General features: G+C 36.4%; 1 protein-coding gene and 1 pseudogene across 2 annotated transcripts; both read right to left on the bottom strand.

The window, feature by feature from the left end:
• Positions 1-35,147: 35,147 nt before the first annotated feature.
• LOC145791409 (uncharacterized) lies at positions 35,148-60,632 on the bottom strand. Its single transcript, XM_082871765.1, has 5 exons — positions 59,748-60,632; positions 59,378-59,642; positions 58,714-58,863; positions 57,913-58,185; positions 35,148-35,317 (listed from the first exon to the last, which is right to left on the bottom strand). The coding sequence occupies exons 1-5, from the start codon at positions 60,630-60,632 to the stop codon at positions 35,148-35,150; spliced, it is 1,743 nt and encodes a 580-aa protein (XP_082727891.1).
• Positions 52,800-64,866, bottom strand: LOC114310045 (stomatal closure-related actin-binding protein 1 pseudogene; annotated as a pseudogene). Its single transcript, XR_014328749.1, has 2 exons — positions 64,114-64,866; positions 52,800-53,714 (listed from the first exon to the last, which is right to left on the bottom strand). The product of XR_014328749.1 is annotated as a stomatal closure-related actin-binding protein 1 pseudogene (transcript).
• Between the last annotated feature and the right edge of the window lie 7,223 nt (positions 64,867-72,089).

The raw sequence follows: 72,089 nt of genomic DNA, 5'->3' as shown, positions 1-72,089 counted from the left end.
TGGACCTAAGGCTAAGGCACAAAAAGGGGGCACTTTACTTCTACTAACATGACCATTCATGGCATGAATTAGACAAGCAAAAACAGAATTCTAGCATGTAAAAATGGGCTCCAAAACCCACTGATATGGCAGCTCAAGTGGCTCCAATGAGATGCATGCACCAAAACTCATTTCTAGGCATAAAAGGGCACATCCTCAAAGCATGAAAGAGGTCACATATGCAAACATACAAACATGATTTATGGACTGAAATACGATCCTAAATGATGCCAAATCATGAGGGTGGTCTAAGCTACGCATGCTAGAGGCCAATATACTCAAGGCTTACAAGCCAAAACACAAAGAGATGACACCAAACATGGCAAGCATGACTGAAACAGATGGCCAACAGGCCTTGAACATGGTAAAGTAATGCCAACACCTTCATGAAATTAGGCTAATACATGCAAGAATCATGACCTAAACACAAGATGCATTTCTAGGCCAAATAGAGGAATGTAAAGCAAGTATGTTAAGCATGCAAAAGGGCACAAATCCGACCAAAAACAGAGATAACATGTGACCTAGAGACACCCAAAAACCTTTGAAATAGGGCCAAAATCAGTCAAGCATGCACGTTGCCCTTTAAGCCAAAAGGCAAGGAAATGAGGCAATGAAGGGAGAGGGGTGTCCCTCCCCTATACAAGACTTCAAACCACCTTCCTCACCACTGAAAATCCACTAGTTTTCAGTGGTGAGAAGACCAAGACACTCAAGCAAACAAAGCCTCACAAAGGAAGCACCAAAAAGGCCAAATAAGGCCTAAGAGGGTGAGTTTGAACTCGAACCACAAAACACCCTTAATGAAAGTTCTTAAGCATGAAAATATAAGCTTTTTTTATGTTATACACAAAGCTTAAATCAGCAAGCAAGATAGGTAAAAAACTAGTGCAAGTTTGGGGAAACTAAAGCAAAGTGATTACCCTTGAAGAACCTTTGAAGAACAGTTGGTCCAGCCCTCTTCTTTTGATCAAAATCAGTCCAAAAGCTCAAGAATCAACCCTCAAAGCCTCTCAATCTCGGAGCAAGGTGTAATGGTGTGTGTATTAGTGCAAAAGTAAGGTCAAATGCACTTTTAGGCTTCCAAACACACCCTAAGGATGAGAGAGAGGGAGATATAGAGAGGGAGTGTGTATGTATATGTATAAGCTCTGGTTTCCCTTCCAAAATTGCCAACCTAGAACAAGGAGAAGAGCCCTCCTCTTATAGAAGTCCCCTTTGCAAAGCTTTTCAAACAAGCTTGCTTAGAGGGAAATCCCTCCATACACGTGTATGGAGGGGAACAGAGTGGGTGCCAGCTATCACAGCTGGCACAAAATATCTACCAAAAGTAGATGAACAGTAGTCGGCTGCTCAAAATTGCCATTTTGACAAAATGGACTGCCGACCGGCAACAAATAATGCCGACCGGCAATATACATTGCCGATGGCGACAAAACACCAGCCGGTGGCCTCTAGCCATGGCCGGTGGTGTGTGGGGATGCGTCACAAGGCATTTCCTGCCCCTCCAAGGCAAAACACAAGTGTTCGGTGCAAAACCAGACACTAAACAGTCGAGTTCGGAGATCTTGAGGCAAGGCGCGTGGCCGAGACCTCCGGGAACTCCAAACGAACACAAACATGGATGATCACCGGGTGTTCAAACGGTGATGTCCAAGTCTTGAGGACGGTCAAAAATGGGGTGTCTACACTTTTGTTTGTTTTTGTTGTGGTTGGAGGTGTGGTTGGTGTTTGTTGTGTGGATGGGGTCTGTGGTGTAGTTCTTGGGCTTTTTCTTGTAGGTAGTGTGGTTGTTTTGTGGGTTTTTTGGTGGGGTCTGTGGTGTTTGGTTGTTTTTGGTTGTGGTGGTTGGGTTTTTTGTGGAGGGGGAGATATTGGTGGCATTTCAGTGGATACAGAAGGACTTTCAATAGGGAGATACTTAAATCCCTAATTGGATTTTTAGGCATATGGGTTTGTTTCTTCCAATATCTTCCAACAACTATTTTTGAAAAAATGAAACCGACAGCAGGGTATGAGTAATATAGTGACAAAATTATATAATTTTGCAGTTTTATATGCAGTTTAATATGAAGTTATATCTATTTGTTGGTAATAGTTATGAAACTGTATAATTTGAAAGTTTGATTTGCATTTTGTAATAAGTTACCTATTTGTTTTGAGTAGTGATTAAACTGTGTAATTTTGCAGTTTTATTTGCAGTTTGAATAAATTTAGAGATGTTACTTGTAGAGTGATGAAATGAAACTGTATGATGTTGTAGTTTTTATAAACAGTATCAACAATAAGAACAACCCATTGTATTTTGTAAACAACAACAATAACAATGAGAAGATTAAGTATTCAATGAAATGTAGCAACAATACGAAGAAGAAAAGCCAATATTGAACAACAAGAATAAGAATAAGGTGTTGAATGTGTAAAAACATGGATTTATGTGTAAAAACAGTGGATTAAAATGTTTAAAAACAAGAGACTAGAATGTTTTAAAATAGGGGATTATATATAAAAGAGGGTTTATAAGTATGTAAAATGTGTTTTACAAGGTTTTTTTTTTTTAATGAAAGTGTTCTTGAAACGGTATATACGAAATATGAAAGAATAATGTACAAATTTTGAATGAAAAATAATGGCTAGGTGAAGAGAGATATTACTTTTTTTCCCCATTTCTGTGAATCGGAAGTCAGGAACTATGAAATTTCTTCAGAGTGATGATGGTTCTTCGTGTTGTTAAGAGTCGCCGATTGGAGAATATGAACGGCTTGGTGTTGTGTTGAAGATGAATGGTTTCGTTTTGTGGTTAGGGTAGGGTTTCAGAGGGAATGGAGTCGAACGGAGGAGAGATGGAGGACTGAGAATGTGATCTCGAGTGGCGAAGATGTGACAGTGTACTGATCAGACGGAGATGATCGTGGGTGATGGTTGCGCGCGTGTAAATTGAATAATATATTGTGGGTATTTTCGTCTGATTGATAATTTGAGGACTTAATGGAGTATCAAATTTGTTTTGGGTCTAAATGGGGCATGATATGTTGGGCTTGGACCTTTGGGTCAGTTTCCCTTAAAAAAAACACAACCTCTCCATGTGAGCTTTGGAACTTACATGGGTTTTACTAAATATTTTGGGCTATCCTCCACATTGGAGGGAAACCTAACGCAACAACTCTTCAGAGCTCTTTCCTTTTCAGACCTAGGAAACTCAAGTGTCTACACATCTGGCTCCAAAATATTCAAATATAAATTAATGGCCTAGGTGCGTTTTTATTTTTGCCATACTAAAGAGAAACTAATGAAATTGGCTCACAAGAAGGGAGGAGTGCCATTACAATTCATAAATTTTATAAATTTGTTTTGTGAGATTTCAAATAGGATAGTCATAATTTTATAAATATGTTTTGTGAGATTTCGAATATATGACTATCATATACACCCATTGAAAAGGCATATTATGTCTACCATTTTTTAACCTTTATATATATAAAATTAGATCTTGGCCAGTAAATATTTTATTTTGTTGGTAATTCTCCTTTAAAATAAATTGGATAATTAGGCATATTTTTTTGTTGGTAATTTATTAATTTATTTCTATAAAATAATTATAACAAGAGTCAAATATTAAGCGTAGGTGCTAAGGAATATATATGTTATTCAAAAGAATAAAACAATCTTTTCTTATCTATATATTTAACAAAAAAATTAACTTGTTTGGTTTAGTTTTTTAAAAATATTTTTTAATTTTTTGTTATTCAATTTTTTATATTTAATGAACTTTGTATATTCCAGTCAAATTTTTTACTTTTTTTAAAATTGGTTTAATTTTTTTTTTTTGGGGGGGGGGGATTTTAGTGTACTTCTTTCAAATTTTTTTGGCAAATAATTTACTGTTTAAGTACATTTAAATGTACCTAAATTTTGTACTCTTTTTATTTTTATTTTTAGGTATCAAACATAAAAGTGGCACAATTATATTGAGTCCGAAAATTTCTTATATATTTTAAAATATCTTTCTTACAGGTGCCGCAACTTTTTTCCGTCTAACATTTGGTTACACATTAAAAAAAAAAAAAACATTTTCAAAATTTAAAACAGCTATTTCTTTGTAAATTATATCTACATTTGTTATGTTAGAACTTATTAGTTACAAATTAAAAATAAAATACAAAACACTTATTTTAATAATTTTCTTTTGTAAATATTTTTGGGATTTTTATTGATAAATACCATTTAGAAGTGTTCTAACCAAGAAGTCTATGAAAGAATTTTTTAACCCACTTAGTCCCATATATTTATATTTTTATTCCATAAAGTCCTTTTTCTTAATTTACACTATTATGCCCTTATATTTAATATTGATATTTAATGTTGGAGGAGGAGAGAGAAGGGAAAGCACTAAGGTATAGGTAATTTCATACACAAATTCAATAATATTGATGTTATTATTTTATATTATTATATGCTGTGAATATATTTTTAATTGACAACACATTAAAAATAATTTGAACATTCTCTCTCATCTGATGTGAACATTTATAATATTTTTCTGAAAAATTCTCTCTCATTTAATGTAATGATGTGAACGTTCACAACATGTGAACTTTCTTATTTTTAATTGACAACACATTCTTGTTCACATGTAGTGATGTGAACGTTCACAACATGTGAGCATTCTCTCTCATCTAATGTAGTGATGTGAACGTTCACATTCGTATGTTCTAGCATAAATATTCACATCATGTAATTGACAACATAATGACAAAAATTCATTTCAAATTAATGTGAATATTCATTTCAATTACATGATGTGAATATTCACATCATGTAATTGACAACACAATGACAAAAATTCATTTCAAATGAATATGAATATAATGACATTAACATCCTGATGCATGAGAACTACCAAAATATAATGACAATCAACATTAAATATCAACATTAATAGGGGTAGGAGAAATTGAAGGTGTTTTTGTCTTCTTACCTCAAATAGGATCTAATAGAATAGTCAAGAAGAATGTGGGTTAGATGGAATAAAACTCTTACAAAGAGGATTTATCAAAAAAGTTCCCAATATTTTTTTACAAGAATTCATAACAAAATCACAGTGTTTCATAATTTTTTTTTGTCACAATAGTTCATAAATTTTAAATGTTCATCATATTACCATTTCGTACTATAACCACAACGATTCGTAATTATCTCTACAAAAATTAATATCATAAAAAAATCAATTACCCAAAGCACAATGATTCATAATTTTAAATGTTCATCACAAAACCACAATGATTTTTAATATGGATTGCCTTCAAGTTGTCCTTATACTCATTTTGAAGAATATCCCATGCCTCATTTGTTTTTGTAGAATTGATAATCCTTGGAAAGATGGTGTCTGAAACTCCTTGTTGAATTAATAAAAGAGCCTTTGAATTCTTCTTCCATTGCTCATTCTGTTGTTGTTTTTGGGCATTTGTCAAAACTCTTTCATCTTTGGGTTCATCAAATTTATTTTCAACAAGATTTCAAAAATTCATATAGACAAAGATAGTTCTTATTTTTACATACCAAAAATGAAAGTTTTTACCATCAAAGGTAGAAGTAGGTACATTTTGGTTGTTGAAATTTGCCATGGTGGTCAGTTTTTCAAGACTTATTTTCCCATATCTAATCTCAAGGAGAAAATATTATTATTTATTGTATTGGTCTATTTTCATGTAGGCCTACATCCTTTTATATATAAGATCATAGCCAAGTTTAATGAACAAGATCAATGAACCTAAACAATGTTGGAACAATCTTCTGTATACAATAAATAAATTGAAACTAAATCAAACAAATGAAATAAATAACGTACCGAAATTATTTTACCGAACCGAATGAATAATAAAAAGATCAAGTCGAGTGAGTGATACTCTGTCCTTAAGACAGATTTGCCCCGCAATTGGGCTTACGGTTAAGTGGCGTCTATCTCCCAGGAAACAATGATCTTCACAAATTGCAGTAGCACTCCAAACAATTTGTTCAGCAAGAGAGCACTCTCTGAATTGTAGTAGCACTCTCTGAACACGTCATCTTTCTGGACCCACCCCAAAAGACGTTTGGGGCCCACTCAATTTTGGCCTCAAAGTTAGCCCAAAATAAGCCTTATAAAACCAAATTTTCCAAAAATCCCCTACATAAATGGAATTTGACGGAGAGAAAATACAACAACATGATCTAATTACAGAGAGTATAGAAATTGGAAATATTTTGCAAAAGATAGGTAGCGTTTGGCTTTGAACCTTCCCTTGTGAGATACTATCGGATTTGCTAGCTAACCAGTGAACATGATGTCTTGAATTGTTTAGCCATTTGTGTAAACAAAGACAATAGAACTCATACAATATATTACCAGACACAGTGTAGTTCTTACTATTGTGTTCATTTTGGCCTTGAACAATCTGGTATTTCTTGAGTGCTCTAGATAATTGTAGCCCTTCACAAATCTCATAGAACCAGCCCAGTTCACACTCACATAGGTGATTCTTATGAAGAGTATCCTGCCATACTGCACTAGGTTTACCTAGATATAAGAATCATTAAAAGTATTACTTAACCTAAAACGCTACAAACATCATTATTTCATCATAGAAACGGGTAAGAGTTTGACTACCCAGTGATCTTTCTGAGTCATACACAACTCGGTTGTTCCTTTGAACCTAGATCTTGGGATCTCCAGTCAACTAGGTTAGGTTGCCGTTGTGGTAACTCTTATTTAATAGGCTTAAGTCCCATTTCCTTCGATGAATTCTCAACTAACTTTCTTGCTAACCCTTTGGTTAGTGGATCCGCTATGTTGTCTTTAGACTTCACATATTCAATGGAAATAATTCCATTAAAGAGTAGTTATCTTACAGTGTTATGTCGACGATGAATGTGTCATGACTTACCGTTATACATATGACTCTGTGCTCTACCAATTGCTGATTGACTATCACAATGTATATATATAGCAGGCACCGATTTTGGCCACATTGGAATATCTTCAAGGAAGTGGCGAAGCCATTCTGCCTCTTCCCCAGCTTTATCTAAAGCTATGAATTCTGATTCCATAGTAGACCTAGCAATGTAAGTCTATTTGGAAGATTTCTAGGATACAGCGGCATCACCAAGAGTAAAGACATACCGACTGGTGGACTTTCAGTCTCTAGTATCCGATATCCAATTTACATCACAGTATCCTTCAAGTACTGCTGGATATCTAGTATAATTAAGCCCAATGTTACGAGTAAATCTGAGGTATCTTAGAACCCCTTATAATTGCTTTCCAGTGTTCTACTCCTGGATTACTCGTATATCTACTTAATTTACTTACTGCATAAGCTATATCTAGGCGAGTGCAGTTCATCAAGTACATTAAGCTTCCAATAATTTGGGCATACTTTAATTGAGAAATACTTTCCTGTACATTCTTAGAAAGAAACAAGTTAACATCCACAGGTGTTCTAGCAAGATGATCATCATCTTTGCTAAATTTGTCAAGTATTTTATCAATATAATGAGGTTGTGACAAAGTATAACCTTCTGATGTTTTGGTAATTTTCATACCAAGAATTACATTAGCAATGCCCATGTCTTTCACGTCAAAATGTTTATTCAACATTTTCTTGGTAGTTTTAATCATGTCATTATTACTACCTATGGTGAACATATCATCTACATAAAGACATACTATAACATAACATTTGTCTGTGTTTTTAATATAAACACATTTGTCACACTCATTAATTATAAATCCATTTGACATCATTGCCTTGTCAAATTTCTCATGCCATTGTTTTGGTGCTTGTTTTAAACCATATAATGATTTAACCAATTTACGCACTTTCTTTTCTTTTCCTGGAACAAAAAAACCTTCTAGTTGTTCCATGTAAATTTCTTCATCTAACTCACCGTTTGAGAAAGCGGTTTTCACATCCATTTGATGAATTTCTAGATTGTACAATGATGCAATAGCAATTAGCATTCTAATGGATGTTATTCTAGTAACCGGTGAATATGTGTCAAAGAAATCAAGACCTTCTTTTTGTCTAAAACCTTTGACCACAAGTCTTTCCTTGTATTTGTCAATTGATTCATCCACTTTCATTTTTCTTTTGAAAATCCACGTGTACTCAAGAGGTTTACAACCTGGTGATAAGTCTACTAATTCCCAAGGCTGATTTTGCAAGATGGATTCAACTTCACTACTGACAGCTTCTTTCCATAAAGGAGCTTCAGGACTGGACATAGCCTCTTTAAAAGTTAAAGGCTCATTTGCTAACAAATATGTTAGAAAATCTGGACCAAAAGATTTTGAGGTTCTAGCACATTTACTACGCCTAAGTTCCTCTTCCTCATCTTGATTTATTTCGTGCTCTTGATCTTGTTGTTGATCATTACTAGTAATAGCATCAAAAGATCTTTTCTTATTACTAGTCTCTTGTCCAATCTTATTCGGAAACACATATTCAAAGAAAAATGCATTTCGAGATTCAATAATAGTATTTACATGCATTTCGGAATGTTATGATTTACGAATCAAAATCCGATATGCACTACTATTCTTGGCATAACCAATGAAAATGAAATCAACGATTTTAGGACCTATCTTAGTCTTTTTAGGACTAGGAATAGCCACTTTAGCCAAACTCCCCCACACTTTTAAGTATTTGTAGGATGGTACTGTTCCATGCCACATTTCATAAGGTGTTTGATTCACTTTCTTTCGGGGTACTTTATTTAAAATATAATTAGCAGAAATTATTGCTCCCCCCTACAAGTTCTGAGAACTTATTAACATGGCATTCATTATTTTTTTTAAAGTCCTATTTTTTTCCTTTCAACAATTCCATTTTGCTGAGGTGAGGAAGGAGCAGTGGTTTGATGAATTATTCTATGTTCTTTACAAAATTCACCAAAAGATGATTCATATTCACCACCTCTATTATTTCTAAGTTTCTTAATTTTCTTACCAAGTTGATTTTCAACTTCATTCTTATATTGAATGAAAGTTTCTAAAGCTTCATCCTTGGTTCGAATTAAATAAACATAACTATATCTAGTATAGTCATCTATAAAAGTGATAAAATACATTTTCTCACCTCTAGTTTGAATTGATTTAAAATCACAAATGTTACTATGAATTAATTCAAGTGGTTTCGTACTTCTTTCAATTGAATGAAAAAGAGTTTTGGATAATTTTTCCTCAACGCAAATTTCACATTATGATTTGAATCAATGTCAAATTTAGGTAAACATTTCATATTAATTAATCTACGCAAAGATCCATAATTAACATGTCCTAGTCTGCCATGCAATAAATTTGAAGACTCAAGCAAGTAAGAAGAAGATGTATTTTTATTAATAACTGAGGGTACAATGGTCATTACATTCATCTTGAAAAGGTTATCAGACATGTAACCTTTTCCTAGATACATCCCATACTTAGTAAGTACAAACTTATCACTCTCAAACACTAGCCTAAACCCATTCTTACTCAACAAAGATCCGGAAACAAGATTCTTGCGAATGTCCGGTACATGTAGCACATTGTTAAGAGTGAGTTCATTTCCTGATGTCATCTTCAAAATAATCTTTCCTTGCCCTTCAACTTTAGAAGTCGAAGAGTTGCCTATAAAAAAGTTGTTCACCGTTGTCTACTGTAGAATAAGATGTGAACATCTTTTTGTCGGCACAGATGTGGCGAGTAGCACCAATGTCCACCCATTATTCTTTAGGATTTCCGACAAGGTTTGTCTCGGAAACAACTGCAGAAAGATTTATGTCATCGACACCATTTGAAATATTGTCCACTTCGGTTATATGGGCTTGAGCAGGTTTCTTGCTTGTTCTTCTTTTGCTTTTGCCTTTGCTATGGAAATCTTTGACCCGATGTCCCTCTTTGTCACGGATGTAACACTTGCCATTAAACTTGTACTTTTTAGTTTCCCCTTCTTCAGAGCCTTGTAAGGAACTTTCTCTAGAAAACTTTTGTTTTTTGGCTTTGGGAGCATGTTCCACCGCATTTGCCTTTGACTTCATTAGATTCTTACCAGCCCGCTTTTCAGAATTGCGGTTGTCCTCCTCAATCCTCAAATGCACAATCAATTCTTCCAAAGACATTTCTTTGCGCTTTTGTTTGAGGTAGTTCTTGAATTCCTTCTAGCCTTGTGGTAATTTTTCAATTAACGCTGCAACTTGGAAGGATTCACTGAGAGACATGCCTTCTGCGTGAATGTCATGCAGAATGAGTTGGAGATCTTGAATTTGGCGAATCACAGTCTTAGAATCAACCATCACAGAGTCCAAGAATTTGTCAACCACAAATTTCTTTGAACTAGCATCTTTTGTTTAGTACTTTTTCTCCAAAGACTCCCAAAGTTCCTTTGTTGTCTTGATAGGACTGTAGACGTTGTATAAAGTGTTGGCAAGTCTATTTAAGATGTAGTTCCGGCAAAAGAAATAGGCATGTTTCTAGACATCGACCGTAGCAACCACCTGCCGATCAGTTTCATTCTCGTTCAAAGTAGGAGTATTCTCATAGAGAAAACGAGCCAGGTTCAGAGTTGTAAGATAGAATAACATTTTCTGTTGCCATGTTTTAAAATCAGTCCCTGCGAACGTTTCTTGCTTCTCATTGTGATTTACCGGTATTGTCACAACATGAAAGGGGGTTGGCGCAATTGCAACCACTATACCAGTACTTGTTTGAGCATTTGTTTCAGTAGCCATGAATTCTAAATTATAAAACAAAATTATAATTACAATTTTATACTACACAGAAAATTAATCCAAATTAACAGAATTAAATTCTGTAAAAATAAAAGAAACAAGATTGTAACTTTTATTTCCAATTAATTTTAAAATAAAATAAAATTTATTTAACCAAATTAATTCCACATAAAAAATTAAATTTCTGTAAAACTTCAATATTTAAAATACTGAAACATAATTTTAATTAATAAACACTCAGAAAATAATTTCTGAAAACCAAAATTAATTTCTGACAAAGTTTCACAAATAAATATTTTGAATTATTAATGACACCAGTATATTACTACTAGTTGTCAAAGACAATAGATAATATATTACTACTATCTGTCAAACAGTATATTACTACTATTTGTTTTCCAATTAGAATATTATTTTGTAAAGTCACAGAAAATAATTTCTATAAGAAGAAGAAAGAGAAAAGGAAACAAACGAAAAATTCTGTAAACAGAATAATTCGATTTTTCTTAAGATTGTTGGAACAATCTTCTGTGCATAATAAATAAATTGAAACTAAATCAAACAAATAAAATAAACAACGTACCGAAATTATTTTACCGAACCGAATGAATAATAAAAAGATCAAGTCGAGTGAGTGACACTCTGTCCTTAACACAGATTCGCCCCGCTTCGGTGCTTACAGTTAAGTGGCGTCTATCTCCCAGGATACAATGATCTTCACAAATTGTAGTAGCACTCCAAACAATTTGTTCGGCAAACAAGAAGCTGTGTTCTTACTCTCTGAATTTTTCCTAAAATTAATATGAAGATTATATTATGCAAGAGAGCAAAACTAGAAGGAAAGAATGAATTTTCGGAACGAAAAAATGTTGGAGCGGATCTGGTATATATAGGACTGAACAGGTTTGATTTTCAAACCGAACAGGTGTGGTTTTGAAATGAACAGGTGCAGTTCACATTTCAACAGATCTGCTGGAATTGTTTGATTTGTCTGAATTGTGTGAATCTGTCAAACCGTGCAGTTTCGGATTTGTAACTACTGGGCAGTTATGAGCATTTTTATGCAGCTAATCTATTGAAATTTCAGACTGAAATTGGTAAAATATAGACAAAAAATTAATTTCAATTTTGGCACAAAATTGGAATTTAATTTCATTAAGAATTTCTAGAAAAAAATTCAAATAAATTTTATCCAAAAAATTAATATTAGAATTGACCCGACCCACAACCGGCCCGGTCGGCTGGACGGCGGCGGCGCGCGTGTGTGGTTGTTTGAGCCAAAGTTCCATTTGTCCATAACTCCTCCCTTCTACAAACTTGGGTTGGCCGTTGGGGCCCAACCCAAGAATTGTACTCTAGAGCTTATATACATACACAAGCTCTCTTAAAGTTTTAATGTGGGACAACCTATTTCAAGGAAACCCACATTTACTTCTTTAATTGTCCATTCCACGAACCGGAAAACGACGTCAACTTCTCATTCACTCATAAATGGTTTTGACAAACCGTCTTCACCGTGTGCCTTGCCACGCGGCAAGGAACACGTCACCTTTTTGGACCCATCCCAAAAGACGTTTGGGGCCCACTCAATTTTGGGCTCAAAGTTAGCCCAAAATAAGCCTTATAAAACCAAATTTTCTAATAAACAATCTTTCAAATAACTAGGTACATGAATAAAATGTAGACAATGTATCTAATATTAAAGATGTAGAATATAATGGATGGACACAGCAGAAAATATATGGATTCGGGCATATCTTATGAGCAAATGAATTGCACAAGGAATCCAAATTAAAGGTGAATAACAAACTCTTGAAAATCTCTACTAGTGTTAGAGTAAAACTACTAGAGCTTTACCCACACAACTCACAGTACAAACGATGTATAATATTTTTATAGGAAGAGAAAACTTTTGTAATTTGTTGCACGTAATACATAATTCAAATTCTGTTTATATACGAGAGTTAAGAGACTTATATAGGATGCATATATTATCCCAAATAATATTTATCCCGTATTAATATTTTTCTTATATTAATATTTATTACATATCGATATTTATCTTATATCAATAATTATCCTATAATTTAAATAACAGATATAGTCTGTTATTATTTGGATCTCTTCTAACTGGGGCATGCCACCACTGGCAACCCAGTTGGGTCCGGGTTCTAAACCCGACCCAATTTCTAACATCTCCCACTCGAACATGCGTTGGTGTGACATTACACCTTTTATATATATATATATATATATATATATATTCTTAATCTACCCATTAAATACAATCATACTTAGCTAATGGACCGTATGACCACTGAGGATATTTGCATATGGTAGCTCTACCCTAGAAACTTCCTACAAGCCAGTATGGAGGCATCAACCCAAAAATAGTATCTTATTTCCCTAGATTCACCTAGTTACATTGAGCCAAGCATCTTTGATCCCCCAAAGAGCAAGCTTTACTCCTTCAATCATGCAATATATTCACACCAAATCCATTTTTCATATAGAACAATATGAGTTGTCGACAGTGAATATAGAGCAAAGATGTAACTCTAGAAAATCTTCCTTTTGCCACTCACATGGTGAGAAAGACAAGGATACTTTCACTCACTTCACTAACTGGTCGTTAAGCACACTTGGTATGAATACATGCTACAGTGGAGTAACTCTTTCAAAGGGTGATGTCATTCTCTAAACACCATATAGATCTTGGTTTAGTCACTAACTAGCGCATGTTGCTTTTCAAACTCCTAACTTAAGTTTTGTATTTGAGTGCTATAACAAGCACTAAAATGAGAGCTTCCATCTAACTATTGCTTATAGGCACATCACGGAAAGTAAAAATTTCTATCCAATAATGATTACCTCATCTTAGTTACAACCAAGGCAAGTCTAATTGTGGGTGATCTAAGCTACAATCAGCTCTTACTATGATCTCACAACCACATGTGTCATTTTTGCTCGCTCCATCAAGCGCTAAAAACAATTTCTCATGTGAATGAGCCAATCTTACCTATTGACATTAATCAACTAATTCTATATGTGCAATCTCGCAAGTCATATCCAAGCACAAAAAAAGTATGAATAGCATACGCATGAACATTGATGGCATAAATAATGTCTGAAATGTTACAAGGTACAAAAATAATCAACTGAGTCTAAAGAAAAAACACATAAGCACCACTACCATCAACGTAAACCCAAAGCCCTAACATGAGTACAATGAGCATATCTTGTAATGGGTTTGGTCAATTGGTCCGTAACCATGCAAGTAGTAGAAATGTGTTGTAAGGCTCCTAACTTTCGTAAACCCTATTAAGTCCCTAACTTTTGAGTTATTACCCTTAGTTCTTCATTTATTTGCAAATTTAACACTTTAGAACTAAAGACGCATCACGAACGAACCTGTACAAACCCTAATTGACACTGATAGCTTAGTAATCGTTTGTACACTCTAATAGTAATTATTTAATTATGAGGTCCCTAGACTTTGTAATTTTAATTACATCCTTACTTTTGAATTATTTCAATAAAGACCCTCGATTCCTTATTTGTTTTCAATTTTAGCTATAGAGTCAAAAATGCACGCCAACTGAAAACTTGCAAACCCTGATTGAACCCAGGAACTCAGGGATCATTTCCAAAGGCATAATAATAATTAAATTAATTTTCTAATTATATTTTCTACTCAAAACCCTAGGTTTCCGGTTCTCATTACGATTGGCCGCTTAATTCGAAATAAAGAAATTTTAACCGAATTAAATTCCTGAATCCTAATTTAATTAACTACTACACTTAAATAAATGTTTCAATTCATAAATTAAGGCCTTAGCCCTCACATTTTATTTGAATTACAAATTAACCCCAAATTAATACCTTTATATATATATGTGTGTTATACCTTAATTCAATCTTTATTTGTACACAATTAATCTACAAAATTTATATCAAAAAGTACACATAATCTCCCCAAATCCAAGCACATGGTTGGCCACCCCCCCTCTCTCCCCAGGCTATAATTATTGGCACCTTTGGAACAAAATCTCTAGAATCATGAAATCAAATCATAACATTGGTACCAAAAGATTTACAATGAATAAATATTTAATGTACTTGTAACTAGAATGGATTAAATTAGTGTAGACACCCCATTTTTGACCGTCCTCAAGACTTGGACGTCACCATTGGAACACTTGGTGATTACCCTTGTTTGTGTTCTTCTTGACTTCCCGGAGGTCTCGGTTGCGCGCATTGCCTCAGGATCTCTCGACTCGACCGTGTTGTGTCTGGTTTTGCACCAAACACTTGTGTTTTGCCTTGGAGAGGCAGGGAATGCCTTGTGAGGCATCCCCACACATCACCGACCATGGCTTGAGGCCACCGGCCAGTGATTTTATGCCATCGGCAATGTATATTGCCGGTCGGCCATTTATTTTGCCAAAATGGCAATTTTGCCAAAATGGCAATTTTGAATGGCCGATCACGGTTCATCTACTTTTAGTAGATATTTTGTGCCAGCTGTGATAGCTAGCACCCACTCTGTTCCCCTCCATACACGTGTATGGAGGGATTTCCCTCTTGGATGGCTTGTTTTGGAAGCCGTACAAGAGGGAGTTGCCTATAAGAAGAGGGCTCCTCTCTTGGCATTAGGGTTAGACAACATTTTTAGAAAGCTTTGATATTAGGGTTAGGAATTTGTATCTATTCCATCTCTATATTTCCCTCTCTAGTTAGTTTAGTGTGCGTTTGGTCTTACTTTTGCACACAAACACCCACCATTACACCTTCTCTTGGTTATTGAGGGCCAAAGGAGTGTTCTTGGAGTTCTTGGAGCTGGTTTGGAGCTAAAGAAGCTGCTGGAGCTTCATTTGTGAAGAAAGTCTTCAAGGGTAAGAAACTAATCCCTTTTTACCCCATTTTTGCACACTACTTTTACCTATCTTGCAACTATTTTTTGGCTTTACATATAATATATAAAAGTTCTGTTTTTAGGCCCTCTAAATAGTTGTTTGAGGTTGCTTCAAGCTTTGGGGTTGTTTGACCCCTCTTAAGCCTTGTAAGGCTCCATTTTGTGCCATTTTGAGTGAGCTCCGAGACCTTGGTGTTTGGGCCTCCTCACCACTGAAATCTTAAGGGATTTCAGAGGTGAGAATGGTGCCTTGAGGTCCCAAGAAGGAGAGGGCCACCCCCTCTCCTTGTTGTCCTTGAAAAGGACCATTTTTGCTTCTTGAGGGAGCACCTAGCTTAGGCTCATGTTGACCATGCCTTAGCTGATTTTTGTGCTTATTACGTCATAATATGCCTCTATTTTTAGTTGGTTTTGGTACACCATGCTTGCTTAGCATACATGCCTTGTAATACCATGATTTGCCTCAACATGTGCCTAGCATTTAGACTACCATGCTCATGTGTTTTGGCCTAGCTTTGTGAAGCTTTTATGCTTGTTTTAGTATGCTAAGGGACTGTTTTTGGTCATTTGAGTCATCCATGCTTTGCTTTGTATAGCTACCATGCAAACTCTATTGTATGCCTTAAGCTTTGGCCCTTCTAGCATGCCATCCTTGCTTTGTCTCAGTGGTTTGGAACCACTTGACATGTTATTTCAGACCTCATGATGTGCCTATGTGCTTGCATTTGATCCCCCTTCAATGTGTTTAAAGGTTGTCGCCTTATGCCCCTTGTTTAGGCCTTGGAGTATGCTTGCATTTTTTAGACCACTTAGATGCCATCTAAGTACATCCTTGACTTTGTTTAGGTCTGCATTAAACCTATTTTAAGTCCCTTTGGCCTTGTGAGGCTTGGTTGACCTAGCCTTGGTTTACCTCCCCTTTGGCTTGTCCTAAGTCTTGGACCATTGTTGTATGTTTTGATTGCTTTGTTTAGTCGGTTTGGCACCATCCTTAACATGATTTTCAGAGCTTGGTATGTATGCCATATGTCCATGTTTATCTTCTTTTAAGTGTGCTTAAAAGTTGTCTCTTTGATGCTTAAGTGTTGGTCCATTTGCATGCATGTTTGTATGTGTATTAGTCCTCATTCCTTAGCATCTTGGCCACTGTTTTAGGTTAGTTTGAGGGCTGCCTAAATTAGTCTAAGTCCATTCTTGCATGTTGTGGCATGCTTACCTTGTGTGTTGATTGCATGCTTGGCCTATCATGTGTTGTGGCATGTTTAAGTGGCTTTGCATTTGGCATGTATTTCTCTTAGTTGGAATTGCCTAACATGTTGCACACTTTGCATACTTGCATGCTTGAGTAACTAGCATAGTTGTCACAAGCCTTGTATGCTTGTTTGCATTACCATGTTGCATGCCTAGTTAACATGCTTAGGTTGCATTGCATGTATGCTTTGCCTCTTGATTATCCATGATTGAGGTTGAGCTCCTCACTTGTTTGTTGGTTTGCATTGCATTTGAAATCAACATGCATAAATTGGTCTTTTGGGCCATCACGCATTGAAATGTGCGATTGATGGTCCGAGAACCAACGACCATGTCCCTTTGAGTCATAAACATAATAAGGGATATGGTCGGTGCATACATTGCTTGAATTGCATTGCCATGCAAAGCCCTGTCCTCTGCTGCTGTCAAACAGATTCTGCAGGAACTTTTTGCCGATCGACCGAACAGAGTGCCGACCGGCAATCCATTAGTGGCCGATAGCTTCATTTGTGGCTGATGACCACCAAATCATGGCCGATGATAATTCCCTCCAGCCGGTGGCATTCCTCAACATCCAGTGAGCACATCCTGAGACTTTGGCAGTCTTCAGAGTGGCAGAGCAGGGAAAACAGAGGCAGCCTACGCATGGCAGTGGACTTCCGAGCAAGACCCGAGCACGCGTGCATTGAGCCCTCTTCCCGAGACCCCTTTTTCTTGCTTTTCTAAGCTTAGTTAATTTGTTAATTAATTAGGTAATTTGTAATAATTAATTAGCTTGCGAGTTAGTTAGTTTGTACTATTCTTTCGGTCCCTCTGAGCGAGGGCGAATTTGTAATAAGTATGGGTGAGTGTGTGCATGCCTTCCAACCCCCACTTCTTTCTCCCTTTTACTTACCTGCTTTGATGGTTAGTAATAGGACATGTTTAATTTAGCATACCTTGTGCTATGCATGCGTGCATCATTCATCAGTATTGCATGCACCGGGCTCGGCGCATCATGCTAACTACATTAGTATTTCAAATCTAACTTGAATACATGCTACTTGTGCATTTTCACATGTCATTCATAGACTAGTCGAGCCTACTCTAGTGACATTCCGTATGAGTTGCATTAGGCATTTAAACATGGACTTGGATCATGCATTGATTGCTAACGAGTTCCCTGTTTTAGCTTGGAGTACTATGTAAGTATTTATGTTTTAGCATCTCGCATGAGTGTGAATGTTAACGTGACAGTATGCTTGCCATGCGGCTATATGTTTACATGATATTACTGCTTGAATGCCTGTGGGTGAAGGTCGGATTGTCTGAGTTGGAATAGCTCATTGAAATCCGTGTTTTAGCCTACTTGCGAGTAGCAAATTCCAAAACACTTTTCCAAAACAAACGGATATGCAATGCTTATTCCCAAATTAGGCAATCTAGTCTATACTTTTGTGCTGTGCGCATAACATAGTAATTCTAGGCTAATAACCGGATTAAGAACACATAACGTTTTCAAAATCGGATATCATGGTTAGTAGAGGCCGATCTTCGGATCGGGCGAGAGGGGGTACTCATAGCTGACCTTCCCCAATCGTACCCAAGTTCCCGAGCCGAGGCAACTTTGGTGATGACGGACACGTAGCCTTTGGCACCGAGTCAGGGTTTCCTAAATTCCCCAAAATAATATATTTAGGTGGCGACTCTGTATCTGGCAAAGCAGTCCATGTTTGGCACTTCTTTTCAAAAATCTGTTTCTCAAAACGATTTGCCGAATTTGGACTCTTTGGTTCAGATTAAGAACCGTGACACAAATCGAGTCCGAACTGTAGCGGGGTCCCTCACGGACGTTGTTACAATTAGTCCTAAGCCTAACTAGATCATAATCAAGTACATAATTAAGGTCTTAATCACCCATCATTCCATTACATTCAAACTAAATCCAAAACTATTCAATTCATTTGAAACCAATGGGCATTTTGGACTTTTTACACTAAATTCTCTATACATACACCTCTCTCTTCCTCATTTTTTAATCACAAACATACCCACACACTCCTACATTCAGTTAAGAAAGAGAGAGAGAAAGAGAGAGAGAGAGAGAGAGAGAGAGAGAGAAAGGAAAAAAGAGAGCTTTGGTGGTGGATGAGAGGAAAAATGGAAGAAATTGAACAAACACTTCACTAGGCGTTCATGTAAGCCACAACACAACCTTCTATTTTATTTTCCTCTTTCAAATACATATTCTTAGAGGTTCTAAATATTATTTTCAGATGTGTTTCAATGGTGTTCTTGTAACGCCCTGCTATTTCGTACATGAATCCATCGCAACCAGTATAACAATACACCCTAAAGCCATCCTTTTCACTAAACTAAGAATTAAAATTTACAACTTCTCTATTTACATGTCCTTAAAACCTTGTACCCAACTCCAAGTTCTTCAACAAGATGACAACTACAATAGAAGAACCCCATGGGTGTACAAGACAACAACAAAATAAGTCTAACAGCCCTATTACAAAACTCTAAGTCATTACAGCAAAATATTCTCAACTGTCAATCCCAAAACCGCTTACTTCAAGTCACCACTGTAGTTGTACAACATTATTTCCTGAAAAATAGAATACGGGTGAGCTATATGCCCAGTTGGAATACATTTGACCAAGTATTTAATCATTCAAATAAATTTATGGCACTCCTGAGACAAAACATAATAAGTAGTTATGAACACTTGTAATCTTCATTGATTATGTAAATACATAACGATTAAGCATGGGCCATTACATTTCACACCTTTACAGCACAATAATTAAACAATCACATCAATGGAAAACAAACCATGAGTCCTATGTAAGAGTCCAACACAAGTTGCTCTAGTTTCAAAAACCATCCCCCACATTTGCCGGCTATTATACGGCAGGAAGTGAGCACCCAAGAAAACCATCTGTTTTTCCACTTTCACCGGCTATTATGTGGACACCCAAAAATATTTTTCCCACATTCGTCCAGCGATAAGCCTAGATAGGGCATTTGGGCACCTTTTAAACTACCTGTGCGGGTACCAACACAACACCACATTTTCCAAAACCGACTCTTATCCGGACTCATGCACAATTAACAATTCCATCACATTTTAATTCCATCAACAAACATCCATCATCACAATAGATGAAACACCACATAATATTAAAAGAATAATAACATTCAAGTCACAATTCCTTTAACATATCAACATCCACATCTTTCATCTCTTGATTGTCCATAATATTCCATGAATCAAAGGAAATTCCACTCAATTTAGTGTTTTCTATTCAAATTGAAAAGTTAGGGTTTTACCAAATTTGGGGGTTTCTCTCCTTCATCATAGATATAGGTTTTAACAACATATATATATATATATATATATATATGTTTCTAGCAAAAGACTTAAGAAATTTCAAGCAAAAGTCAAGCAAAATGATTTATTTGTGTAAAACATGGGTTTAATCAAACAAGATCCTCAAATTAGCTTATAAGTCACAAAAATACCACAAAAGCTCTTCAAAATAAAGAAATATTAGGATAAAAGTATCCCTACCTCAAAGAAATGAAAAGAAAACTCGAAGAAACCCAAAGTTGATGAAATCTCAAAGTCCTTGGATCAAAAGAAAGCCCTTGACATGCTCTCCGACCTTCTTCAAGGGACCTAGGCGAGAAGATGCTTCTAGATGAGTAGATCTAGCTATCTAAGTGGGAAAAGTTGGGTTTAGAGAGAGAGAAGAGAGACTCACGGTTTGAGAGGAAAGAGGAGGAGAAAATCATGAGAGAGAAGAGTGTTGGGTCTATTTATAGTAGTAGAAAAGTAGCCCTAAGGTCATTGCAAAGAATAAGCCCAAAACCCCCAAAAGTAGGGCCCATTTGGACCCAAAAATTCTGGAAATAACATGCAAGAGGTGACCATTCGGGCAGAGGTATCGACCCTTTAGGTAGAAAAGACAATCTAGCACAAGCAAGGGGGGTCGACCCTTAGACAGCAGGGGGTCAACCCTAATTTCCAGCAACTAACACAGAAATTCTGCAATATAGGAGGGTCGACCATTCCCAGACTGGTGTTGACCCTATAGAAAACAGCAGAGGTACCGAGAATTCAAACAGGTATAACTCTCTCGTTCGGACTCCGTTTTAAGTCGTTCTTGTGTCCAAATCGAAGCCTCAAAAACAATCTTTCCAATGGTTCTAGCCTCACATTCAAATTCAAAGTATATAAGGAGAAAAAGGATAAAGAGTAAAGGTTGGTCAAAAATGAAAACTCAAATTTGGGCCTTTTGATCTAATCTTGCCTAAATACCGTGTTAAGGCTTCAATCAAGGTTTCAAACATGACCCAAGGATCGTCAATTATAATATTTAGAGTTCACTTTCCAACCCATCAATGCCACAAGTCCGACAACCATACAAGTTTTAAGGTGATAGGTACTAATTTACACCAATCCAATACGAATTAGAATCCGAGTCATTACAGTTCTTGTGTTAATAATAAAAAGAATTGAGCCTTATTCCACCCTTGTGTTTTCTCTTAATAAGTACAAAGCTATCTTTTTCTATACCTATCTTATATAATTTCCAAAGGCACACATTCAATCCAAATTTCTGAGTTTAATATATATTATTTATCATATTTTCATCACAATAGAAGTAAAAAATTACCCATGGTTACCCTCTTTTCTTACTTTCTCTTATTTCAAGCTTTGTGCTCAAAGAACCGGTATTTACTGTTGGAACAATCTTCTGTGTACAAAAAATAAATTGAAACTAAATCAAACAAATTAAATAAATAACGTACATAAATTATTTTACCGAGCCGAATAAATATTTCCAAGATCAAGTCGAGTGTGTGACACTCTGTCCTTAAGACAGATTTGCCCCGCTACGATGCTTACGGATTAATGGCGTCTATCTCCCAGGATACAATGATCTTCACAAATTTGTAGTAGCACTCCAAACAAATTTTTTCGGCGAACTAGAACCTTGTGTTCTATACTCTCTTTAATTTTCCTAAAAACCAATATGAAGGAAATAAGCAACAGAGCAGAAAATTGGACAACAAAAATTTAATTTCCAGACTATTTTTTGGATCTTCAAAAATGCTGGAATAGATATGGTTTTACAGACCTGAACAGGTGTTATTTTCAAACTGGTATAAATATGGAATAGGTGCACTATTTCGAACAGATACAATTTGAAATTCAAACAGATAACTGTTGCAGTTGAATGAACTGTCCAGATTTTGAATCTGTCTAGACAGTTATGAATTTGTTAAGGTTCTAACAGGTCAGAAAACTATTTGAATCTGTTCGGCAGATTCTCTACGGAATTCGAACTGAAGGAGGCAAATTTTGGACAGAAAATTAATTTCAATTTTGGCATAAAATTGGAATTTAATTTTATTAAGAATTTTTGGAAAAAATTCAAATAAATTTTTTCAAAAAAATTAATATTAGAACCGACCCGACCCACAACCCACACCCGCGCCTGGTACGGCTCGACTCGGCCGGCCAGTCGGACGGACGGGGGCGACGGGGCGCGCGTGCGTGTGTGGTGGTTTGAGCCAAGGTTCCATTTGTTCACAACTCCTCCCTTCTACAAACTTGGGGTGCCCCCTTGGGGCCTAACCCAAGTTAATACACCAAGAGCTTATATACCCACAAAAGCTCTCTTAAAGTTTCAACGTGAAATAACCCATTTCAAGAAAACCCACATTTACTTCTTTAATTATCTATTCCACGAACTCGAAAACGATGTCAACTTTCCATTCACTCATAAATGGTTTTAACGAACCATCTACACCGTGTGACTTGTCATGCGACAAGGAACACGTCACCTCTTCGGACCCACCCCAAAAGACGTTTGGGGCCCACTCGATTTTGGGCTCAAAGATTGCCCAAAATAAGCATATATAAAATCAATTTTCGAACAATCCCCCACATGAATGGAATTTGATAGAGAGAGAATGCAACAACATGATCAAATTACAGAGAGTATAGAAGTTGGAAATATTCTACAAAGGATAGGTAGCATTTGGCTTTGAACCTTCTCTTGTAAGACACTATCAGATTTACTAGGTAACCAGTGAACATGATGTCTTGAACTGTTCAGCCGTTTGTGTAAACCAAGACAATAGAACCCATACAGTATATTACCAGACACAATTTAGTTCTTACTATTGTGTTCATTTTGGCCTTGAACAACCTGGTCTTTCATGAGTGCTGTAGAGAATTGTAGCGCTTCATAAATCTCATAGAACCGGCCCAGTTTACACTCACATAGGTGATTCTTATGAAGAGTATCCTGCCATACTTCACTAGGTTTACCTAGATGTAAGAATCATTAAAAGTATTAATTAACCTAAAACCCTGCAGACATCACTATTTCATCATAGAAATGGGTAGGAGTTTGATTCCCCATTGATCTTTCTGAGTCATACACAACTCGGTTGTCCCTTTAAACCTAGATCTTGGGATCTCCAGTCAACTAGGTTTGGTTGCCGTTGTGGTAACTCTTATTTAATAGGCTTAAGTCCCATTCCCCTCGATGAATTCTCAACTAACTCTCGTGCTATGTTGTCTTTAGACTTCACATATTCAATGAAAAGAATTCCATTAGAGAGTAGTTGTCTCACGTTGTTATGTCGACGACGAATGTGTCGTGACTTACCGTTATACATTTGACTCTATGCTTCACCTTTTTCTGATTGACTATCACAATGTATGCATATAGCAGACACTGGTTTTGGCCATATTGAAATATCTTCAAGGAAGTGACGAAGCCATTCTGCTTCTTCTCTAACTTTATCTAAAGCTATGAATTCTGATTCCATAGTAGACCTAGCTATGTAAGTCTGTTTGGAAGATTTCCAAGATACAACCGCACCACCAAGAGTAAAGACATACCCAATGTTGCACTTTGGGTCTCTAGTGTCTGATATCCAGCCCGTATCACAGTATCGTTCAAGTACTGCTGGATATCTAGTATAATTTAGCCCAAAGTTACGAGTAAATCGGAGATATCTTAGAACCCTTATAATTGCTTTCTAGTGTTCTACTCCTGGGTTACTCATATATCTACTTAATTTACTTACTGCATAAGCTATATCCGGGCGAGTGTAGTTCAACGAGTACATTAAGCTTCCAATAATTTAGGCATACTCTGATTGAAATACTTTCCTGTACATTCTTAGAAAGAAACAAGTTAACATCCACAAGTGCTCTAGCAAGATGATCATCATCTTTGCTGAATTTGTCAAGTATTTTATCAATATAATGAGATTATGACAAAGCATAACCTTCTGATGTTTTGGTAATTTTCATACCAAGAATTACATCAGCAATGCCCATGTCCTTCACGTCAAAATGTTTATTCAACATTTTCTTGGTAGTTTTAACCATGTCATTATTACTACCTATGGTGAGCATATCATCTACATAAAGACATACTATAACATAACATTTGTCTGTGTTTTTAATATAAACACATTTGTCACACTCATTAATTATAAATCCATTTGACATCATTGCCTTGTCAAATGATTTAACCAATTTACACACTTTCTTTTCTTTTCCTGGAACAAAAAAACCTTCTAGTTGTTCCATATAAATTTCTTCATCTAACTCACCGTTTGAGAAAGCGGTTTTCACATCCATTTGATGAATTTCTAGATTGTACAATGATGCAATAGCAATTAGCATTCTAATGGATGTTATTCTAGTAACCAGTGAGTATGTGTCAAAGTAATCAAGACCTTTTTTTTTGTCTATACCCTTTGACCACAAGTCTTGCCTTGTATTTGTCAATAGATCCATCCGCTTTCATTTTTCTTTTGAAAATCCACATGTACCCAAGAGGTTTACAACCTAGTGGCAGATCCACCAATTCCCAAGTGTGATTTTGTAGGATGGATTCAACTTCACTATTGACAGCTTCTTTCCATAAAGGTGCCTCAGAAATTAAAGGCTCATTTTCTAACAACAAAGTTAGAAAATTTGGACCAAAAGATTTTGAGGTTCTAACACGTTTACTACGCCTAGGTTTCTTTTCCTCATCTTGATCTTTCTCTACTCTTGATCTTGTTCTTGATCATTACTAGTAATAGTATCAAAATATCTTTTCTTATTACTAGTCTCTTGTCCAATCTTATTCGGAAACACATGTTCAAAGAAAGATGCATTTCGAGATTCAATAATAGTATTTACATGCATTTCAGAATGTTCTGAATTATGAATCAAAAACCAATATCCACTACTATTCTTGGCATAACCAATGAAAATGCAATCAATGGTGTTAGGACCTATCTTAGTCTTTTTAGGACCAGAAATAGCCACTTTAGCCAAACACCCCCACACTTTTAAATATTTGTAGGATGGTACTCTCCCATACCACAATTCATAAGGTGTTTGATCCATTTTCTTCCGGGGTACTTTATTAAGTATATAATTAGCAGAAAGTATTGCTTCCCCCCACAAGTTCTAAGGTAAACCAGAACTTATTAACATGGCATTCATCATTTCTTTTAAAGTCCTATTTTTTTCCTTTCAGCAATTCCATTTTGCTGAGGTGAGTAAGGAGCGGTGATTTGATGAATTATTCCATGTTCTTTACAAAATTCACCAAAAGGTAATTCATATTCACCACCTCTATTACTTCTAAGTTTTTTAATTTTCTTACCAAGTTGATTTTCAACTTTATTCTTATATTGAATGAAAGTTTCCAAAGCTTCATCTTTGGTTCGAATTAAATAAACATAACTATATCTAGTATAGTCATCTATCAAAGTGATAAAATATTTTCTCCCACCTTTGGTTTGAATTGATTTAAAATGACAAATGTCACTATGAATTAATTCAAGTGGTTCCGTACTTCTTTCAATTGAATGAAAAGGAGTATTGGATAATTTTGCCTCAACGCAAATTTCACATTTATGATTTAAATCAATGTCAAATTTAGATAGACTTTCCACATTAATTAATCTATGTAAAGATCCATAATTAATATGTCCAAGTCTACCATGCCATAAATTTGAAGACTCAAGCAAGTAAGAAGAAGATGTATTTTTATTAATAATTGGGGGTACAACGGTCATTACATTCATCTTGAAAAGGCCATCAGATGTAACTTTTTCCTACATACATCTCATTCTTAGTAAGTACAAATTTATTACTCACAAACACTAGCGTAAACCCATTCTTACTCAACAAGGATCTGGAAACAAGATTCTTGCGAATGTCCGGTACATGCAGCACATTGTTGAGAGTGAGTTCCTTTCCAGATGTCATTTTCAAAACAATCTTCCATTGTCCTTCAACTTTGGAAGTTGAGGAGTTGCCCATAAAAAGTTGTTTACCGTTGTCCACTGTAAAATAAGATGTGAACATCTTTTTGTCAGCACAAATATGACGAGTAGCACCAATGTCCACCCACCATTCTTTAGGATTTCCAACAAGATTTGCCTCGGAAACAACTGCAGAAAGATTGATGTCATCTGCACCATTGGAAATATTGTCCACTTCGGTCATATGAGCTTCAGCAGGCTTCTTGCTTGTTCTTCTTTTGCTTTTGCCTTTGCTACGACAATCTTTGGCCCGATGTCCCTCTTTGTCACAGATGTAACACTTTCCATTAAACTTGTACTTTTTAATTTTCCCTCTTTTAGAGCCTTGTGATAAACTTTCTCCAGAAAACATCCATTTCTTTGCTTTTGGAGCATGTTCCACCACATTTGCCTTAGACTCCATAGGAGGCTTACCAGCCCGCTTTTCAGAATTATGGTTGTCCTCCTCAATCCTCAAATGCATAATTAATTCTTCTAAAGACATTTCTTTGTGCTTATGTTTGAGATAGTTTTTGAATTCCTTCCAGCTTTGTGGTAATTTCTCAATTAAAGCTGTAACTTGGAAGGATTCACTGAGAGACATGCCTTCTACATGAATGTCATGCAGAATGAGTTAGAGATCTTAAACTTGGCTGATTGCAATCTTAGAATCAACCATCACAAATTCCAGGAATTTGCCAACCATAAATTTCTTTGAGTCGGCATCTTCCGTTTTATAATTTTTCTCCAAAGACTCCCAAAGTTTCTTTGCTATCTTGATAAGACTATAGACATTATATAATATGTTGTCAAGTCCGTTAAAGATGTAGTTCTAGAAAAGGAAATTAGCATGGTTCTAGGCATCGACCGCAACAACCACTTGCCGGTCAGTTTCATCCTCGTTCAGAGTAGGAGCATTCTCATGGAGAAAACCAGCCAAGTTCAGAGTTGTAAGATAGAATAACGTTTTCTGTTGCCATCTTTTAAAATTAGTTCCTGCAAACTTTTCTAGCTTCATACTGTGATTTACCGGTATTGTCACAACATGAGAGGGGGTTGGCGCAATTGTAGCGACCATACTAGTACTCGTTTGAGCATTTGTTTCAGTAGCCTTGAATTCTAAATTATAATTATAATTTTATACTACACAGAAAATTAATCCAAATTAACAGAATTAAATTCTATAAAAACAAAAGAAACAAGATTGTAACTTTTATTTCCAATTAATTTGAAAATAAAACAAAATTTATTTAACCAAATTAATTCCATACAGAAAATTAAATTTCTGTAAAACTTCAATAATTAAAATACTGAAACAGAATTTTAATTAATGAACACTCAGAAAATAATTTCTGAAAACCAAAATTAATTTCTGACAAAATTCCACAAATAAATATTCTGAATTGTTAATGACACCAGTATATTACTACTAGTTGTCAAAGACAATAGACAATATATTACTACTATCTGTCAAACAGTATATTACAACTATGCATTTTCCAACCCGAATACTAGTTTGTAAAATCACAGAAAATAATTTCCGTAAGAAGAAGAAAGAGAAAGGGAAATAAACGAAAAACTCTGTAAACAGAATAATTCGAGTCTGTCTTAAGATTGTTGGAACAATCTTCTGTGTACAAAAAATAAATTGAGACTAAATCAAACAAATAAAATAAATAACGTACCGAAATTATTTTACCGAGCCGAATAAATATTCCAAGATCAAGTCAAGTGTGTGACACTCTGTCCTTAAGACAGATTCGCCCTGCTACGCTGCTTACGGATTAATGGCGTTTATCTTCTAGGATACAATGATCTTCACAAATTTGTAGTAGCACTCCAAACAAATTTGTTCGGTGAACTAGAACCTTGTGTTCTATACTCTCTTTAATTTTCCTAAAAACTAATATGAAGGAAATATGCAACGGAGCAGAAAATTGGACAACAAAAATATAATTTCCAAACTGTTTTTTAGATTTTCAAAAACGCAAGAATAGATATGGTTTTATAGACCTGAACAGGTGTTAATTTCAAACTGGTACAGATATGGAGCAGGTGCACTGTTTTGAACAGATACAGTTTGAAATTCAAACAGATAACTGTTGTAGTTAAATAAACTGTTTAGATTTTGAATCTGTCTGGACAGTTATGAATCTGTTAAGGTTCTAATAGGTCAGAAAAATGTTTGAATCTGTTCGGCAGATTCTGTAGGGAATTCGGACTAAAGGAGGAAAATTTTGGATAGAAAATTAATTTCAATTTTGGTACAGAATTGTAATTTAATTTTATTAAGAATTTCTGAAAAAAATTCAAATAAATTTGTCCAAAAAATTAATATTAGAACCGACCTGACCTGCAACCCATACCCGTGCCCGGTCAGACGAATGGCGGCGGCGCGCGCATGCGTGTGTGTTGGTTTGAGCCAATGTTCCATTTGTCCATAACTCCTCCCTTCTACAAACTTGGGGTGCCCCTTACGGCCCAACCCAAGTTAGTACGCCAAGAGCTTATATACCCGCAAAAGCTCTCTTAAAATTTCAATGTGGGACAACCCATTTCAAGGAAACTCGCAATTACTTCTTTAATTGTCCATTCCACGAACCCAAAAACGACGTCAACTTCCCATTCACTCATAAATGGTTTTGACAAAACGTCTTCACCATGTGACTTGCCATGTGACAAGGAACACGTCACCTCTTCGGACCCACCCTAAAAGACATTTGGGGCCCACTCAATTTTGGGCTCAAAGATGGCCCAAAATAAGCATATATAAAACCAATTTCCAACATTTACGGCCCACTTGCAAAAATTCTAGAAGAACTAAGAAAAATATCCTTAACCTAATTTTTTTGGCAAAACCTTCCTTTAATGTTATCTTTCATAGAAAAAAAGTTTTATCAAAAAAGAGTGAGCGGTTTGAGAGAAAACTCAATTTTTGTAACAATCGATGAATTTGAACAGTGCTGGAGTATTTCTTCAATAACTAAAAATATAGGAAAGCTATGGCCCTTCTGAAAAATGTTCTAAACACTAGATACAATTCTCTACAAACCATAGGAAGGCCAAGTTTAGGAAAAATATAAAAATATCTCTTTATTGCAATATTTAAAGTGCACCAAATCTTGAAATTTACTTTTGTTAGTGAATTTATGATCTTGACTTCATGGATGGACTTATTATCACTTGTTCATGTCTTGGTATGATATTTTGCATGTGTTACGGCTATATTCCTTATCATAGTTCTTTCATGATGCTCATGCTTATGTAGAAATTATTGTCTTGATAAGTTGTTCTAACGTTAACTTAAAACATCCAACTCAAGGGAAAACTAAATGGGGTAGTATTGGATTTTCGATTACCTGAATAATGATGAGATGATAATAATGGATTGATGGGATGTGTTTCCTAACTGAAAGTTAAGTCTTGAACAAGTGGTTATTTCGGAACCCTTGAATGGATCGGTTGTATTCAGACCATAGGTACTTATGGTGGATAATGGTGGAAGAGGTTATGTATTTTTATCGTCTCTTTTGAGGTCTTCGGTTGGCGCTACACGATTTGTAACCGTTGGTAGGCATCTGAGGTAAGTTTTGCAAAGCAGCAAAATAGGGAACATATTGAATAATCTGAGTCCAATTCTCGCGGTTGTCTAGATTACTAACATCTAACATTGTAATCCTTTGTTATTAACTTGAATATCATGCTTCATCACTTGGTTGTTATAATTGTGATGGTGTATTGGATTGGGAAAAAGGGACGGGGTGTGTATGCGTTTACTGGGCGTTCAAAACTCATAGCGTTTCATGACAGGTATTGACAAAATTTACATGGACGATGACGAAGTAGAAACATTTGAAGACATATGACTATCTTAGAAGATTTTAGGAATTAGTAATCATGTTTTGGAATTGTAAGTGTTAAAACCCTTGTTGTAATTAAGACATGAACTAGTAACTATTATACATATATATATATATATATATATATATATCTTTTGTGAACTATCCTTATATTTCGTCAACTCGTGTAGACCTGTGTTAATACCTTATTAAAGATCTGTCAAAAAGGTAGTTTTTCTATCTAAGGAGATTGGACTTTGAAGGGAGGCTATATTAACTCCTTCGATCTTTCTTAAGATCATACTTGGTTATTGACCAAAGGACTCACTAGCGACGTTTCCTAGAGTTGTAACCTTAAAAGAACCCTATATTTAATTGTTAATATATTCCTTGATGTTCTCGATTTTTTGGGCATCATAACTTGGTATCAGAGCCTAGGCTCAACCATTACCCACGCATTTCGACTTGCGATTAGAGACAACCTTGCCCGACTATATTATATTATTATAACATTATCTATCCTATCAACTGAAAGACACCAAAAAATTAAAACTTTCTTGACTTACCTTAGGATGTTTCTTTGGATTCTGGGTATAGCAAGATTGACTCGTGAGGACATATTTCAGATTCAGAATGGTTTTAACTCTAGATAAGGCACCTACGGGAGGAAATGGTTTTAACTCTGGATAAGGCATCGTGTTGCACATTAGATATAATATAGAAGTGGGGGTACTGTTATTTCCACAAGTCTTCTATTGATTGTCATATCCTCATCTCATGTACATAACCTTTGTTCAATGTCATTCTTTTTTAAGATTAAATCATTACCATCTAAGCTTACTTCATATTTTTCTCAATTCCACTATTTGTTAAATTGACCCCTTTGAGCCTTGATCATTTTATTGAGCACAAGGCTTCTTGTAAATAGTTTCATTTTTTTTACTTCATGCCGAATCTTGGATATTCAATTTGAAATGCGTATGGCCAACATAGTTTCATGTTAAATATCTACTTTAGTCACTACTTCCATAACCTTGACCACATTAAAGTCTGAAACCGTAATGTCCTCCATCCGATTGCATCGTTCATCTATATTTTGGTTGATCCTTATGTAATTGATGCTATTACTGTAACCACTTCGTATTCTTCATCTGCACTTTGTATTCCTTCAATTAACCCAATTTTAAGACTCTTAGAATTATTAATTTTGCCTATATATATGAAGTTGTATTGTGTGTTTCCTATTTGATCTTATTGCTTCAAAGACCCTAGGATAATTAAACTCTACAGATTAGTTAAAGTACTCTTAAGGATTCACCTTCGTAATTAGAACACAACTTATGTCTTATGATGGTGGATACACGTGCCAACGACTACATGGTGACAAGCAACAACGCCCGAGCACATGAGCAACAACACGCTAGAAATGTTATGCCAAGAAATCAACACCGTGAAAATGGACCTATGCCTACAGGAGCCGAGATCCCTAACCATTTGGGGCATCAGATTCTAGAAGAATTGGGATAGTTAGGAGAGAATAGGCAGAATAATAGAACCTACCTCTTTTCTGAATTTAGAAAACAGAGGCCACTGAAGTCACTGGAGTACCCAATCCATGGGTAGCAAAGAATTGGCTATGCCAGATCAAAAAGATGCTAGACACCATGGGAATCACTGAACATGCAGACTGGATTGCCCTAGCCAGTTTCAAGTTGAATGATGAAGCCGATCACTGGTAGGCACTGATAAAGGGTACCTGCGATACTACTACTATGACTTGGGAGAAATTTAAGGAACTATTTTTGAGAAAGTACTTCCCTAGCACTGTTAGACAAGAACAGATCCTAGAATTAAAAAAAGTTAGAGCAAGGCATCATGACTGTAGCGCAGTATACTACAAAATTTGAAGAGTTAGACCGTTATGCTACTCGATACATAGTGGATGGTGAGGAAAAGGCAAGAAAGTTCGAGTAGGGCCTAAACCCTATGATCAGAGAATGAGTCTTACTACAATGGCTTCACACATACATTGAGGTAGTGGACACAACTATAGACTCTAATGTGAAGTGGTTGATGCCAAAAGGATTTCTGGACAGCACTAGAGTATTTCTTATATAACTAAAAATATAGGAAAGCTATAACCCTCTTGAAAAATGTTCTAAAAATTAGATAAAATTATCTACAAACTATAGGAAGGCTAAGTTCAGGAAAAATCTAAGAATGTCTCTTTAACTGCAATCTTTAAAGGGCACCAAATCTGAAAATTTACTTTTTTTGGTGAATTTATGTTCTTGACTTCATGGATGGGCTTATTATCACTTGGTCATGTCTTGGTATGATATTTTCATGTGTTATGGTTATGTTCCTTATCAAAGTCCTTTGATGATGCTCATGCATATGTAGAAATTATTGTCTTGATAAGTTGTTCTAACTTTAACTTAAAGCATCTAACTCAAGGGAAAACTATATGGGGTGGTATTGGGTTTTCGATCACTTGAATAATGATGAGATGATAATAATGGAATGATGGGTTGTGTTCCCTAACTGAAGGTTAAGTCTTACACAAGTAGTTATTTCGAAACCCTTAAATGAATCGGTTGTATTCGGACCATAGATACTTATGACAGATAAGGCTGAAAGAGGTTATGTATTTTTACCGTCTCTTTTGAGGTCCTTGGTTGGTGCTAAACGGCATGTAATCATTGGTATGTGTCTAGGGTAAGTTTTGCAAAGCAACAAAATAGGGGACATACCGAATAATCCGAGTCCAGTTCTTGTGTTTGAGAGGATGAAATCTTTTTGGGAGATTTCTAGATTACTAACATCTAACATTATAATCCTTTGTTATTGGCTTGAATATCATGCTTCATTACTTGCTTGTTATAATTGTGATGGTGTATTGGATTGTGAAAAATGGACGGGATGTGTGTGCATTTACTGGGTATTCAAAGCTCATGGCATTTCATGTCAGGTATTGACGAAATTTATGTGGACGTTACACGAACGATGGAGAAGTAGAAACATTTGAAGACGTATGGCTATCCTAGAAGATTTTAGGAATTAGTAATCATGTCTTGAAATTGTAAGTGTTAAAACCCTTGTCGTAATTAAGATATGAATTTGTAACTATTATATATACATATATCTTTTGCGAACTATCCTTATATTCTGTCAACTCATGTTGGCCTTATGTTAATACCTTGTTAAAGATATATCAAAAATATGGTTTTGCCATCCAAGGAGATTGGACTTTGAAGGAAGTCTATATTGATTCTTCCGATCTTTCCTAGGATCTTACTTGGTTATTGACCAAAGGACTCATTAGTGACGTTTCCTAGACCAATAACCTTAGAAGAACCCTATATTTATTTGTTAATCTATTGCTTGATATTCCTGATTTTTGGGGCGTCACATGTGTTCTAAGACAACTCGCTTCTACGCCACTATTTCTTTGATGAAGTTAAACTTTACGTCTATATATTTAGTTCTTCCATGATACTTGGAATCTTTAGCATAGATGAGTGCAACCATGTAGTCACAATGAATAGTTACATGGTTTGCAACTTGTGTGACTACTCTCAAATGCTGTAGGAACCTTCTTAACCAAACAACCTCATATATGGCAATTGAGGAAGCCACAAACTTTGCCTTCATGGTTGATAGGGAAATGCATGATTGCTTCTTACTGCTCCAGGTAATGGCTCCACCACTAAGTAGGAAAACATATCTAGATGTAGAATTTCGCTTATCTATCTTATTGACTCAATCAACATCACTGTAGCCAACTAGGTGAAAATACGTACTCTGGTAGCAAATCATATAATCTACAGTCCCTTTGAGGTAACATAATAACCTTTTTACTGCTTTCCAATGAGTAGGTCCTGGATCAGACTGGTAATGACTTACTAATCCTACTGCATGGCATATATATGGTCGAATATCATAGCATACATCAAGCTCCCTACTGCATTAACATAGGGTACTTGGCCCATCTTTTCTTTCTCTTCTAGGGTCTTTGGTCTCATATTGAGGCTTAGGCTCTCACCTTTAGTTATAAAAGTGTCAATAGGTTTGTAGCTTTGCATCCAGAATTGCTCTAAGATATTCTTAATGTATGTCTCTTGAGACAAACCGAGAAGTCTCTTAGAGCAATCCTTCAAGATCTTAAACTTGATCACATAGCTCGCTTCACCCATGTCCTACTTCTCAAAGGTTGAGGAAAACCACCCTTTGGTGTCGTCAATCATCTCATTGTCATTTTCGGCCAATAGTATCATCATCAATATATAATAATAGAATAAAAAACTGTCATTAGACTGTTTAACGTACGCATAGTGGTCTTCATCAATCATCGTAAAACAATTAGAGATAATTGCTGGATGAAATCTTAAATATCACTATCTAGATAATTGCTTTAAACCATAAATGGATCTTTGAAGCATTCAAAATTTACGTTTCAGGCCAGTTGCTATAAAGCCCTATGGCAGATCCATATAGATTTCTTCATTCAGTTTTCCATTGAGAAATGTAGTTTTAACATCCATTTGATATACTTCTAGGTCCAATCAATCTAATATTGCCAAACTAAGGCGAATAGAGGCAAACCTTACTACTAGAGAAAAAACTTTCTCATAGTCTTACCCCTTTAATTGGGTGTAACCCTTTGCCACTATGTGAGCCTTATACCTTTCGATGGAACCACCTACCTTACGATTGATCTTGAGAATCCATTTGTTTAGAATGATCTTATGCTTGAGTAGCAGATCAACCAAGTCCTAGACATAGGTTTTTTTGTCATAGACTCCATCTCATCAAGCATTACAACATTTCATTCATTACTAGTAAAAGATGCTATATGCTTTTTTATTATTTTTGGCTATCACTTGGAGCAATCATGAACGTTCTCCCTTAATCCTAAAACAACGATGAGGAACGGGTTCATGATCGCTTCTACGGAGTTAAGGTTCTTGAGAATCCATATTTGTTGGACCTAGTCCATCAGTAAGCATGTCGCTCCTACTGTCCCTAGGTGCTTAAGGAATTTCATCTTCATTCTCAACTAAGTTACTTGGTGCACCATGTTGTGGATCCTCCATCTTGTAGTGATCTACATCTCTACTAACCTCACCTCTCCTATGAAAATCCCCTCCTAGGAAATACATATCACACGACTCAATTTCAGTCATACCCCAGTCTGACTGCTCTTCAATGAACACACAATCCTTAGAATGCTCACAATAGCAAATGAAGATACATTTATTTTCTTTGACTCAATTTCAGTTATACTCCCATCTGATTACTTTTCAATGAACGCAAAATCCTTAGAATGCTCACAATAGCAAATGAAGATACACTTATTTTCTATAGGGCCTAACTTCTTATACTTATGAGAAGTGTTGTATATGAAAGCTACTAAACCCCATGGCCACAAATTGTCTAAATTTGGCTATTCCCCGGTCCATAGTTCATAAAGGGTGGAAGGTACTAATTTAAAAGACTCACAGTTAAGGATGTAGGCTACAATTAGTAAAGCATCCCTCCAATAGGAAACGAAAAGATTAGCTTGCACCATCATCAACCTAACCATGTCAAGTAGTGTACGATTTCTTCGCTCTACTACACTATTTTGTTGTGGTGTAGCAAAAATTGTTAACTATCTAATTCTTCTTTGGAGAGTTTTTTTAAATTACTTAGATAGATACTCATGACCTCAGTTTGTCCTTAAAGCCTTAATGCTTTTGTTTAATTGATTTTCAATCTCTAAAACATAACGTCTAAAGTAATCCAATACTTTTGACTTATGGGAGATCAAATAGACATGACTAAAACATGTACAGTTATCTAGGAATGTGATAAAGTAAGGGATTCCATGTCTTGTCTTCATATTCATTGGTCTGCATATGTCAGAGTAAGCAAGTTGTAATGGAAAATATGCCATTTTAGCTTTTCTAAATGGTTTTCCGGTTGACCTTAGAAAATATAACAAGGCAATGCTCACAAGTGGATAGATTGACCTCAGCAAGTGGGCCTAAAAGGCCTTCTCTAGCTAATCTGGTCATCCTATCTTGCCCAATGTGGCGTAATCTAGCATGCCATCTCATTGAATTATTATCAACATCACCAATAGACGCAATATATAAAACAGGGTCATTGGCACTATTCAAACTTGAATTATTAACATCTAGAACTAAAAAACCATCCAAAAGAAAACCACTACCATAATAAATTGTATCAAAAAAAATAAAAACGTGTATACTCTCAAACTAAAAACTAAAACCATTACTCATCATGCTAATAATTGATAATAAGTTTTGGCAAATCTCCAGAGCATAAAGTACGTCATGAAGATATAAAGTGCACTCACATTGCATTTCCAGCTTGTAAGTGCCAATCCCAAGCACCTTCATGCTAGATTCATTTCCTGTGTATACTTTCTAATACCAGTTAGAACTCAACGATACTCAATGGACCCAACTTTGTTCCCCGCTACATGGTAGGTTGCTTCCGAGTCTACATCCCACAAATAAGGAGAGCGAGCAACAAAAATTTGAATAGCAACATAATAGTCGAAGTGAGAAAATAAAATAAGGAGTACCTTCTTCGGTTCAAGGAAATCTTAAGCGAAGTTTCATTCCCTTTTACAATTAAAGCACGCCATGTTAGCCTTTGCTTTCTTGCCATCTCTATTTCCTCTTTTGCACTTGAAATTTACAAGGTCTCTCATAACTTTGTCTTTGGGAGGACGCTTAACCCTTCCGCACCTAAGGCCAAATCCCTGATTAGTTTCACCCAAAAAAGTAGTACCATCAGATTTAGTTGCCTCCAGGCACTCAGTTTCTAATGAAACCATCACTTTCACCATACCTCCTTATTCTCTCAATCTCACTGTTACCCTAATTCTCTCTTTCAACATCCACTTGTTCCATTGTCAAATTCAAGCGAAATGTTGGATTAAATGAATATCTTTCAATCTCATTACTCATACTCTTCTCTTCCAAGCTCACTCATTTTGTCATCAAATTTGAATGAGATATAGATTTATACTTCGTTGTTGGAAAACAAGTCATTTGAAGCAAAAGTTCAACGTCAAGTTTGTCTTGATAATGAGCTTTCTGGCTCTTATTATTTTGGAGTGAAAGGAATTAATTGTTGATATAAAAATCCTAACTATTTGAGGTTGAATCTTGTTTATACATGTGTTAAAATTGTGAAATTGATAAATACTTAGGAATCCATCATAAGGCACCATTACATGTAATAGATCTCCTCTCTATTCTTAGTTATTTTTTATGAAAAAAATATATATGTAAATGAGAGGGTAATTTGTAAACAAATTGGGCCGAGCTAGGAAGAGTCTTCTTTGGGAGTTGGGTCGCGTAATGGGCCAAGATAAGGGCTGGTGTAGCTCGGTCTTAGGCCAAGAAGACATCTCATATTTCAGGTTTAGGCCGAACTATGGGCCGAGGTAATTATTTATGTAGCACGGTCCTTGATCATCTAAACATCGGGTCGGTCAGAGATGGGCTACCAGTGACCTGACCTAGCTATCCTGGACCAAGGTATCAATGGAGGGAGAACCGAGCTAAAGGATAGCTTTGCAGGGCGTCATCTCAGAGTCAAGACTGACAGTAGTGCTTAAAGTATCACCGAGCTGTGTGAGCATGGTTGACCGTAATGTCAGCCGAGGTAAGGGTTCATCCATCTCACTTGGCTTGCAGTGATGAGGGTGTTTTAGGGATAATCATTATCCTTGGGCTTGAGACTCTTAGGAGGACTCTGCTAAGGAGAGTAGACTCCTACTAGGATTATGCAAAACCATCTCATTTGGTTGGTAGTGAATAGCAGTGTGACTCCTAGGAGGACTCTGCTAAGGAGAGTAAAGTCCTACTAGGATTGTGCAAACCATCTCACTTGGTTAGTAGTGAGTAGGGTGTGTGATTCCTAGAAGGACTCTTATAAGGAGAGTTGGAATCCTACTAGGATTGTGCCAAGTAAAGTCTATAAAAGCTCATGACCAGACCTATGTACAGGTATCCCAATTCTTACTCTAGAATACACAGAGCTTATTGCCTATTGTCTAGTTGCTGACTTAGGCATTGGACGGGTTTCCGGCACACCCCCGCCGGTTAGCTCACATTTGTGTTTTCAGGTGGCAAAGCGACGACGTTTGGATGAGTGCAAACTTGATCAACAGGATTATACGAGAAGATTATTTATGTGCTCGTACAGTAAATGTATCCCCTTTTACATAATTTGGGTATTTTTCAATTAGTCTTTATATGTTTGATAAAATGTCTCAAAGGGGTACAGACATATATGTGGCTATTTTTTTATTTTATTTTTTTAATTTCAGTTGACCTATGTGTGTAACTTCCTAGTTTTACTGATTTCTCAGTTTTTTTCAGTCATAAAATATTTTAATAAATTCAAGGAGGTAGACAAGGAAATTGTTAGAGGATAAATTATGCAAAAAGTACAATTGCAAAAATCGAAGCACAAATGAGTGTTATCTTTACATGTCAAGGAGATATGAAGAAGCATGGAGATCTTTCAAGAATGTTATAGCAAAACTTGAAGTCAGCGCAAAGAAATTAACATTTTTATTTATCCAAATGGAATTGACATACTTATAATTGTTCAAGATAAATGAGATTGTTAAGTTGTAATTTTTTATTTGAAATGTTTTTAGTTAGGTTACAAACGGTTGCTTTTATTGTATTTTGTTAATTTCACGAATACTATATTTGCATTATATAAATAAAATTTTATTTTCTTGCACATAACAGAAAATGATTAGTGGAATTGATGTTGTAAATTTATTTATTTATTTATATTTTATTTTTAGTGGCAGTCACAAGTGTGGAATTTGAGTACTAGCCAAAGTGACACTAATAACAAATCTGGTGGCATTCAAAAAAGTCACAAACTGTATACGTAAGTACTACAAATAGTGTCTAAAATGACATTCAAAGTGGTGGTATTGTGGCATTTATAAGTGTCACTAACCTAGAGTGGCATGGTTATCAATGACGATTATTAAAAATGTCATTGTATTAAAAAATGCTAGTAAAAATATTTTCTTGTGACATTTTTGATTGTCACTAAACTAAGTATTTTTTGTAGTGACACATCTTATTTTATGCATTAGTTTTGACTTTAGTGGTGTTAGTTATAATTTGGTTAAGACTTATTGTAATATTAATTATGATCTATTGTGATTATTATTTTAGTTATGATCAAAAAAATTCTGTAGATATGCATTATACGGTATTTAGTTATGACACATTATTATTTTTTAATTATGACTGAAAAAGATTTAGTTTGCATATGATACACTCCCTTTTGAGGGTGTGTGTTCTAGCATGACCCTTCATTGACGGATGAATAGCATATGTTTTTATTTTATTGTTTTTGGAAAAATTATAAAAATAAACTCCAGAGTTTGACCCTTGTAACAAAATAAATCCTGAATTTTTTGTTTTTAATTTAAATCTTAATCTTTTAATTTGTTTTCAATCTAGAACATCAACCTATTTTTGTTAGGTAAAATCGACAGAAAAATAGTATTTTATTCATTAAATTCAATGTAGGTATATGTAAAATGTTTAAATTATCATTTTTTATTGAGTGTAATGATTAAAATACTATTGTTTTCATCAATTTTACTTAACATGAATAGATAAATGATTTAAATTGAAAAAATAAAAAAATTAAGATTTAAATGATTTAAATTGAAAAAATTAAGATTGAAAAAATATGATTTAAATTGTTACAAAAGTTGAACCCTATAATTTTTTTTCTTGTAATTTTTTTGATCAGCAAACAAAGGGATTTTATTAGAACAAAACAAAATAAATTTGCTTTCGGAAACTTTAATTCAGACTTCCAATTTTTTACCGTCCTAAGACTTGGGGGCTCTGAGTCAAAGCTCCCAATGATAAAAAAAAAAAAAGATCATTTCAAGCACAAGTGATAGACCTACATCTGTTTTGGCCAAAGAGTTTTCCAGACCTTCAAACCTATATTTTTCAAAACGTTTTTAAGGTGAGTGGTACCTTCTCGTTTATTTCGGTTGTTCTTAGCATTGTATTTCCAAAAAAATGTTGTCCTATTTTCCAGAAAAAAGGGCTTAGAAAGCCGGAACGAATAAGAAGACATAGAGACCTTTAAAGAAAAGTAAGGCCGGACAATGCTTTGTCGGCCAAACAACTTTGAAGAAATGCAACAGGCAACTTTGGTTAGGGGGAGCATGCCCGGACCACTTCGGTCTGGGTAAGCACACTTGGACCATTCTTGCTCTGCCAAATAGATTTTTGAGAAAACACAACGGACCACTCTTGGTCAGCCGTACAACTCTTGTTCGACGAAAGCCAGCCAACGTTAGCCAAACAGATTTCTCATGAGGTGTCCCTTAGCATCATGGAATATGCCATCTGGATCCTTGAGGATTAAATGGCATATTCCAGGCACCCTAAGCTTATTTAGACCCCTTATTTTGAAAATCAGGCCAGTGAATGAACTAGAAAAGTGTTTAGGCGGATGGGTCACTGGTTCAATCGCATGTGAACCGAAATTGCACCGTGATGTCATAATTATGTCATAAATATATTAAAATTTATAAATATAAAAAATACTTATCTTAAAATTACAAAAATAATAAATAATAAATAATTACAAAAAAAAAATTTCTTAGAATTTATTTTACATTTTTTATACATTGATTTTTAGTAAAAAAACAAGTAAGATAATATTGAATATATAGTAAATATACTTATTACATCTTCAAGAATCGTGTTGATGACTTAGTGGTTATAGTGCTTATTTCTTACGCACTTGGTTCCATGTTCAAGCCCTCCCCACAACATATTTTTAAAAGAATCTTCAATTTTTCAATATTTCTTCAAACCCAATCGGTTATAATGACCTGGTACTGGTTCGGCGGTTCAATCGGTTCTACTGGTGGGTTTCAGGGTTTTGACAAATAAGGCTTGTTTTGGTCATCAAATGGTTTTAGAGGTTCTTCTAAACCAGAATTAGGTCTGGTCTGGTTGAACCAGCCGGTCCAATTTGGTTTTCTAAACATTGCTAGAGAGTTTTGAGCATAGGTCTGGTCTGGTTTTCTAAATGATACATTTGGACTACTCTCTTCATACCTTTGCTTGGAGATTTGCAGCTAGAGATCTTCACCAGTTTGAGGGAGCTTGGATCGAAGCTTCTGACTAGATTGGGTCCTATCTCTACAAGCCTATAGGTAATCTTTACTTCCAGTCTTGAGTTTCTTGCATCTTCTATCTCTTTTTCTTTCTCGTTGGAATTTTCTTAAGATCATTTAGATCATTGTTGATAGCTTAATTGAAATTTCTCTTCTTCTATCCTTTTATGTAGCTAGTGGAGGCCTAAGTAGTGACTTTGGACAAGTCCAACTCACTTTTTCTTGATTTATTATGGGTTAGAAGTCTAAGTATAGTTTCCTCTATGAGAAGAGATTTGATCTCACCTCCTGAACCGCTTTTTCATGAATTTGAGTAGCTTATACTCATTTTCATGAGTAAGAGAAGGAGAACTCCTCTTTCCTTATTAGAGTTTCCCTCATTTGTTATTTGATTGATTTTTGTTAATATAGAAGCGAATGAAGGATTTCCTCCACGTGAGTAGACTGCATCTCCCATCTCGTCATTATTTCATGAATTTGGGTGGCTTATACCCATTTTCATGTGTTAGAGGGTTGGAGCCTTCTTATTTCATCATTTTCTTGATTTTGTTGATATAGAAACCAAGTAGGATTTCCTCCATGAGAGTAGACCGAATCTCACCTCTCAGTACTATTTCATGAATTTAGGTAGCTTATACCCCTTTTCATGTATTAAAGGGTGAGAATCTCTATATCCTCTATGGACACCACATTTTGACTAGCTCTTGGATGCTTTCTTCCGAACACTCAATGATAAAAGTTAGAATGTACTATTTTACGAATTCCTCAACAAGAGAGTTAAGTTCAAGCTTTAATCCCAATTTTGGCCAAATAATTTTTGACCTTTTGTTTTTTAAATCTTTTGGTTCTATAATTCCAAACATTTCTACAATGTCTTGAGGCTCGATTTTTCAAACTCCAAGTATTATCTTTTTTAGTAGACTGAGCAAAGAATATAGTGAGAATGAATAGAAGGGGTGGAATCCTCTGAAATACCTCTTTCTCTTTTCAAATCATGCTAGCTTTACCCTATTGATCTAACGGTATATTTTTTATCTATCCGCACAACAATTTATGGCCAGATAAAAAATATAGTGAGTTGGATGAATAATGGTACGGGTGACTGAATGGTACGAGTAGAGAGCATTTTTGGAGATTTCATCTTTTTCTACAAATATCTTAGATATTTTGCCAATTGGCTTCCAATGCAAGTTTCACACAAATATCTTAGATATTTTGCATTAGCTTTCTCTGCAAGCTTTGCCTCAAAAGTCTATATATGCAACCTCTCCACCTCATTTCAAAGGGTTGGTAATTCATTTCAAAAGGGTTGGCAATTCATTTCAAAGGCATACAGCTTGGAGGAGATTCTACACCACCTTGAACCTAAAAAATTCCAACTTCTTTAGCTCCCTCTTCATCCCTACACAACATAAACACCATTGAAGCTTGAACTTGGAGCTTCTTGTTAAGGATTCAAGCCATACCTAAGGGCCTCGAGGGAGTTTGAAAATAAGTTTGGTAATAAAAACCTCTTTCTTGCTTTGAAAAAGTAAGAGAACTTTTTTTCATCATTTTTCTCACTTTCTCTCTTTCTTTCTTTGTCTCTAAGCTCTGTATTTCACTCTTTGCTTGTTGTAATCATGTGATGGGTTCTCATGGATGTGAGAGGAACTAGGATATAGCCACCCATCCATTGAGTTGATGAGGTTCTTTACTTTTCTATACTTTTGTACTCTTTTCTTGCTTTATAGTGCTATGATTCATTGTTGTTGTATATAGATGTGATACTTGGAACCTTGTAGATACGGAGGGAGGTAGAAAGTAGCCACCCATCCACAAGTTTGATAATGCAGTGTAGTTTTTTTTTTAATTTTAATTTTCATACACTCTCTTATCACATATTTCATCATTCAAGCATGTTGGTTCATATGCTTCAATCCATACTCAATTCTAATCAGTAGTTGTGACTATTACATGGAGTTATTTAGATGATTATTGAGATTGGTGTTGAGAGAGTTGTTGGATTTCATTTTAGTCATTGTTTTCTTAAAGGTAAAGTAAGAGGTTTTTGATCAAAGATGTTAAAAACTCCCTTCTCAATATATCCAGAATATGTAAAAGGGTGGAAACATCCTTATTCCATGACTAGAAGAGGAGTTTTCAATACTTTTTGATAAATCTCTTACTTTCAAAGTAAAGCTTCCACTGAGAAATGGTGAGCATTAATCTACTCTCTCCAATTAATAGCATGAATTCAGGTACTAATCTATCCTTATTCACAAAAAGATGATTGTAGGTTCCTATCTATTTCTTGGGTTATTTCTTCTAACCTCAATTTCTATTTTGTTTGATATCATGTTGTATGTAGCTCTTTGTATTGTTAAATAAGAGTTGAGGCCTATCTACCCCTTTCTTGAGTGTACTTGCAAGAGGAAGAGGTAGAAATGATGAGCACCCTTTTGGAGAATGTGTTTTTGGTTCTGTTTTGGTTTTGCTGCACAAAACAAAGTTTCCCTCGGATCTTTCATCTGGTCGACCAAGAAACAATCCGGCCAGCAAAACTTTCATCTGGCCGGGTAAGATTTCTCTAGGCATGACAGAGCAGAACAAGGCAGTTTCTGGGGGAGTGCTCTCCTGGGCTTTGTGATTATTATTATACGTTGTTTTTAATTTTATTATAATTTGTTAGATTCAGCTCCCATTTCATTGAATCAATTCATTGTTGTAATAACTTCCAACCCCACGTCTATTCATTCAATTGTTGTAATAACTTCCAAACTCCACTTCTTTCTATCTATTTTATTTCCATGATTTCCATATTTGTTGATGGCATCATTTTTTTTAAAAAAAAAACATATCCATGCCTTGCATATATTTTTCATGCATTTGGATTCGGCTCACTTGCATCTGTGGGTTTCATCAATTCCTACATGATTTTATACTCTACCTTATGCCTTAAAATGATTCACATATCATGTACTTAGTAGCCAAATCTATAGTTGTATTCTTATGTATGCATGACATTAGTATTTTGAATATAAGATCACGCATTTTTTTACCAATCTTTGTTTCATCTTCATAGTTGGATGCAAGTAAATACTAGGTTAGCATTTATAGCTTCATGTGAATGATTTTTCTTACTATGTCTAAGAATTCCACCAAGTAGCTACTTTCTTAATTGATATATCTATGATTGTTAATGGATGGATGTTGTTCTATTTGGAATAATGTTGATTCTTATTCACGTGGGCTCAGTTTCATTTGGGTTGTACACATTTCAAAACTCTTTCAAAATACATGAGATCAAAGCATTCCAAAATGAATGACATGATTTATACTTGATTGCATTACATAGTAATTTCTAGCATTATTTAATAAATTAGAACTCTGCCAAGGTTGTCAACAACTCCGCCGGTCCCAAGCCCAGGTTAAGGAGGAGGGTTATGTGTTAGGTAGCCAACAGCTAACACGTAAAAAAGCCGCTCGGATCCTTTATGACAATGAATCCTACTTTGAATCGTTTAAATGCTAGGTCGTTACCCTCAAGTGACGCGTTGCGCCTACCTCTGGGTGTTTCGAAAAGTGAGCAAGGAGCGCCGCATCGATGCCTGGGTGCGGTGAAAAATGGGCAAAGGTTCCCGCGCTCTCCTGGACGAGCGCGGGTAAAGAAACTAGTCCAAGACTATAGGTTTAGGGTAGCCACTTGGAATATAGGAACCTTAACTAGTAAGACAATGGAGTTGGTAGATGTTATGATTAGGAGGAGAGTTAGTATAGCTTGTGTACAAGAAACTAAGTGGACGGGTGAGAAAGCTAGGAAAATTGAAGATACCGGTTTTAAATTGTATTATAGTGGTAAGGATAGACACAGGAATGGGGTAGGAATCTTAATTGCCAAGGGTCTTGTGGAGAATGTAGTGGCGGTCATTAGAAAAGGGGATAGGATTATGTTAGTTAAACTAGGTATTGGAGAGAATATAGTGAACGTTATTAGTGCATACGCCCCTCAAGTAGGATTAGATGATCAAACTAAGAGGGATTTTTGGATAAGATCTTACAAGAGATACCTGTAGGAGAGAACCTGGTTATAGGTGGAGATTTTAATAGCCATGTAGGCATAAATTAAGTAGGCTATGAAAGGGTGCATGGTGGATACGATTTTGGTGACAGAAATGAGGCTGGAGAGAGTATCTTAGATTTTGCGTTGGCTTCTGACCTAGTAGTGGCCAATACTATGTATAAGAAGAGAGATGAGCATTTGATAACCTTTAAGAGTGAATCGGTTAAGAGCCAAATAGATTACTTCTTAGTGAGAAAAGTGGGCTGCCTAAAATGCAATGATTGTAAAGTGATTCCTGGAGAGAGCCTGACCTCTCGACATAGGATTTTGGTACTAGATTTATGTTTTAGAGGGCAATACCAAGCTAGGAAGGATGGTGGGCGTCATAGGACGAGATGGTGGGACCTAAAAGGGGATAAATTAGAAATATTTAAGAATAGAATGGATAAGGAAGGTACTTGGGACTTGGAAGATGATGCTAATACTATGTAGAACTCGATAGCCAATTGTATGAGGAAAATCTCAAGGGAAGTTCTTGGAGAGTCGAAAGAAATCGGACCCAGCTCTAGAGAAACTTGGTGGTGAAGGGAAGAGGTTCAAGCGGTAGTTAAGGCAAAAAAAGAGTGCTTTAAAAAGTGGCAAAAGGATAGAACTGAGAAAACCCTTAAGAGCTATAGATTGGCTAACAAGGAGGTGAAGAAAGTAGTGAGAGAGGCTAAGTTGAAAGCTTACGATGACCTATACACTAGACTCGATAGTAAGGAGGGAGAGAAGAGGGTATACAAACTTACTAAGATACGGGAGAGGAAAACAAGAGATTTTAATCAAGTTAAGTGCATCAAGAGTGAGGATTCTAAGGTATTGGCGAGGGATCAAGAGATTAAGGAAAGATGGAAGAACTATTTTGAGAAACTATTAAATAAGGAACATAGAGGTACGGCAATAAGGGAAGAAATAGCCAGTAATACGACAAACCAAGACTATATGTTCTATCGTAGCATTAGAAACTTTGAAGTGGAGATTGCACTTAAGAAGATGAAATCAAATAAGGCTTTAGGACCAGATGATATCCCCATTGAAGCTTGGAAGTGTTTGGGTAAAAAAGGGGTTACTTGGTTGACCAGGTTATTTAGCAAAATTTTGTTGACTAGGAACATGCCAAATGAGTGGAGGAAGAGTAATTTAGTGCCAATCTATAAGAATAAAGGAGATGTCCAGAATTGCAACAACTATAGAGGAATCAAACTAATGTGTCATATAATGAAAGTGTGGGAGAGGGTGATAGAATGCCGATTGCGAGATATAACAGAGGTGTCAGAGAATCAATTTGGGTTTATGCCTGGCAGGTCAACAATGGAAGCGATCTATCTTTTGAAGAGAGTAATAGAAAATTATAGAGAAAAGAAAAGAGACATTCATATGGTGTTTATCGACCTTGAGAAAGCATATGATAGAGTACCCCGGGATATAATATGGTGGGTGTTAGCGAAGAAAGGGGTGACAAAAGGTTACATTGATATGATTAGGGACATGTATGAAGGGGTCGTGACCACTATTAGATCGCCTGCTGGAGAGACAAATGAATTTCCTATCACTGTAGGGTTACACCAAGGATCTACCTTAAGTCTTTATCTTTTTGCTTTAGTTATGGATGAGTTGACGAGAAATATCTAGGATGACGTGCCATGGTGTATGTTTTTTGTAGACGATATAGTGTTAGTGGATGAGACTAGAGAAGGAGTTAATACAAAGTTGGAGATTTGGAGAAAAGCTCTCGAATCTAAAGGATTCCGGATAAGCAGAACTAAGACAGAGTACATGGAGTGTAAATTTAGTAACATTAACAATGAAAGCAGAGAAGAAGTGAAGATTGAGAATCATGAACTGCCTAAGAGTGAACATTTTCGTTATTTAGGGTTGATTATCACAACAGCGGGGGAGATTGATGCGGATGTGGCCCATAGGATTAAGGCAGGATGGTGCAAGTGGAGAAGTGCGTCTAGGGTACTGTGCGATAAACGAATACCCACTAGACTTAAAGGTAAGTTCTATAGAACGGCTATTAGACCAGCGATGTTGTATGGGACGGAGTGTTGGGCAACCAAGAAACAACATGTAGATAAGATGAGTGTGGCTAAGATGAGAATGTTAAGGTGGATGTGTATTAAGACTAGACAAGACAGAATTAGAAATGAGTGTATTCAGGAATGGGTAGGAGTAGCGCTAATAGAAGATAAGCTGAGAGAGAATCGATTGAGATGGTTTGGTCATATTCAACGGAGACCAACAGAGGCAGTAGTAAAGAGATGTGATGCTATAACGATAGATGGAAGTGTTAGGGGACGGGGTAGGCCTAGATTAACATTGGTTAGTGTTGTAAATAGAGATATGGATCTACTTAATTTGACTAATGAAATGGCCTTTGATAGGGCTGCGTGGAGAAGAAGGATTCATGTAGCCAACCCCATTTGATGGGACTTAAGGCTTGGTTTGGTTTGGTTTGGTTTGGATTTAATAAATTAGAACATGACCATATAGTGTCTATAAAACTCATATCATGACTTAATAGAGGCTGATCTTTTGATCGTGTGAGCGGGGATGCCCAATTATGGCCTTTCCCCTTCATACCTAAGATTCCAAACCAAGACATCTTTGGTTATGACGAACAGTGGCCTTTGGCACGAGGCACGGCTTCCTAGTTTTTCAAAACGATTAGGTGGCGACTTTGACATTTAGTGATGAAGCCAATTTCTAGCATATTTTGCAGTAAATGAATTTTCTATAAAGTTGCTAGATCCAGACCCTCATTTTTTGTTTCACACTGCACTAGTGACATCAGATCAGAAATCGAGAGTCTGAACCGTTGGGTGAGCTCAGGTACCCCCGGGAAACCTACATCCTTGTTAGAGCCTTCTTATTTTATCATTTTCTTGATTATTGTTAATACGGAAACCTAGGCACTGTTTCCTCTGTGAGGACAGGTTGGACCTACCCTCCCGGGCATATTTTCCATGGGTCCATTTCCATGAGTGTGAAGATTAGGACCTCTCTATCCTTATAAGAGTCCTGATTATTGTAGAAATATTAGCTCGTATATCTATCATGTGCGTTGGGATGGGTTTCTTTTCTCCTTACCCTTATTTCTTTTCTCGTTCATTTTTCCTTTGATTTTTCATGCTGTCATCACCACATATTTAGCTTCAGATCATTCATCTGAGTCTGAATCATCATTTTTCATTAGATCGCATTCTTACGTGTGTAGACACCCCATTTTTTACGGGCCTTAAGACTTGGGCGCCACTGATTGATCACTTAATGATGAATGTGTATGCTTGTCAAATGCTTGACTTCCTCAGCAAGAAACCTCAGTGTTGAACCTACAAACCTTGTGCCTTGTTTTGGACCCAAACAATGGTTTTTCAGGCCTGAGCATCCAGGGACATGCAGATCCAATAGTGTGGCATGCCGCCCACTAATGTGGCCTGCCGGCCACTAGTGCAAAAAAATAGATATTTTCTGCCAGCTGTCTCTACAGATGCATGCACCATTCCAGCTGTGTTTGTAAGGATATTTTCGAGGGTCTCTCATATATTTCTATATATAGATGACCCTCTCTTTGGTTAGAGAGGTTCGAAAAATTTTGGAATTTATAAAATTTTGGAGAGCAAAATTTTGAAAAATTTCTCTTTACAATCCTCCCTCTCTGTCTTGCAATTTACATAACCTTTGCCTAAACACTCTAAACCAAACCTAGAGAGTTCCTTGCTGAGGTGATTTAAGTTTGCATTTTAGCTCTTGAGGCACTTGAGAGTATGAAATAGTGATTTGGGAATCCAAGGGATCATTTCTCTTCAAGAGGTATACATTCTAGTTCTTTTATAACATCTTCTTCTCATCTTTTCTTACTGTTTTTGAGTTGTTTATTACCTGTCTTTTTTGGCTGAAACTTGTGGTTTAAGGCCATTAAAGGTAGAGGGGTTGACAACCCTTCTTTGAACCTTGCTTCTAAGGCCTTTGCCCTTGTGTTTCCCACCTTTTTATCAACTTTTTTTTTAAGTTTTTTACAACTGATTTTCAGAGGTTTTTTAGAGGCAAAAATCATGTTTTGAAGTCCCAAAAGTGCAAGGGTTAGCCTCACCTCCTTGTGCTTGTGTGCTAGTTTTAATCCCTCAATATTTTAGCTAGTTGTTATAGTTTCTTTTTTCTTAATTCCAGCACTTTTTGGACTACTTTTGTGAGTTAGCTTCATTTATGCTTTGTATAGTATGCTTGTAGTGTAATGGTCCTCACAGGCTTGGGGGTTTAGGCCTTAACCACCAACCTATTTGAGTTGATAGCCTTTATTTCTTGCTTTCTATACTTGTGCTCACCTCTAAGAATCTCTACAACCTCCTTCCTTTCTCGGCTTTTTCTCTTTGTTTTGAGGGTCGCTCCAAAAGAAGTGTTGTTTAAAGCTTAAGGGGTGATATTGTGCTTAATGGTTTAATCTCTTTAGGGGTTCATTACCAATGACATGATCTCCCTCTCATGCCTAAAACAACATTTGGTTTGGTACTTCTCTCCATTAGTGGACTTAAAGCTCATTATTGGACTCAATTGACTAAGGAATGAAAGGTAATTAAAATGGAGTAATAAAATTGGACTAAAATGGAACAAGATAATAAAAATGATTTGGTGTTCAATCTAACATTAATTGAACACATGGAGACTTCAGTCATTTCATACTTGTTAGTGATGAAATGGTTCAAGTTTCCAAGATCAACCACTTCCCTTGATCCAATCATGATAGGGATGAGATCTTTGAGAGTCTTTTATTGTGCATTTATTGAAATTGTATCCCTTGGCTCATAAGTCATCACGCAATGAAATTGCGTCAATTGATGGCTTACGATTCAAGATTGCCCCTCCTTTGACCTGTTTGCTGATAAGGAGAGACAGGGTGGACAAACATCCCCTGAGAATACTCTGGTTTGTGTCCTGTTTGTTCTCTGTTGCTGCAGGAAACGACCACTTTTACTGGGCAGCAGACCACTACTTCTAGGTTGCCGGCCACTTTTTCCAGACATGCAATGTCCTTTTTCTAATAGAGCAGAGCAGGGGCTGAGGTGGAAAAATAGTGCAATTTTCTAACTGTGCAACAGAGGCATTCTGGTAGCAAAACAGAGAGCATTATCGGGTGGAAATCCACATCCATGCATGAGTCATTCTTTAATTCTCAGGACCTGTTAAAATGATGTTGTAATATTAGTATGTTATGCCTGGAGTAGCAGATTTGTAACTAATTAGTTAGAATAGCTAGTTAGTTTTGTATTGTACTTATTTAATTGGCTAGAATAGTTAGTTAAATTTGTTGTTGTAATAATTCGTTAATTAACTAGTATAGTTAATTTGCTTCATTTGGTTTGTAATAGTTAGGTAATTCGTAGCATTTAGCTAGGGCATTCGGACCCTCTTGTGCGAGGGCCAAACTTGTAATAATGTGTATATCTTCAAACCCCACGTCTTTCTCCCTTTTATTTACTTGCTTATAATGGATAGAATAGAACATCATGTTTCATTTAGCATATTCCATGATTTGCATCCATTTGTCTTGCATGAATCAAGACTCGGTTCATCATTCTAACAAGCATTGTTGTTTACATACTTCGTTGAATACGTGTTTAAAACGCATGCTATCAAATTAATTCACATGTCATAATTAGTAGCCGAGCTTATTAATTGCATTTTGCATGTGTTGCATTAGGCATATTGCATTAGTTAGGAGCATGCATTTTTCTAACTATTCTCTCTCTTTTGGCTTGCCTCGGAGTACTAGGTGAGCATTTTGCAGCTTTAGCATATTGCATGAATGTGATTGTTACCATCTCTAGCATGCTTGCAATGAGACTAATTGCTTAAGTACTAAATCGTTTGAATGCCTGTGGATGAAGACTAATTGCTTGAATTGGAACAATTTTGAGTAATGTACACATGAGATCACTTTTTCAAGTGATACATATTCAAACAATTTTCAAACAAACATGAATCAAAGTGTTCCAATTTTTCCAAATTAGTCTATACTTGTTTACAACACATAGTAATGATAGCCTAATAACTGGAATAAGAGCATATAATGTAAATAAGAATCACATCATCATTAGTAGAGGCTGATCTTTGATCAGGCGAGTGGGGTGCTCAATTCATGACCTTCCCCTTTCATACCTAAGTTCCCGAGTCGAGACACTTTGGTGATGACAGATAAGTGGCCTTTGGCACAAAGTCTCGACTTTCCTAAATTTCCCAAAAAATATTTAGGTGGCGACTCTGTATCTGGAAAAGTAGTCCATTTTTGGCATTTTTATTCAAAATTTATTTTCCAAAAGATTTGCCGGATTTGGACTCTTTTGAGTTTATCTATTTCACATTGCACTTGTGAGATCAGATTCAGAACCACGGGAGTCCGAACTGTAGGGCTATCATATGGGCTATCATATCCGAAAGGAGCACGAAAGTCGAGCTACAGTTTCTGGCGACTATGTTGGGGATTTAGAAAACTTGACTTGAAATTCATGATGTGAAATTTTATCTACACTTATATGTTCTTTGCATTGCATTTGTTCTTTAAGTCACTATGTTTGCTATTTGCTATTTCTGGACGGTTTGCTAGAGGCTTGCCCAAAAGCTTGCCAAAAGGCTGACCGGTCGTTGGGAACATAACCCTTAGATCTGGATTACCGCTGTACCATTTGATCCTCCTTTCACTTCTCAGTGTTAGATGTGAGAGGTATATTAGGTAATCTTGCGGAGGTACCATTTTGATCATTTGGCCCAGTTGCATATAGAAAGGCCATAGACACTATCTCAAACTAGGACATGATGCTTACCCGAATGCAAGATTGCGTGAAATCGCTTGATTGAAATAGTGAATCCTAGTTCATGACGAAACTAGGATAGGGTAACCCTACCCCCTCATAGGGGTGTTTTGGCTCTCTTTACTTGGTATGTGTTTTGCAATGAAACTGTATAGGGGTGCTTCATATCAGTGGTACAATTGGTATTTTTGTGGAGTAGAATGCAGCGGGGAGTACATTCACTCAACTGTGATCATATCTGTTCTAGTGAAATTAGGCTGAGGTGCTATCTGTTTTCTCTTTTGCAAGGTAGTTCTGGAACCATAGCTTCAGAAGGCTCAGATTTCCCCCAGGTACTCTGGACTCGTGTAGCTAGACTTTGTAAGGTCAGGGACCTAGTTCAGGGGCAACCAGTGTTTGTTTCACTGCCACCGGTTACAAGGCGAAGGAGGATTAGTGTAACGCCCCAAAAATTTCGGCATGATATATCTATTTATGCAACAAAACCCACCTGATAGACCACACATATATATAGCTAACTAATTCATACACCCATTTCCATTAAATCCCAAATGTCAAATACATGTTGTTCGCATCCCAATGCCGTAGTTCCAATCCCAAACATACATTTTACAACAAGTATGAAATGGAAGCCAAACAGATAATAAGTGCCCTACAGGCTTACAAATTTATCCAAAAACATTCTTGGTTACACAAAATGGAGTTTCAACTCAACACAAATACAGCCCTGGGCTTACATTCAACAAATAATAATAAAACAAAAATGAAGCCTCAGCTCCGAGTCCTCCCAAGTCAATGCCTTGGCGGAGGCATGGCACCTGTGCTTGAAATGATTTCCCCTATAGGGTGAGCCACAGCCCAGTAGAGATATACTACACAACATATGAACAATGACAAGACTAAAGAGGAGTATGCTCATGCCATGCTCATGATAAAACAGTTTATCTCTCTTTTTATAAAGCATGCAATGCTGAGATACACAACAAATATAAAACCATTTCCATTTTAAACCATATCTGTTACATGAATACGGGCCCTGTGAATCTCTAGTTGAGTGTCTGCAAGTAGGCCCTAATACACTACCACTGTCATTTTTACCAGTAAACTAGAAGGCTCGACACCTGTCACACCCTAACTACAGGCATGACCGGCCGTGGCCCACAGGGACTAAGCCCAAGGCACACGTAAGCCTTAAACACGAACCCAAAATCACAAAGAATAAATGTGACGATAGCCCAGAAATAAATAAATCAAAACCTAATCCACTGACATGTCACAAGTATATATGGTAAAACCAACCATAACCAACTTCCAAAAATATATACTAAATGGGACACAAACTGCTCACAAAATAAAATAATTCCAAATCAAACCCAACCATAGTGTATGCACAAAACTCGACATAACAAGCTAAAACAAAATAAATGAATGTCCTAGAGGTTCATGCAATTGAGTCCCCGCTACGCCATGAGTCCACTCTAAGTCCTTCTAACACCTGGAAGTGATAAACAACTAAGTCAGTTGAAAGCTCAGTGAGTAGCAACATGGATAGTAAATACAGTTTTGAAAACAGGGTTCAATTCCAAAATAAGATATATATCACAAAACTAGATTGGCATACAGTTTGGTAAAGAGAATCTGTTTCAAAAAGAAGGTTCCACAGTTCAACAGTTAAAATAGTCATGTCTCTCGAGAACATGATAAATGACATTTTTCACTTAAAATAGATTACAACATGAACACCAATAATTTTCTGGGTACCAAGAAATAACAAATAATATGCCACACAGTTCTCAAGGCTATAAGCCCCGTTGGATCCAATACCGAACTAAGAGTCATCCTCAGGGTGGCAACCAGGGAATTTTCTCTAAGACGATCCAATTGAAGGTCACCTAGCTTAACGTAGGTCTTTTCCTTACAATCGTTGAGCACTAGAGTCATCACAGCCCAACCCGAATCTATTCCCTAGTGGCCAGAGTCACCACACACAGTGGAATAATTTTCCTAGACTAAATACACAAATAGTCCCAACAATCAATACACATCAGTTTCATAAAACATGGTAGTTCACCATTATAAACATCAGACCAAAACAAATAGTTTACAGTATGCCCAGTTCACACATGTTTCAGAAATAATTTGATTCCATTGATAATATAATAATTTATCAAAACAGTTTAGTCATGAAACAACAATTTAATTTTCCAACAGTTCATGGTAGGGGAACATTTATAAAAATATGTAGCATGAAACTACTCACCTGAAAACGAAATAATATAATCCTCGAATAGAGTATGAAAGTCCAACTAGTGCCCTAAACCATGTAATTAAACTACACGTCACTACTAATTTAAAAATACTAAGGAATAAGAACTAAGTAACCCCAAACTAAAGCGCACTAACACGGCTCAACCCAACTCACCGTTACTCGTAAATATTACCTAAGTTCATGTTCTTCAAGGTCTAAAATCACCCAAGACATGGGTTGAAATTGAAACTTAATTAAAAGTAACTTTCAGATAAAACAGAATTTTAAATTAGTTTTCCCAATTTATTCGCTAACTTTGAAAATTAAAAACTCACTCCACGTTATTCAAAAAATTCTAAAACCCTCTAGATATCAACTAATATATCCTAAGTATCAAACCCAAATGGTTTCACTTGATTTGCTTTTCAAAATAATTATCTACAATTAATTATATCTAAACAGGTTGTTTTCTACAGCACTTTAAAGAAATTAATGATTCTCTTGATATACATGAGCAATCAACGCAAGGCCAAAAATGCACGAAAATAGACTCGTAACCGGTTCTAATGACGATGATTTGATAATTTTTGGATTTATGCCCAAAGAGAACAACACTCTCGAACTAACTTTTTAAAACCAGTTTTCTGGACAGATTTGAACACATCAGTTTATATCGATTTTGACTCCCAAAAAATATGAAAAAATTCAAATCTGCAATTCAATATGTAATTAATCTACTGTAAAAATTTTAGTTCAAAATTCATTCGTTTGATATGGTTTCTTGATTTTTAAAGTTCGTGATTATGCACAAAATTTTTGAGCTAAGAATAATACCCATTCTTTGTACATGAATTTAACTCCTCATATTTCATAACAATATATATATATATATATATAGACACAAAATACATACACTTACAACCTCTCCATCAATGAATTATATAACAATAGAATAAGGATAAAGAACAAAGAAAGGAGAGAAGAAAACCTAAGAGGCCACAAGGCGCAACACACACAAAGCTCTTTTTCTTGGCTACAATAATAATCTTGATGATTGAATCATCCCTCACTTTCCTTCATAACCCATGGCTGCTAGGGCATTTAGTGTTGTGGAAAACAATTATAACAAGAGTTAGGGTTTTTGTTATCCTTATATACATACCTATCTAATCAAAAGGCTCTAATCTACTGTCTCTTTATATTATTTTAATTTCTATTTCCATTAAAATATAAATATTATTAGATCAAAATAATTTGGCACTTAAATTTATTTATTTATTTATTTATTTATTTATTTTTAAATAATAAATCTTGCCTCAAAATTAAAGACTTTCACCATAAATTTATTTTAGGTTTAAAAATTAATTAAAAGACCTTCCAAATATTTAATTTGCACTTTAGGATTCACCACCAAAATATTTTGAGATTGTAATATTATTATTATTTAATTATTTACTTGATTTGTATATTTGGGTTCTCACATTCTCCCCCCCTCCCTAAAAGAAAAGTTTCGTCCTCAAAATTAACCTGAGTAAATCATGAGAATAGATGTGGGTACTTCTCGCGCATCTCGTTCTCGCGTTCCCAAGTCGCCTCTTCAACTAGATGATTACACCACAATACCTTAACCAATTTAATGCCTTTGTACGCAACATTTTCTCTTTCGAATCCAAGATCTGAACAGGCATCTCCTCATACGAAAAATCCTCTCTAATCTGAAGTGGCTCATAATCTATCACATGCGACGGACTGTGCACATATTTCCTTAGCATAGACACGTGAAACACATTATGCACTCCTGCCAACCTAGGGGGTAGAGCAACACGGCACGCAACCTCACCAACCTTCTCCAATACCTCAAATGGACCAACGTATCTAGGACTCAACTTTCCTTTCTTTTCAAACCTGACGACTTCTTTCTATGGTGATACTTTCAAGAATACCATATCCCCCACATGAAACTCTAAATCTCTCCTACGATGATCAGCATAACTTTTTTGTCTACTTTGAGCAGTCAATAATCTCTCTCTGATGGTGATAATTTTCCATGTAGCATCCTCCACCAAATCAGGTCCCAACATTTGCCTCTCACCAACCTCATACCAACACAAAAGAGACCTACACTTCCTCCCATACAAAGCCTCATAAGGAGCTACTCCCAAACTAGAATGATGACTATTATTATACGCAAACTCCATAAATGGCAAATAATCATCCCAATTACCTTTCCATTCCAAAACACAAGCCCTCAACATATCCTCAAGGGTTTGAATAGTCCTCTCTGATTGCCCATCTGTCTGAGGGTGATAAGCTGAACTAAAATTTAACTGAGTACCCATAGCTAACTGTAATACACCCCAAAACTTAGACACAAAGCGAGGGTCCCGATCTGACACTATTGACACAGGTGCACCATACAATCTAACGATCTCCTTCACATACAACTATGCAAATCGAGCTAGAGAATAGGTCATTCGCACTACAATAAAATGTGCTGACTTGGTTAATCTATCCACAACTACCCAAACTGCATTGTGATTACTACTAGTACGAGATAAACCACACACAAAGTCCATGGTAATATGATCCGACTTCCACTCTAGTATAGGTAAGGGTTTTAGTTTCCCCGCGAGTTTCTGATGTTCTACTTTAACCTGTTGACACACCAAACACTGAACCACAAATTCTGCAATATCTCCCTTCATACCATTCCACCAAAAATGTTCATGAAGATCCCGATACATCTTAGTGCTTCCTGGATGAATGCTGTAACTATAACTATGTGCCTCCGTCATAATCTCCTTCCTCAAATCACCACCAGCAGGAACACAAATTTGGTTACGGAATCTAAGCAACCCATCATCACTAACCACAAAGTCTACATGCTTACCCTCTACCATCTCTTCTTTAATACGCTCACACTGGGGGTCAATCTCCTGAGCTAAACAAATTTGCTCTCTCAAGGTCGGCTGAACTGTCAATTGACTACAATAAGCCCTATCACCAGGCGTAACAACCTCAAGCCTTAAACGTCTCATGTCTTCCACCAAGCAACTCTCAATAGACAAAGTAGCAACATCTCCAACTGCGACCTTCCTACTCAAGGCATCTGCCACCACATTTGCCTTTCCCGGATGATATAAAATATTCACATCATAATCTTTTAATAACTCAAGCCATCTTCTTTGCCTCAAATTTAGTTCCTTCTGTATGAAAATATACTTCAAACTCTTACGATCAGTGTAAATCTCATATGACTCTTCATACAAATAATGCCACTAGATCGTAAAAGCGAAAATCACTGCTGCTAACTCCAAGTCGTGCGTAGGATAGTTTCTCTCATGTATTTTCAACTGTCGTGACGCATAAGCAATCATCTTCCCATGCTGCATGAGCACACATCCTAAACCCCGTCGTGAAGCATCACTATAAATCACAAAACCACCTCCATCTGTAGGTAAGGCAAGGATTGGAGCTGATGTCAATCTCTGTTTAAACTCTTGGAAACTACGCTCACAATCATCATTCCACTCAAACTTTACCCCTTTCCTGGAGAGATTGGTAAGTGGCAAAGCAATACGAAAGAATCCTTCCACAAACAGTCTGTAATACCCAGCAAGCCCTAGAAAGCTACGTACCTCCGTCACAGAAGTAGGTCGTGGCCAATCAACAATTGCTGTTACCTTCATGCTATCCACAGATACCCCATCTTTACTCACTACATGACCCAAAAAGGATACACTGCTCAACCAGAATTCACACTTCTTAAATTTTACATACAGTCTCTTCTCCCTAAGGATCTGCAGTACTACCCTCAAATGCTGCTCATGCTCCTCTTTACTCCTCGAATAAATTAGGATGTCATCAATAAACACTACCACAAATTTATCCAGTTAGGGTTTAAATACTCTGTTCATTAAATCCATGAATGCAACTGGTGCATTTATGAGACCAAAAGGCATCACCAAGAACTCATAATGCCCATAACGGGTTCTAAAAGCAGTCTTAGGAACATCCTCATCCCTTACTTTCAACTGGTGATAGCCTAACCTCAAGTCAATCTTAGAGAATACTTGAGCTCCCTGCAACTGGTCAAATAGATCATCAATGCGTGGCAAAGGATACCTATTCTTCACTGTGACTTTGTTCAGTTCTCTATAATCAATACACAATCTCATAGACCCATCCTTCTTCTTCATAAACAACACAGGTGCTCCCCAAGGTAAAACACTAGGTCTAATAAAACCTTTGTCTAGCAACTCCTGTAACTGAGTTTGCAACTCCCTCAACTCCAACGGTTCCATTATATAGGGTGCTTTAGAGATTGGTGTTGTATTGGGGACCAAGTCAATGGAAAATTCAACCTCACGGTCTGGAGGAAGACCAGGTAGATCCTCTGGAAAAACATCAACAAATTCCCTCACTATAGGCAATTCCTCTAACCTCTGCTCTGGTTGTTTGGTACTCACCACACAAGCTAAATAACCATGACTTTTCTCAACATTCGGTTAGCTTGAAGAGAAGAAATAAAACAAATAGAAGACCCTTTCCCATCTCCTTGAAAGAAAACTCATGTTGCCCCGGCATAGCAAAAACTCCCCTATTTCTAAAACAATCAATAGAGGCATGATGCTTCGTTAGCCAATCCATCCCCAAAATCACATCAAAATCCTTTATCTATAAAGAAATCAAATCCACTGGAAAAATTCCACCATCTAACTCGATCTCACAAGATCTACAAACATCCCCTAACACTGCTGTTTCCCCTAGTGGAGTAGACACAACAACACATGCATTCAAAGGCTCATAAGGAATAGACAAACAACGTAGAAACTTAGGTGCAGCAAAAGAATGTGTAGATCCTGAATCAAATAACACTTTGGCAAGTACAGATGATATAAGGAGTGTACCTTGTACCACAGATGAAGTAGCCTCAGCCTCCTCTCTAGTGAGGGCATAAACACGTCCTTGGGTAGCCGCTGATTTCTTTTCCTGAGTCCCATTCCCGGATGTCTGACCTTGGGTAGTCCCACTTTTGCCATTATTCTGTTTCTGGTTAAACCCACCGCTATAAAAAGTTCGTCTCTGCCCTTGCCCCTGAAATGACTGTGTTACTGACTGACCTCCCAGTCCCTTGGACCTAAATTGTGCAGAGAGATGCCCAGGCTTGCCACACTTAAAGCATATTCAAGCTGTGCCATCACAATTATACCCAGCAGAATGTGACCTTCCACATTTATCACAAATCCTCTGATTTTGCTGCTTCATGCCATTACTAACCTGACCTTGGGTGTAAGGGTTCTTGCTAGGATTGCTACCACCACCACGATGCTCTACTTGTCTCTCATCCCTAAGCCTTTTGTTTTGTGGTTCCTTGGCCTTTTGTTCCTCAACTCTCTTTTCCTCTTCTGCTCCCCTTTCAGCTAGTAATGCCTTCCTTACCAATGCAGAATATGTCTTCATCTCCAAAATAGCTACTTTTGCATAGATCTCTGACCGCAAGCTATTCTCAAACAACATCACTCTATCTTTCTCTATGGCCACCTGATGTGGGGCATACCTCGACAACTCCGCAAACTTGGCTTCATACTGAGCCACTGTCATGTCATTTTGTTTCAGATTGAGAAAATCCACATGATTCTGCCTTCGCACCGCTTCAGGGAAGTATTTCTCATTAAACAATTCTTGAAACTTGCTCCACACTAGCTTTGTTTCTCTACCCTCATAGTGACGCTTCACCATACGCCACCAATGCTCTGCTTGGCCCTTGAACCTAAAAGCTGCAAAGGCTACTTTCTGGTCTGCTGAACAACCTAGAACATCAAATATTTTCTCCATCTCTAGTACCCATGCCTCTGCCTCCGTAGCGTCCACTGTTCCGTGAAATTCTAGAGGTTTTGCCTTCATAAACCTCTCAAATAAGGAACCTCTATCCATGCTTAAAGTTGGTGGAACTGCTGGTTGTGGGGCCACATGATTGTTCAGTAATCCCAACAATGATTGTAAAACCTGTGCGGCCGGTGCAGCAGGAACAACTCCTAGTGCTTCAGGGACCACTAGAGCAACATGTGGTGCAGTAGGGGGAATATGAACAGGGGGAACTCTACGATTAGCAGCTGATTGATCAGTTCCAAGAGCATTGACGCTTCTTCTCTTAGGTGACATCTCTTAACCTTCAAAATGAAATCAAGAAAAGCTCAACACAAGCTTAAACAAAACTAACTTAACCAAACACTACTAATGACTATAGGGACTCGAACCTCGTCTAAATGATGAAATACAAGATATGTAACTTGATAAATTACAACTCTGATACCACAACTGTCACACCCCAACTCCAGGCATGACCGGCCGTGGCCCACAGGGACTAAGCCCAAGGCACACGTAAGCCTTAAACACGAACCCAAAATCACAAAAAATAAATGTCACGATAGCCCAGAAAGATATAAATCAAAACCTAATCCGTTGACATGTCACAAGTATAAATGGTAAAACCAACCACAACCAACTTCCAAAAATATATACTAAATGGGACACAAACTGCTCACAAAATAAAATAATTCCAAATCAAACCCAACCATAGTGTATGCACAAAACTCGACATAACAAACTAAAACAAAATAACTGAATGTCCTAGAGGTCCATGCAATTAGGTCCCCGCTACACAATGAGTCCACTCTAAGTCTTTTTAACACCTGGAAGTGATAAACAACTAAGTCAACTGAAAGCTCAGTGAGTAGCAACATGGATAGTAAATACAGTTTTGAAAACGGGTTCAATTCCAAAATAAGATATATATTACAAAACTAGATTAGCATACAATTTGGTAAAGAGAATTCGTTTCAAAAAGAAGGTTCCACAGTTCAACAGTTAAAATACTCATGTCTCTCGAGAACATGATAAATGACATTTTTCACTTAAAACAGATTACAACATGAACACCAATAATTTTTTGGGTATCAAGAAATAACAAATAATATGCCACACAGTTCTCAAGGCTATAAGCCCCGTTGGATCCAATACCGAATTAAGAGTCATCCTTAGGGTGGCAACTTGGGACTTTTCTCTAAGACGATCCAATTGAAGGTCACCTAGCTTAACGTAGGTCTTTTCCTTACAATCGTTGAGCACTAGAGTCATCACGGCCCAACCTGGATCTGTTCCCTAGTGGCCAAAGTCACCACACACAGTGGAATAATTTCCCTAGACTAAATGCACAGATGGTCCCAACAATCAATACACATCAGTTTCACAAAACATAGTAGTTCACCATTATAAACATCAGACCAAAACAAATAGTTTACAGTATGCCCAGTTCATACATGTTTCAGAAATAATTTGATTCCATTGATAATATAATAATTTATCGAAACAGTTTAGTCATGAAACAACAATTTAATTTTCCAACAGTTCAGGGTAGGAGAACATTTATAAAAATATGTAGCATGAAACTACTCACCTAAAAACGAAATAATATAATCCTCGAATAGAGTATGAAAGTCCAACTAGTGCCCTGAACCAAGTAATTAAACTACACGTCACTACTAATTTAAAAATACTAAAGAATAAGAACTAAGTAACCCTAAACTAAAGCGCACTAACACGGCTCAATCCAACTCACCATTACTCTTAAATATTACCTAAGTTCATGTTCTTCAAGGTCTAAAATCACCCAAGACATGGGTTGAAATTGAAACTTAATTAAAAGTAACTTTAAGATAAAACAGAAATTTAAATTAGTTTTCCCAATCTATTCGCTAACTTTGAAAATTAAAAGCCCACTCTACGTTGTTCAAAAAATTCTAAAACCCTCTAGATATCAACTAATATATCCTAAGTTTAAAACCCAAATGGTTTCACTTGATTTGCTTATCAAAATAATTATCTACAATTAATTATATCTAAACAGGTTGTTTTCTGCAGCACTTTAAAGAAATTAATGGTTCTCTTAGTATACATGAGAAATCAACACAAGGCCAAAAACGTACGAAACTAGACTTGTAACCGGTTCTAATGACGCTGATTTGATAATTTTTGGATTTATACCCAAAGAGAACAACACTCCCGAACTAACTGTTTAAAACCAGTTTTCTGGACAGATTTGAACGCATCAGTTTATATGGATTTTGACTCCCAAAAATTATGAAAAATTCAGATATGCAATTCAATATATAATTAATCTACTGTAAAAATTTTAGTTCAAAATTCATTCGTTTGATGTGGTTTCTTGATTTTTAAAGTTCATGATTATGCGCAAAATTTTTGAACTAAGAATAATACCCATTCTTTATACATGAATTTAACTCCCCAGATTTCATAACAATATATATATATATAGACAAAAAATACATACACCTACAACCTCTCCATCAATGAATTATATAACAATAGAATAAGGATAAAGAACAAAGAAAGAAGAGAAGAAAACCTAAGAGGCCACAAGGCACAACACACACAAAGCTCTCCTTCTTGGCTATAATAATAATCTTGATGATTGAATCATCCCTCACTTTCCTTCATAACCCACGGCTGTTAGGGCTGCTAGGGCATCTAGTGTTATGGAAAACAATTATAACAAGAGTTAGGGTTTTTGTTATCCTTATATACATATGTATCTAACAAAAAGGCTCTAATTTACTCTCTCTTTATATTATTTTAATTTCTATCTCCATTAAAATGTAAATATTATTAGATCAAAATATGTTTACTAATTTGGCACTTAAATTTATTTATTTATTTATTTATTTATTTATTTATTTATTTATTTATTTTAAAATAATAAATTTTGCCTCTAAATTAAAAACTTTCACCATAAATTTATTTTAGGTTTAAAAATTAATTAAAAGACCTTCCAAATATTTAATTTGCACTTTAGGATTCACCACTTTTGAGATTGTAATATTATTATTATTTAATTATTTACTTGATTTGTATATTTGGGTTCTCACATTCTCCCCCTCTCCCCCCCCCCCCCTAAAAGAGGAATATGGTTCAATTTACCTAAGTCTTATGCATTTCTACAACAATCATGGATATCCTTCACCGATAGTCCAAAACAGATATTTCTAAATGGATATTTAAACAATTAAATTCCATAAAAATTTCGATAAATACAATCTATTCCACATTTCATCAAATATGAACAACTATACTAGTTTTCATATCACAATTACGTCCAGTAACCTCTCAAGGTCCATTTCTAACCGTGTCGGTTTTATTCCAACAGATACATTAAGCAAAATAATACCGTTAATTCCCAAAAAAATATCATTTCCTTTCTAAACTCATTCTCCAAGCATTATTCAGCTATGACATCCTATTTTGATTAAAAGTCTCCAAAATTAAATGTAATTCCTTTGTTTTCTTTAAAAATGCTCTTTTAGTCACAAACCGGTAAAAATTTCAAAACTAATCGAGTCGAAGTCTATTTTTGTTCAAATTTAAAACATAGCTCTTTCATAACCTTACAAACATATTCCAAGTTTACACTTTCGCAATTTGGGCATCAACTCTTTATTTTTCTCAAAATTTCCCTTTTAAGCAAATAAATCACAAATTTTCCAAAAATTCTAATTAATTTATATGCAACTCTAAACTCCATATAATCAAGTAAAAGTATATAAACAAGTGTAGGAAAAATCCCTACCTCAAGCCAACAAGCTTTCAAATTTTTCGGCAACAGAAATTGAATTTTCTTGGAGCCAAACGACGCCTTTTCCGTTCTCTACGTTTTGATCCAAAACACTACAATTTACGACCCCAGCAGAACCTTGCTAGGCTGATGCAACATTTTGATGCGTCTAGCCTCTTGAACCTCCTTCATTAATTCTTCCAAATCCTGTTTCCCTGAAGTGCGGGACATATGTTCTTGTTCTTGAAGCACCGCTTCCACTCTTTGAACTGCTGCCCTAGCATTCTCAATTTCAGCCCAAGCAAAAGTTCTTTCTTCATCAACATGTTTCTTAGCACCTTCTGAAGCCTACTTAAGAAAATTAGCGAGTATTTTCACTTCTGCCTTCTCTTGAATTAGCTCTCCTTCCCTATGAGTCAACTGAACTGCTAAAGCTTCAACCATAGCAATAGCTTCTTTTACATCATCCTTATTTTTACCAGCCACACGGCCTCTTAAGGCTTCCAGTGCATCTCTAAGCTTCTTTAGAAGTACTTGTTTCTCCAAAGGAGCAGCGTCCATAAGTCTAGCCTCATCAGACAACTTAGCTGCTGCAGCCAAAACCTTCTCAAATTTACTGGCAAGGTCGCGAACAGAGAGACGTTTCTGCTGTCGCAGCAACTGGGCAGTTTCTCGAGCAATGATGCAAATAATGTGGCAACTCCAAGGATTACAAATTTCTAGCCAAGGCAGGCTCGTGTACCATATCCAAATGGAAGAAATGCAGCATTTTCATTTGGGTCGTTTAAAACATATGTGTCCTGTCCCACATCCACACGTTCTTCTGCAAATGGCATTACGTGGACTATATTAGATTTATTTTCAGCCTTTGAGAGAAAACGGTATGGATTAAACTGGTTAGCATCACTTCCCCAACTGGAATCATCCATTTGCACCAACTATACTGGCACGACTAGTATTGTTGCAGCTGGTATCATTACACCTGTCTTAAAATTGAAGTCATGTTTTAGGGAATATTTTTGTAGTAAGGGCCCAGGTGGAAGAAGCCGAGCAGATTCATATAGAGTGGCCAATAAAAAGAGCATTTGCTTGACACTTTGTTGGTCTTGACTTGGGCCATTATATGCTTCATCTCAATTTATTATATAGGTGCCTTGGGGATCTCCTTTTAGCCCTCTGATCACATCTATATAACTGTTGCATCTAGTATGCTTCACTGTTACTTAATTAACTAAAGCTAAAGTTAATCTGCCAAGGTCCAGACATTGGATAGCTACATCACATGCATGCGCACATATGTGTCTCCCCTTTCATGATAACACATCCACTCCCTCCTTTTTATATTCCTTTACGAGAGAGAGAGATAGTGTATTATTTTCTCTTTAATCATTTTCTTCCACCTCCTTTGAACCCTACTCCAGCACCTCCTATTTATTTATTTATTATTATTATTATTATTTTATTATTATTATTTTTTTTTCGAGTCATTACAACTAGACATAATTCACCCGTCCAGTTCCTACAGCAGTCACCCCTCGGCTCACCTGTGTCCAGCCCGGTTCAGGAACAGTCATCTACTTCCAGTCCAGCACAAGGCCAGTTACCTATTCCAATGGCGCAGTATTCCCCAGCTAGTATGGAGGAACTAATACATTATTTGTAACAGACAGTCGAGACACTACAGTATGATGCAGTCCGTCAAGCCGAGGTTACGGACCGTCAGGCCGAGGTTATAACCAGGCTACAGCAACAGCAACCGCAGCCAATAGCGGCCACTGCATCACATGTGCCCATCGCAGCTATCCCTGTGCTCAGTACCACTACTAATACTGCCAATGTCCAAGAAAACCAGGGTAATCCAATAAGCCAATCCCAGTACAAGCTTCCAAAGCACCGGTTTATCAGACCGAGGCACCATTTGAATTCGAAGTCGATCCAACTGTGCTCAAAGTCAACAAATTAGAGAAGTTGTTCAAGAGAGCACAAGGGGTTAACTCTATCCCAGACATAGAGGATGGATACACTGATTCTGCAATTACATTGTCGGATCGGTTTAAGATGCCGCACATTGATCGTTTTGATAGCTCCGGGGATCTGATGGTTCACTTGTAATTGTTTTCTGATATCTTGCAGCCGATGGGCTTAACTAGACCATAGAAGCTATCTTTCTTTGGTCACACCATGTTGAGTATAGCGGCCATTTGGTATGCTAAGTTGGAAGATTTCGTCAAATAGAATTCGGAGGAGATGGCCGAAGCCTTCATTGCTCAGTACTCTTACAATACACAGATTGAGGTCACAACTCATGATCTCGAGGCAACTTGTCAAGAGCGGAAGTAGGGTTTCTCTGAGTTTGTGATGCGATGGAGGGCCAAAGCCTCGATGATGACCACGAGACCTTCTGAGAATGATTAGATAAGAATGGTTGTTCAGAATCTGCATGGCAAGTTATTGCAGAAGATGATTGTTCTACCTCTATTTACCTTTACAGAGCTTCATGAAATGGGGGGGTTCAAGTTGAGGATTCCATCAGACAAGGGATCATTGTGGAAGATAATGAGCCTTTGAGGAAGAATGTTGTTCGCAGTTCTAATGCTACTACTAGTGGTAACACAGTTGCGAAATGCTCATAAGTAAACATTGCCACCACTTCCATCAAAAATCATTTTCCTGATAATATTCAAAAACCAACCACTTCAACTCAGCCCCAAGCCCAAAATTTTCATCCTCTTTACATGAGTTTCTCTCAAGCCTTGAAAACGCTGCTAGAAAAAGGGCACCTAGAGCTTCTAGAAACCCGACCCCTCCCAAATCCTCTTCCACCAAGACATGACCCCGCTAAATACTAAGTCTATCATCAACAACACGATCATGATACAAACCATTGCGTTTGCCTCCATCATAAGATTCAGGATCTTATTGACAAAGAGATCATAGCTCCACCAAAGAGGCCTTAGGCCACCACTAACCCATTACCTCCACATCTCAACCTAATCCATACATTGCCATCCACCTATAACCCTAGCATATATATCACCCTAGCCCATTTACCCAAGCCTGAGGTGTTCATTCCAGAAAGCACGTACTTGTGAAAGATGGATGCACTTGAACCCCAATCCCGAATCATCTCATACCCATGAACCCACTACTTCTGAGCTAATGAGCATGATTGAAGATCTTCAGAGAACTGTGGCAGATTTAGCCTTTGGGGCGAGCTGCAATTGAAAAGGGACAACCTAATGCTATCTCTAGTCCGGGTGATCACATGTCAACAACAAATGGGCCTCACTCCGATATAGTCACCCAATCCCTTTGCAAAGCTGAAACAAGTGGCGAAAACAAGGCTAAGGCAAGTATTGATCCCTATGAACATCTTCGGTGGGCTATAGTGGCTTTTAGGGCCAAAGGGCTGAACAAACAACAAGTGCATGTAGTTGTTGCAAAGACTGTGTATGACACTTTTGCCACTTAGGTTGGGGGCATTTTGAATCCAACAGTAAGCCATGAAAAGGGCTGTTGTACCAGAAACACCCCTTCCAACTCCAGTCTTACACCCGTAAGAGATTATCAAATCCAGTCAACATTTGTCAATCCTAGCCGGCCTGGTAGTCGTACCTTTAATCCCATTTACATGACCTTATCCAAAGCTCTCCAAATCCTCATAGGACAAGGCCATCTCAAACCCCTTGACCCTCGGCCTCTACCCCAAACATAATGCTGCCAAGTACTGTGCCTTCCATCAACAAACCGGCCATGACACTGACTATTTTTTTCGTCTTCGCCATGAAGTTCAAGATCTGATTGACAATAAGGTCATCACTCTACTGGATCCTACAAAGTCTATCGGTACTGGATCAATGAACTGGGGGGATAATGTGTCTAGTTTTGTGATCGGGGAATGAACCACCTGCTGATGGCACTCATTTTGCTCCGGGCATGGTGGGTGGCACGCACTGTTTGTGGCAAATGGAAAATGTTGTTTATTTTACATTCTAAACTGGGTTTTAAGTCATATTGAGTCAGTCTTGTGGTGTCATAGTTTGGTGATTCCAAGGGTGTTACCTCGGACATCACTATCTTGTTTTGTTTGTCTTTTTCATTCTTTCTTTTGCGTCTGTTTCTATCATTGAGTCGGTTGAGCCAAAAGATCTGAATGAAATGGCAACAATTTTCACCTACTTCTCTATGCCTTTAAATCATTACATTGACCAAAGGTTTTTCAAAACCGTTTCCAAAACTGTGGTGAAAACAATGAGGGAGAAATTCCTTCGGATTTGTAAAAATTTGATCAACTGAGAGGAAGAAATGTGTGCTAAGCCCTAAATAAATGAGATCATGTCTGTTAATGTAAGTACTGGAAAGAATCCTAGCTTAGTCCATATTAGTTCTGCTTTGTCTTCAGAAGAGCACGAGCGACTAGTCGCTTTATCAAAAGATTTCAAAAAATGTTTTGTGTAGTCCTACGAAGACATGCCTAGAATTGATCTTGAGATTGTATAGCATAAGATCACTCTCAGCCTCGAGACTCAACCCCTTTGCTTTCAAACCTTGAACATTGATTTAGAATGTTCAACGGTCAACCAAAGTATGAGGCTTGCATGGCTGAATTTGAAGCAGCCCTTGAACTAGGGGCAAAAAAGGTCAGATATGCTCGAAGATTCAAAACTAAATCATTGCTTAAACCAAAGGAGACTGGCAAGAAAGCCAAATCCCATAATTAGAGAGAAGAAAATTTTTGCTGAAGGATAATCGAGATTCTATCTATGACACTAGGGGCAAATTTAGACCCAATTGGATGGACTCTTACATCATCAAGACTATTTAGTCAAGAACAATAACCATTCTCATGGATTCAGATGGCTTAGAGATCCTACGGCCAATCAACTTAGACAAGTTAAACTTTTCTATCCTTGAGAGGCTCCCTGGGACGAAAACCCGGAAGGGTGACTCAGGCAAAAGTTAGAGCAAGAAAAAAAAGAAAAAGAACAAAATTGAAAAAATGGAAACAAAGAAAAAAGAAAAGAAAAAAAAAAGAACTAAGGAAAAATGAAAAAAGAAAGAAAGAGAAGAAAGAGAAAGAAAAAATGGAGCTCGCAAGGTTGAAAACCTGAAAGGGCGGCCTTAGCAAAAGTTAGAGCGTAAAAGGAGAGTATTAATACTCGAGTGCACCTTAACCCAGAACTACGTAAGGCCCAATTCCCATATTTGGGATACGTAGGCAACTTCATCCTGAAGTTCGGCCCCAACCATTTTTAGGTTGCTTGTCTCATCCATGTTGATTGGCTTGTTCAACTCAGCTATCCTATCCATGTCCAATTGGCTCATCTTCGTTCAAATTCAGTTGTCCTATTCCGTTAAAGGATTCAGCTGCAAGACAATTCAAGTTCAGATCTGAGGTTGTGCATCTCAAGTGTTAATTCCACGTTGGTTGAGTAGCGGCCATTTACAGAAACAGTTTTAAGGATTTTTAATGAAGTTGACTAATTTTCTCAGAAATTATTCTATTTTCCAAAACCATACCACTTCTTGGACCCAAAAAAAGAAAATTTTCAATGCTCACAGCCTGACTTACATGATTTCAAAATAGAAAGTCGAATAAACATGTTAATCTAACTCTCATGTTGGTTAAAATTGTTTTAGCAGAAGCCAAAAAATAAAAAATGGTCAAAATGATGAACTAGGGGTATAGTTGAGTAAGGTTTTTTTGTCTTTTCCCTATTATCAATGCACTCACTAGAAAGGGCACAGCTGAAGCTAATAGTAGGGGCCAAAAACTCTCTCATCCTCCAAGCAGTGAGGTATCGTGCCAAGTGTGAAGCAGAGACTGGAAATGAAGCTGGATGTTCGACCCTCTCATCTAGACGTGTTTGATCACACCCAAATTGGCGTCTGAATCGGAATAGGGAAGTAGAAAACGCAGTGTGTAAGGCCAATCAACTGTATACCCAGCTGGCAAGACATGCTATGGCTCATCTTAGCCAAGTTACGCCAAGGGTGTCGTCAAACGATGTCAGTTGTGGATCTACTGCACATCCAACCGCACCACAACTCCATTGTGGGAGAAACTCACTAGTCGTGAGCAAAAAGAGCCCACAACTTTCAGCTTATCCATTATCCACACTTAAGAAGGGATAAAAATAAGAGAGATTAAAGAATAGAGAGATGTGCGCTCAGAGAAAAAGTGAAGAAATGGCTTTTTAGAGAAAAAAAGATAAGAGTGCCAAAGTGATGTAGGAATCATTGATAAAAAAGGGTAGAAAACAATACTTGGGGAAGCAGTGGGCTCCCCGTGAACCAAGAGGTCTCCCACCGGTGGAAAACATCCAAGTGTTGTGTCTATTGTTTTTATTTGTTTGATTCTTGTTTTGAGTCGGTTTTTTTTTTAGTGTAGGGAGATGTGTTTAGATTGTTGTTCCTTTATTGAGTCATGGTGTACTGTGGTCAGTCGTAGGCTCAAAATTTATTTTCCAAAAGATTTGTCAAATTTGAACTCTTTTGAGTTTATCTATTTCACATTGCACTTGTGAGATCAGATTCAGAACCACGGGAGACTGAACTGTAGGGCTATCGTATCTGAAAAGAGCATTGAAGTCGAGCTACAACGTGGCATGTATAAATTTGTTGTATCACATGCAATTTTAATAGTGTCTGAGCTTGTAGGATTTATTTTGGGGTAAATTACACTAGTAGTCCCTATATTTTATCTTGTGTCATTTTGGTCCCTACACTTTCATTTGGCTCAATTTCGACATTTAATTTTAAATTTTATATTAATTTGGTTCGATTGATTTAAAGAAAATTATTACTAAATTGGTTGATGTTAACTCACTGAGTTGAGTAAGTCTATAAATTTTCCCTTAAAAATATGACACGTGATAGTTATATGAGTAGTTTCCATAAAGAAATGCTAAGAGTTGTAATCAATTGGACCAAATTGAGACAAGATCATTAATTCATGGTCAAAATTGAGCCAGTTGAAATTACAAGGACTACAATGACTCAATGATCAAAATACAGGGATTATCATCGTAATTTGCCCTTTATTTTGTGTGTGAATATTGCATTTGGTAGAAATTCGCATTTAGGATCATGCATATTTTCTAATTGTTTATCTTTTGTTGCACTTAGTTGGGGTACCTGGTAAGTAGGAGGAGGGGTCCCTGCTGTGGAGTCTCCACAGCCGTGACTGCTGTGGAGAAAAACATCACCGTTTTAATGTTTTTTTTTTTTTTTTAAACGTGGCAATGGCTTAGCACATGGGCATTTGATTCGGATTAGGATCGGTCATAGGCCACGTTTGTTTCGTTTACATGTTGGATTAAGTGTAGGCTGAAATTGAGTAGAACATTATTAGTATAGTATTGTTCAATTAGATTTGTAAGATAAAAAATATTTATTTATATACTATCCGTGGTCCTTAAAATTTAATTTAGGAGTTGTGTTATTTTGATTTTTAATTTTTTAATTGTGATATATTTAGTTTTTAATTTTTAATTTTATTTTAAATAAGAATAATTGAAGATATGATTAGATTTTTTAAGGATAAAATAGTTAATTTGATAAAATATAAACTAATTTGTCAAAAATAAATGTCAAACAAATATTTTTGAATTTTAAAAAATTATTTCTACTCACAAAAAATAAAATTATATAAAATTGATAAATATTTTAAACATTTATTTATTTTTTTTACCAAATTAATTTTTATTATGTGTTTGGATGATGATAATGTAAAATTAATTAAAAAAAATTAATCATGTAATTTATTAATTTTTATCAATTTTACATAATTTTATCATTGGTAGATAAAAATAATTTTTAAAAAATTTAAAATATTTTTTGACATTTATTTTTGTCAAATTAATTTATATTTTATTAAATTGACAACTTTACCCTTAAAATTAAACAATGGTACCTTCAATTGTCCTTATTTGGAACAAAATTTAACATTTAAGATCAAAATATGTCACAATTAAAAAATTAAGAACCAA

Source organism: Camellia sinensis, chromosome 5 (genome assembly GCF_055761805.1).
Source record: "Camellia sinensis isolate YWXY chromosome 5, ASM5576180v1, whole genome shotgun sequence".
Taxonomy (NCBI): domain Eukaryota; kingdom Viridiplantae; phylum Streptophyta; class Magnoliopsida; order Ericales; family Theaceae; genus Camellia; species Camellia sinensis.
Note: the sequence above shows the minus strand (reverse complement) of the source record. Positions and strands in the feature narration are given on the sequence as shown.

What these genes read in the sequence shown, in the direction of transcription:
- LOC145791409 (XM_082871765.1), bottom strand. Translation starts at nt 60,632, where the DNA reads ATGTCACCTAAGAGAAGAAGCGTCAATGCTCTTGGAACTGATCAATCA. An exon ending in ACCCTTACACCCAAGGTCAG is followed by an intron (nt 59,643 to 59,747) that starts GTTAGTAATGGC and finishes ATATGCTTTAAG; the next exon opens with TGTGGCAAGCCTGGGCATCT. An exon ending in TGCCTTACCTACAGATGGAG is followed by an intron (nt 35,318 to 57,912) that starts GTGGTTTTGTGA and finishes TGTTCATTGAAG; the next exon opens with AGCAGTCAGACTGGGGTATG.